At 40.4% G+C, this 72,089-nt stretch overlaps 2 protein-coding genes across 3 annotated transcripts in view; both read right to left on the minus strand.

Annotated features, from left to right (window-relative positions):
- SNRNP48 (small nuclear ribonucleoprotein U11/U12 subunit 48) overlaps positions 1–219 on the minus strand; it is an 18,574-nt gene extending 18,355 nt beyond the window's left edge. Inside the window, exon 1 of the mRNA XM_037844155.1 lies at positions 30–219. Coding sequence (XP_037700083.1) covers positions 30–188 — 159 coding nt within the window. The 5' untranslated portion in view covers positions 189–219. The remainder of the gene's footprint in view (positions 1–29) is intronic.
- Positions 220–3,782: 3,563 nt separating this feature from the next.
- Positions 3,783–46,773, minus strand: LOC119539931 (desmoplakin). Of its 2 annotated transcripts, none has more exons than XM_037843841.1 (24): positions 46,260–46,773; positions 35,138–35,240; positions 32,889–33,037; positions 31,379–31,553; positions 27,202–27,330; positions 26,232–26,282; positions 25,188–25,349; positions 24,529–24,633; positions 23,561–23,656; positions 22,529–22,654; positions 21,303–21,455; positions 19,950–20,104; positions 19,064–19,190; positions 18,031–18,232; positions 17,567–17,793; positions 16,723–16,889; positions 16,151–16,289; positions 15,464–15,657; positions 14,259–14,421; positions 13,660–13,743; positions 13,119–13,226; positions 11,947–12,045; positions 8,730–11,024; positions 3,783–7,743 (listed from the first exon to the last, which is right to left on the minus strand). In XM_037843841.1, the coding sequence occupies exons 1-24, from the start codon at positions 46,463–46,465 to the stop codon at positions 4,498–4,500; spliced, it is 8,661 nt and encodes a 2,886-aa protein (XP_037699769.1). In that variant the 5' UTR covers positions 46,466–46,773; the 3' UTR covers positions 3,783–4,497. The 2 variants fall into 2 exon arrangements, with proteins under 2 accessions (XP_037699769.1, XP_037699771.1); XM_037843843.1 differs by having other exon boundaries at positions 10,527–11,024; positions 46,260–46,765.
- Between the last annotated feature and the right edge of the window lie 25,316 nt (positions 46,774–72,089).

Consider the following 72,089-nt stretch of genomic DNA (forward strand, 5'->3'; position numbering starts at 1 on the left):
ACCGCGCCTCAGGGCCCAGCGCCCCTCACCTCCGGCGCCTCCTCCTCGTCCCCAGGGTCCAACCGGTCCAGGCTCCAGCCCAGCGACGCCGTCACCTCCTCCAGTGTCCGGCAGCAACTCTCCACGAAGTCGCTCAGCTCCTGCTGGAGCCGCCGCCGCTCCTCAACCGGAGGAGGCTCGTCCTCCATGGCGGCGCCGGGCGAGAGAGCAGGAAGCCGCGGAACCACCGGCGGGCGCGCGCGGGACCCTGGGAGCCGCGTGACCTGAACAGCCTATAGGGAAGGGCTCTCCGAAAAGGGGCGGGAGTTGTCACTAGGAGACGCGTTTTCCGGCGTCTTTTCTAGTCTTCGCTGACTTCTGCGTGTTTCTTGAGTGCGTTTGCCCCTGGCCTTGAACCTGGTAGTACCTCCCCCAGACATTTAAAAAAAAAGAAAAATTGTTTATGTCTACAGAAAATCTTAAATAATAATACAATGGGCAATCGTCTGTCCTTCCTCCAGTTCATTATAAACGTGTTGCCACCTTTGCTTTACCTGGCTTTCTCTCCACACACACGCACCCACACCCACAGACTTATTCTTGCTGAACTACCTGAAGATAAGTTGCGGATACTCCGTGCCACCCCCAAATACGTCCTCATGCATCTCCTAAGAACAGGGACATTTTCCTACATTACGAGAACACATAATCAAATCTAAGAAAATTAATAATTCCATAATATCATCTAATATATAGCTTATATTCAAATTTCCCCAACTGTCCCCAAAATGGCTCTTATAGCTGCTTTATTGTTTTTTCAAGTCATGATCTATGTTTGGTTATTGTCTCCTTTAATTTTCAACAATCTCCCTCACCCTCCTTTTTAAGTCGTATTTTGTGAGGGTCCTAGGTCAGTTCTTGTAGAATACTCCTTATTCTGGATTTACATTATTTCCTTTATGATTAGATTCAGCTTAAGAATTTTTGCAAGAGGTGGACTGTGACTCCTGGGGAGGAATCTAGACCCGGCATTGTGGGATGGAGAACATCTTGACCAAAAGGAGGATGTGAAAGGAAATGAAATAAGCTTCAGAGGCAGCAAGATTACAAAAGGAGCTGAAAGGTCAGTCTGGTGGGCACTATTATGCACAATATAGACAACTCTTTTTAGGTTCTAATGAATTGGAATAGCTAGCAGTATATACCTGAAACTATCAAACTACAACCCAGAACCCATGAATCTTGAAGACAATTGTATTAAAAGGTAGTTTATGAGGAGTGACAATGTGATTGGGAAAGCCATATGGACCACACTCCCCTTTGTCCAGTATATGGATGGATGAGTAGAAAATTGGGGGGGGGGGGGAGACACCCAGTGTTCTATTTTACTTTAATTGTTCTTTTTCACTCTAATTTTTATTCTTCTTATTTGTGTGGTAATAAAAATGTCCAAAAATTAATTTTGGTGAACGCACTACTATGTAATGGTACTGTGAACAATTGAGTGTACACTTTGTTTGACTGCATGGTATGTGAATGTATCTCAATAAAAATGAATTTTTGAAAAAGATGAATGCAATGACGCAGCAAATGTTGCAAAAATTTTTAACTGGTGGATCTGGGTTTCTGCGGGGGACAATTTTGTATTATTTTTTAACTGTCCTGTAAGTTTGAAATTATTTCAAAATAAAAAATTTAAGAAAAAAAAAGAATTTTTGTAAGACTACGTAGATGTGTAAGCTGTTATTTCATCTCATAGGAGACACGTATCTTGGTTTCTTCTGCTAATGGTCATGCTAAACTTGATCACTTGATAAAGGTGGTGGCAGCATCTCCATTGAAACAGCACATTTTCCTCTTGGCAACTGTAAATAATCTGTGGGATGACAGTTTGAGGCCCTATGAATATCCTGTCCCCAAAAACCTTTCACACAATCGTTCCCTGAATCTATTATTACATTAAGAATTATAAATGTACTATCACACCTTCTACATTTTAGTTGGCAATCTCCCCACCCCCTCCATTTTTGTTATTCATTTCAGTATGAATCAAAGGTCCTTTATTATTGATCTAGGGTTTTTTAATTCACTATATTATTCTCCATTACTATCATAATTCTTCTTAATGCTTAATTTGTCCCACATTTAGCCAGTGGAAGCCAATTTAAGCCACCCCATGTGGCTTTTATACATTCCTGTTAGTCCTTGAGTACTTCCTTGCCTTCATAACCCAAGCTTACTTTGTACTTTTCTTGCCAGAAACCTGAAATCAAGCAGTTTCCCTGAATGGCTTTAACTCGGCTCCCTGGGGAAATTGGCAGGGCCCCAGGTTATTCCATTTTATATAATTTTTTCAAGCCTGATGCCAAATCTTGACTTTCCTTTGCACTTGTTTCCATCAGATGAAGAAATTGTAGAGGACATTTTGTGAACAGATATTGCAAAGGCAAATAGCATAGTTCTCCATAGATAGCATCAGAAAATACACAGGTGGGGAAGTAGCTACAAGCATACGTGGAGTTGAGGGATGAGTTCTGTAGTTTATTTATACTTTGTCCACATTACCCTTACATTTTATTTACATTTATATAGTTCGCCAAGGAACCTGGATATGTGACTCTTTTTGCACATGAAATGACGACTCCCATTGAAAAGCTATATATATATTTTTCCTTTTCTGGGGATGTAGTATGTGTATAAATTGAATCAAAACTTGGTCCAAGTTACACTAGCCTTGTCTGAAGAAAACAACCCCATCTCACCTCAGCATTTAATGACAACTTTAGCAGCAGCTTGGAGGGGCCCTGTAGGAGAGATTTATCAATTGACTGTACTCTCTTAGTTACTGCCTCAACTGGAGGAACTACTCTTCATTGGTGCTTATTATCTGTTTAACCACCACATTTTCAGGGAGGCCTCCTGATCCGTTCTAGGCTACACCTCCCAGCTCTAGCATAAGGAACTTCCATTATTTTCCCCAATGCAGCATTTCCCACATTCTATTTTGTCTTCCTTTTAGATTACAATGGCTATTTTTGTCATGAGATGGTTTTTGTTTTCTACACAATTACAATTTCATTTACTTCCTATTTTCTATCTGCACAAAATTTGATTGTATTAATATAAAATGCTGATACATTTAAGTTGACCCACTGATTGCTTTAGATATACTTTCTGTCCCCTCCCAGACTGCAGACCTCTGACTGCAAGGCATTCGCCTAGCCCAAAATAAGACATAATAGGTCTTCAGAAAGTCATGTTAATTCAATGACAAATAGTCTGAATGTCAATAGTTTCTCTTTCATCCAAAGAAGAGCCATGTATTTCATCATCCCTCAACAGAGAGCCAGAATTCTTCAGGACTTACTGTCCTTGAACAATCCCTTCCTCTTAGGGAACAAAATTAACACTATCTGTTTTGAGAATACCCAAAAGGAATCCCTTTTCATGTTTTTTAAATGCTATGATGGCGACTTTTGCTAATGGTACCTGGTACTCACTGCTCAGAATAAACTAGAACTAGACATTGATTCTGGGTTGGTTCTTTTACCCAAACTTTTATCCCAAGGAATCTATTGTGCAGGCACTCAAGAAATGTTGTTCAAAGAGCTAAACTTCAAAAGACTAACTTCTAACAAAAATTCAGAGCTAAAATAGCTTTTTGCTGGTCTTTCTTAATAGGTATTAAATAACTAAATAATTTTGACATATCTTAAGATAAACAAAAAGCTGCTGCTGCTTAACGTCCTTGTGTGTATAAACATATTAATAAAATCAAAACACAAAACTTCAAAAGTCTAAAAGTTTATTGCCAGAATAGAAAACTTCAGACACCTTTTTTAAAGTACATAGAAAACGACAAGCAAAACAGAAAACTTTGACCAAAGAAAAGCCAAGAGTGTTATCATTTACATACAGTCAAATTAATACCAAACCAAACAAGTACATGTAAGAGTATATGGTTCAAAAGGAAAAAAAAAAAAAAAAAAAAAAGAGTACATGGGTTATACAATCCACATTCAAAAACCAAAAACAAGAAGAGACTCATTCCAAAATGCTCAGTTTGAGTGGTTTTTTTAAGGGAGAGGGGCTTACTTGCCTCCTACTACAGAAAACAGAAATACTTAGATGAGAAACAGAATGACTAAAATATTGATTATCAACCTAATTTTTATCTCCAAGAATATAATAGAGATTGTATTATATGCAAGTTTAAGAAAAGCTGATCAAAAATCTAATGACAGAAAAGACAAATTCTAAATTCAATTTGATCTATCCTTACAACTGATTACCTCTTCATACACACTCCATCCAAGTCGGGTGACATTAGTTTAAAATGAGCTAAGAAGATAAAAAGCCAGAACAGCCTTTACTATTTGATTTCAAATATGGCTATATTTTCCTAAGCAGAGAAAGTTATATTATCACTACTGCAAGCAATGGGTTGTCTTTTTTATTGCATAAGGTAGGAATTTATATAAATGTAATCAAGGGATAGCGACCACTGCCAACCGAGGACTAATGCCCAATGGAGCTACTGCTAAAGGTGTAGGAGTAAGAGTAAGAATTCCCTGTTGCATCAAAGCTTCCTCTCCGAGAGCCAGAGCGGGAACCGGAGCGGGAGCCGGAGCGGGAGCCAGAGCGGGAGCCGGAGCGGGAGCCCGAGCGAGATCCGGGCGCAGAAGATATGTTGTAAGGGCTAGGTAAGCCCTTGGAAGAAACGGAGGCAGCTTCCAGAAGGCGTAACCCAGTGATATCTTCTACCATGGAGCGACTCATGGCATCCTTATAGGATATTTTTAGCTTGGTTTTGGGGCAGGTCAGGAGTTTGGTGTAGCTGCTGGTGTCTTGCAGCCTCTGAGCTGCTCGGCCGTCGATGAACCCCTTTCTGATGGCCTCCTCGGTGCTTATCCGCCCATGCGCTTCAGGGTCGACCAGGCCTCCGGTGAGGTACTGGAACTCTAGGAAGCGCTGCCCGGCTTCGTAGGGGAGCCATTTTTCTTTCACTGCCTCTGCAGCAGACATCTTCTTCTTGCCCTTCACACCCTCGAAGCCAATGAAGGCTTTCTGGGCGGGCTTCAGCCGGGTGGCCATATCTTGGTCAATCACACCCTGGGAGACGGCATCCTGGAGTGAGAGCTTCTGCCCGGTGGTGGGGTGGATGATGCCTCCAGTGCACGCCTGAGCTTCCAGAAGCCTCTGGCCGGTGATGCTGTCGACGATGCCCCTCTCTATACCTTCCGTGATGGAAATTTTCTCCAGGTTTTCGGTGTCGAAGATGGCTGCGATGGGGCTCGATTCCTCCAGGGAGTCGGACAGAGAGCTGCTCCTGATGGTTAAATTCCGGACGCTGGATATGGTTGAGATCTTACTCACGGTTTCATGTCGAGAGCTGCTGAAAACATCGTCGCTGATGGTGGCACCCAGGCCACCGCTGTTGCCTAAGCCATTTTTCAGGGAGATCATGTCGGCGAACTGAGTGAGGCTGAGGCTGCCGGACCGGTACTGGTCAAAGAACTTCCTGTCCACGAGGCCCTTGTCGATGGCATCTTGGATGTCATACTGACTGCCTGTCTTCCTGTCTACCAGCACCACCCTGGTGGAGCCGTCCGATCCAGTGATGGTTATTTCTTCCCACTCACATTCCTGCTCGCACAATTCTCTGAAAGTTTCGTAATCTATAAGGCCCTTCTTGTAGGCCTCCTGAACAGACATCTCCTTGTTAGTTTCCGGGTCAACTATGACCACTCTGCGTTTCCTGAGGGTGTTCTTCTGTGACGTCTGCACCTGCTTCTTCTTTTCTTTCAGGGGCAGGAGACAGAGCCCTGTTTCCTCATCCTTAATGCATCTTTCTTTCAGTTGCAGATAGGTGAGATTTTCTTCAGTGTTGGGGTCAAAAAATCCTTTGGTGTCATCACTTGGATCGGAGAGAATCTCGCTGAGCTCCTCGTTGAAGTACCCCCTCTTGTAGGCTATGTCAACGGGTAAGCGGTGGCTCTCCTTGGGGTCAATAATCCCACCAGTTGCAATCTGTGCTTCCAATAAGCGAATGCCATGGCCCTTTTCAATGAGCTCTTTGTTCATGGCTTGGAACAGGGAGATGATGCTCCCAGTTTCGGGATCATTATACCCGGTGACAGCGCGTTCTGCAGACAAGAGCTTCTCCTTGAACTCAATGCCCACCAGACCTCTTTTGTAGGCTTCTTCCACCGGTAACCTTAAGTTGCTGACAGGATCCACTATAAAGCCAGTAGCTGCTTGGGCTTCCAGTAGCTCCAGTGCAGTACCAGGCCGGACCAAGCCGATTTTCATGGCCTCGTAAATGCCGAGCTTCTGTTTCGTGGTCTCATTGTAAATGCCTGCTATGCAGCTGGAACCCTGCAGGAAGTCCTTAATTCTCTCACCAACTTCATCATAAGAAATCTGACCTGACTCAAGTTCATTGACAGTGGAGGGTCTCAATATACCAGAATTTACCAGCTCGGTGACAGTCACGGGTTGTCTGATTCCTTGGAAGGACATGCTTCTCTTCTGTACCGTCAGCAAAAGCAGCCCGGTGTGGGACTCGATTCTGCACCGTTCCCTCAGCTGCATGTAGCTGACCTTCTTTTTGGTGATTGGATCCACAAAGTTTTTCTGACTGTCTCGGGGATCATTCAAGGACCGGTACAAATCTTTGTCAATCAACCCACGGGCTAAGGCGACATCTTTGGGCAAAAAGACACTGTTCACCGGGTCCACGACACCCCCTGAAGCAATCTGGGCTTCCAGCAGGCGCATTCCAGTTTCCCTATCAATCAAATTTTTCTTGATAGCTTCAGAGACAGATACGGTCTTGCCTGAAAATGGATCGTCGAAACCGGTGACCGCTTTTTCCGCCGTATATATGTGCTGGCGGTCATCAAAGTCGATGAGGTCCCGAGCTATGGCACTGTCAACCGTTAGCTTCTCATTCCTGTGGGGGTCAATTATTCCGCCCGTAGCTGCCTGGGCCTCCAGAAGCATGACTGTGGATTCTGGGGTGATTAATTTCTTCCTCTTGGCCTCCACCAGAGAGTACTTCTCCTTAGGGGAAGTGGAAGCTCCCGCAATCGCTCCCGCACCACGGAGGAAAGGCTGGATTTCAGCAGCGACTTCTTCCACTGACTTCCTCCCCTTCAGCAGTTTGTCCAGGGTCGTTTTGTCAATCAGCTGGCATTCGTAGAGCTGCATCGCCGTCACCTTCTTCCTGAGGCCTTCAAACACCAGCTTCGAGTGGTCCACGGTCCACTCGTACTCGGTCTGGGTCTCTCGGTGGGACCCGTAGGGGCGCTGCTTGAGCCTGTCGATTTCTCTCTGCAGCCGGGAGCGTTCTGTTTCCAGCTGGGACTGCGTGTCCCGGGAGGAATCCTCCAGCTTCCGCCGGCACCTCTCTTCGATCCTCTTGATCTCCGCTTGGAGCCTTTCGATCTCACACCTGAGGGTGTTCTTCTCTCGCTCGCTCTTCTCTCGTTCTGACTCAATTTTCCTAATAGCCTCTTCCTTGCGGGAAAACTGCGTTTTCCACTGGTTCAGGTCATTCTGGATCTGCTGCTTCTCACTCTCGAGGCGCTGCTTCACCCTGCTTTCTGCCTCCAGAGTGGCTTTTGCACGGTTCAGCTCCTCCTCCAGCCTCTGCAGCCTCAGCTTGTCTTGTTCCAGGACTTTTATTTTCACCAGAAGGCTCTCTCTTTCTTGTACCACCTGAGTGCACTGATTCTTTGATTCCTGGATCCTATTAGATGCCTAGAATTTAAAAAGAAAGACATGGGGAGAAAAAAAGTCATGTTTTGGTCACATCATATTACTATCATTAATTTAACCTCTTTTCCTACATCTTGTTTCTCCCACTAAAGTTGTTTACTTATTTTCCCCTTTCTATATGTTCCCTAGATACACTGTTAGCTTGATAGCTTGCAAATTCAATGAAAAAAATTCTGTTGCTGTATGTTGCCACTTTGATAAATGGCTTCACACGTAAACTTTTTTTTTTTTTACCATAGAAAAATCAAGAAGTTGCAACCCTATCTTACTCTTGACAGTAATAAATAATGGTTTAAAAAAATATGAGGAGCTTTGTTCCAGGTTATCACACCTGCTATACCTACATCTTACCAACATCTTTAATGAAGCAACACAAATTTATAGATATATACACAACCCCGCAACCAGCCCCACACAAATATTGTCAATAGAAGTCAAATGCAGTAGAAATTAAAAGAGTCATTTTAAAATTAGGGGTTAGAAGAAGAAAAGCCAAACAAAAAAGAAACACATTAGGGCTACAATTAATGGAAAATAGAATCATGCATGCAGGAAAGTCATCTAATAATGCATGCAAGAAAGAAACAGTGATTTGAAAACTGCTTTGTTAAGGGTATTGGCTTCTACTGAGGCAGGTTTTAATTATGAATATATGTTGCAGCTCACTAAAGAGGAGCTGCCTTGTAGAAAATAAACTGGAGTGTTCAGACACCACCTCAGATGTCAGACACACGCTCAAGTTTCCCAAAATAGGGTCAAGCACAGGTTACCCACAGACCGGCATTTGATGGGAGTTCAAGAACAGAAGTAGCTGCCAGGGTTACGACACCCAGTAGTGCAGCGATAAAAAGAGAAACCACGCTTTCTGTAAAGCATTCATCGAAGTAGCAAGAGCAACTTCAGGGCAGACAAGAGTGCCGTGAATTATTCGAGAGACAGTGAAGCTGCGATCAAATATTTGTGAATACCTCTAAAGCCTGCTTTTGGAATTTCTCAATTTCCTGTCTCAAATTTTCCCTCTCTTTCTGTAAATCATTAATCAGGCCCTGCAGTTCCAAGGTCCGGTTGTTGCTGATTTGCAGTTGGTTCCTTAGTTCACAGATGGTGGCATTTTTATCGCTGTCGGCTTCTCTCCGATTCCTCCTCAGCTCATCATATTCCAGCTTGAGGTTCCGGAGCTCCTCTTCCAGCATTAAGTGCTCCTTCGTCAAATTCTCTGTGAGAGACTGCAGCCTCTCTATTTCTATCTTGCTTTCGTTTAAGCTCCTGCTTTTATCTTCTATGGCCTTCTGGAAATGTTCATTCCTCACGTGAGCCTGTTTGACGGTTTCCTGTTCCTGGAGCAACTGCCGCCTCAGGGCTTCGATCTCCAAGGACAGTCTCCTGAGCTCCTCCTGCGTCCTCTGCTTCTCCCTCACGTGGCCGTCCAGCACGTCCTTCTGCTGGCGGAGGTCGTCCTCGCTCCTTTTCTTAACGATGGACGCCTGCTCCAGCTGCTGGGTCAGGCTGGTGATTTTTATTGCTTGCTCTTTCAAAGACTTCCTCATACCTTCTAGCTCATCCTCCAGCTTCTTCCTTTTGGAGGAATCTTCTGAAGCCGTCCTCTTCAGCCGGGTCAGCTCCTCTTCCACTTTCTGCTTCTGCAACTGCAAGTCTTTCAGAGAACTCTGGAATCTCACTATATCCTGGTCCTTCACGGTCCTCTCCTGCGAAACCCTTTCATAGTCGATTCTCAGGCGTGTCAGCTCCTGCTCATGAACCCTCAGTTTGCTTATCGTCTCTGTCGCGCTGCTGTTTGCTTTCTGCAGATCGTACTGGGCCCTTTGTAATTTAGCATTTTCATCTTCCAGGCACTTCCGTTCCTTCGTTTCTGTCTCTATCAGTTGTTTTAATCTGTCTAGCTCCTTGTTTTTATCCTGGATGGTTTTGGCAGCATCGTCAAGAGACTGCTTGTATCTCACGCTCTCTTCCATCTGCATCTGGGTGACCTGTCTCAGCTCTATCTCCAGCTGCTGTTTCCTCTGAGACACCTCTGAGCCAGTGGCCTTCTGCTGCTGGACGTTTTCTTCAGCCCTCCGAAGACTCTCTGTGGACTGGGCCAGTGTGCTCTTCAGCCTCTTTATTTCTTCCGATAAGCTCTGGTTTTCTCTGGTGAGGTTGTCTATCTGGGCTTGGTAGCCGCTGGTGTCCTCCTCTTTCTGCATGGTGAGCTGCTGGATGGTCATCTTGGTGATGTTAATCTCAGTCTCGAACTGGTTTTTCAGGCTAATGATTTCCTCGTCGTAACTGTTCCTTACCTTAGCCAGTTCATTTTCATATTCCCAGCGGCGCTTGGCTTCCTCCTGAAACTCAGCTTTGAGTCTTTCGATCTCCTTGTTTTTGTCCTGAATGGTCTTTGCAGCCTCCTCTAGGGACTGCTTGTGCCTTGTGTTGTCCTCTGAGCGCTGCTGGATGACCTGCTTGAGCTCGATCTCCAGATGCTGCTTCTGCTGCATTATCTCAGAGCCACAGGCTTTTTGCTGAAGGGCATTTTCTTCGGCCCGCCTTCGCTGCTCCGTGGTCTGCAATATGCTGTCATTTAGCCTGACAATCTCGTCTTTCAGATCTCGATTTTCCCTCGAGAGTCTATCAAGCTGGTTTCTAAGATTTTTAGAATCATCCTCTTTTTGCATGGAGATCTCCTTGATGGTGGTCTTCGTAATGTTAATCTCAGTCTCATATTTGTTCCTTAAATTACTCATCTCCTCATTATAGTGGTTTCTTACCTTTGCCAGCTCATTTTCATATTCTCTCTTCCGGGTGCCCTCCTCTTGAAGCAGAACCCTCAACCTTTCTATCTCGTACTCCTTCTCCTTGATGGCTTTCTCAGACTCCAATTTTTGCCAACCAAGGTTCTCCTTTTCACATTGCCTTGCTTTCTGTAGTTGGTCATAGTCGTTCTTCTGTTGGTCAAATCTGTCTTCCACAGCCTTTCTTCTTCTCTTTTCATCTTCAATCTCATAAGTAAGCCTGGTGATCTTCTCGTTGAGTTCTTTGATTTGACCATAGCACTTGTCTAGGTTTTGCTTAGCAGACTTTCCATCCAGCTCAGCTTGCCTCTTCAGCTCCTCCAGGCTCACAAGCTTTGCTTTGAACTGGGAACACTCGGCCTGGTATTTCTGCAGGTTCTGATCCAAGAATTTGTTCTTGTTGCAGTTTTCAGAGTTGGCATCTCTGGCCAGCCTGAGCTCCTCTTCCAACACCTCAATCTTGGTATTTTTCAGCTGTGGAATTGAAATCAGAAATTATGTTTAAAGAAAACCACCTCACATCATGAGAAATAAGCAGTACTTTTCCCCTCCCAGACCAAGGCGCACCCCCAACTTCTCTTACGCACATGCACACATGCCCAGGTGTGCACATACAAGCACATGCAGACACACACACGTACAGACACAGCACTCACAAGTACCACACACACACATGCCCACACACACATGCACACACACGTACCTATAAATATACATGTACTGCACACACATACAAATATAAACATACACATGCAAATACACACACACAAACACAACAAAACACATAAATGTAAAGAATGATATGAGGCAAAAAGTACTACACAAAAATTCAAGAATTCTAGATTCTTGTCATAATTCTTCCATCAACTGCTTGCAAGCTCTTAGCAAATAATATATCATCACTGCGTTTCAGTGTCCTCATCTGTAAAATGAGGTCCTTTCTTTCAAGATCAAAAGCTTAGGAGTTTATAAATTATGTTCCCTTTATTTCAGGGTATAAAATAAGTTTCCATGTAAACTCAACACAAGCATTAAAAACAAGGAGTAGATTAAACAACCACCCAACAATAAAAGTTCAAATCCAGCTAGTCCAGTATGTTCTTTTCCTGAATTTAGCACAAAGAATTAAAACAAATTCCTTGACCAAACATTAAACAAAATCATCGGGTTTGGGCAAGATTAAAGTAGAGGCAATTTTGCAACAATCCCGTAAGTCTATTAAAAGCAGTATAGTGGAATACGGGACCAACCCCAAACTTGTCAGCAGACGGGGTTATACTAAATTTTTAGAGGAAATGTTATTTTATCAGTGGGCATATCCAAATGAGGCAGCAATAATAAGGTTCTATTTTATTTTCTGTTTTTGATACCCCAAGGATTAAAGTAAGTAAATTACCTTCAGATCTTCCAAACTCTTCAACATCTCGTTTAAGAATCTGTAATAGTCTCCAGATCTTGTGAGTAGTTCTATGTACCGAGCATGAATATCTGCAGCCTTGGAGACAAGAAGGGGGAAAAAGAGATAAATCGTTCAGAAAAAAAGTCCTATGCAAGTTGACTAATTTGGTTCTCTAAAGGAAGGAAATACTGACATTATAATTTAAAGAGTGAATTCCCTTCTGTTATGTGTGCTAATTGCAAAGTGTGGAAATACAGCAAAACAAAGGGCTGAAAACAGCATAGTACACCCTCAGAACTCCATATCATTTCCCCTAATCCAACGGAGAGAGGATGTTCTCTGACATCTTTGGGAAGAGAGCTGTGTTTTAGAAACTATGTATTTTTCAGTTTTTAGAAGAGTGATGGTTAGGTACATATGTCAACTTGGCCAGGTGATGGTGCCCAGGTGTCTGGTCAAGCAAGCACTGGCCTAACCATTGCTGCCAGGATGTCTGTGGCTGGTTAATAAACCAGAAGCCTGGTTTCTTAAATCATCAGTCAATTGACTGCACCTGATTACATCAACAAAGGCATGTCTTCCACAATGAGAGAATGCAGTCAGCTGGATTTAATCCAATCAGTTGAAGACTTTTAAGGGAGAAAGAGAGAGGACCTTCACTTCTTCTTTAGCTAACCAGCATCTCCTAGGGAATTCATTGAACACCTTCAGCGGAGTTGCCAGTTCACTGCCTGCCCTACAGAATTTGGATCCCTGTATCCTGCACTACAGAATTTGGATTCGTGCATCCCTACAGTTGCGTGAGATACCTTTGTATAATCTTATATTTATAGATATCTCTTGTGTTGGTTGTTTCCCTAGAGAACCCTAACTAATACAAGAAGTTTCCCACACTCAACCCAGAAACATAAGCCCTATTTCTGCAGACTCTCATATGTAAACGACAAATTCCAATTTCCAATAGTCACTTTCTAAAAGGCATCATATATCCTTGGCTTATACTAGGGGAACGTAACTTGCCATCATCCCTTTTTGAGTGGAAACCCTATAACAAGGAATGAATTCAGGCACTATAGGGAAAACAGGAAAGGAGATAGGAAAAAGAGAAAAGGGAGAAGGAAGGGCAGGCTCTAAGAGGTGTGTAATGATGTATAGAAACACATAGATACCTCTTGCAGAATCACCCCGGAAGGGGACTGAACCATAGTTCTCTTGATAGGTATGTTCAGTAGAGTCTCCAGTCCTGAAGTGTATGATGCAAGCTGAAGTTCATAATCCTGAAAAATTAGAAAGTTGAAGAAAAACATTCTTCACGGACTTAAAAGGAAGCACCAACTGTTATGATCCCACAGTTTAAAATCATCCAGCTGTATTATAATGACCATCCCCAAAGTCTAAAATGGGCTTTTAGAGTTCAAGCAGCTAATGTTACATTTTTAACACCAAGCAGTGCATCTTTATGTGCCAATTGGAGAGTTTTGCTCATATGATCAGTCTACAGAATAAAGAATAAATACAGACTACAGGCCGTTCCAATGGATATTGCCAATGTGCAATATATTCAAGCTAATGAGTAACAAATGTATGGTTTATTCAGGAGAAAGCATATAAAAGCCATAATGATTATGTTCAAGAAGTTTAAAGTCAGCAAATAATGCAGTTAATAATATTTGTGCCGAAACACCAACATGCTTGGTGAAACCAACATACCTTAATTGAATTTGCACAAAGTTCGGCAATTTTTTGTACTTCTTCTGATTTGTCTCGTTTGCCAGATATTTCACTGTGCAAGTTCTATACAAAAAATAAAATATTTAAAAATGTAAATACAAGTGGATGAAAATGAAAAAAAAAATGTTATTTTACTCAACCACTGTTAGCTGTGTTTTTCTTTAGTTTATTACTACATGTACTAACTTCATATTCTCACCGTTAAATCTTAGAAGAGTATTTTTCCATTCAGAAAAAAAATAAAGCAGACCTTCAACTTCCTATTACCTATCTTAGAGATTACTTTCTAGTCAACTTTCTAGTCAACTGTTTTCTGATTCTATCAAATCAACTTACAAAGATACTTTACTGTAACCTCAGAAGGAAGATTGCATTTATTCTATGTCCTAATTGCCTTTCTTTGTAAATATCTCAATGGTTTTTCCTCTGAGCATTCTTCTTTAAACATTCACAGAATGAACTAATACTATTAAAGATTTATTATTTCAAACCTAGGCACTGCTGTGAAAACCAGAGGAAAACACAGCTTACAACTAATTAACCTCCACACAGCTTTGGAATGACAAATCAGCTGATACCTTCTGTTCATTCAAAAATCTCATGACCGTGTTGGAATCTGCAAATTTCATGGATTCTAAGGAGTCCTGGCGACGCTTGGCATCATAGAGCCACTTGCAGAAAGCCTGATAGTTGTCACGATAATTCCTCAGTTGCTTGATTTGTTTCTCTAGGTCCCATAATCTGAGGAAAATAAAATATTATAAAATTAGTAAAGCACTGCTATTGTTCCTGAAAATATTTAACATATTATTCCTAGTTTTATCCCCAAGAGAAACAAAACCATATTTCCACACAAAAGCTTGTACACGAATGTTCACAGCAGCATTATTCAAAATAGCTAAAAGGGAATCAACTCAAATGTCCATCAGCTGATGAAAGGATAAACAAAATGCAGTATATTCATACAATGAAATATCATTTGACAATTAAAAGGATAAAAGTTCTGCTACAACATGGATGAATCTTGACATCATGTTAAATGAAAGAAACCAGGCACAAAGGACCACATATTATATAGCTCTATTTGTATGAAATGTCCAAAATAGGCAAATCCAATGAGGCAGAAAGAAGATTACTGGTTGCCTAGGGTTGAGGGCGTTGAGAAATAATGGGGAGTGACAGCTAATGAGCACAGGGTTTCTTTTGGGGGTGATGAAAATGTTCTCAACTTAGATTGTGGCAATGGTGGCATAACTCTGTGAATATACTAACCACCATGAACTGTATGCTTTACATAGATGAATTTTATGGTATCTGAATAAAGATGTCATAAAGACAAAACAAAAAAAGGCATTGCTAGTAAAATGGACTACAGGCTAGGTAAGTCAGAAGATGTTTTTAAACCCTCATTTGCAGTAAGGCATTTCTTTTGTGTAAGATTTCATTTTCAGAAACTTTTTAAGAACATTCACTCAAAGCATCTACTTCTTCCAACAGTCATAACAAGGGTCCATAGGGCACAAAAGAGCAGAGCAAAGGGCTTCCATTATTTGTCTAAGGGCCTGGATGGCACCTGGCTCATCATGTTGGTCCAACCTTGGCTATTGTGATGTACTCTCTTTCCATTTCAAATAAAGGTGGGTGCAGGCTGTCCCTGAAAGAAGCCTCTACAATGCCTGGCCAACCCAAAATCAAACTGCTGTCTTTTACAATGATTATTTCAAGTGGCATTATCTTGAGAACAAACAAATGGAAAGAAAAATATGGAGGGAGGTTGGCACACCTGTAGTCTATCTGTTTATCTATTCTTTGCCAACGATCCGTCAGCTGCGTGACTTTTTCACTAAACTTCCCAAGATCCAAGTCGTAGAGTGGATACTGCTGGGAAGTCTGGGAGTGGATCTGCTGTGCTTTCTGAAGCTCTGTCTTCATGGTGGCCAGCAATGACTTCTTCAAATTCAAGTCACTTTTTATTTTCTGTGAGAGAAATAAAATGAGCACAAATTAATCTCCCCTCTCACTTTATGTTACACTGCAAGTGAACAACTGAAGGAAAAGAAGGTCATAAAACTCTTCAGAATATTCCTATTTGTACTTGTAGCCATCAATCCAAGAGAATGTTGACTGATTATACTTCCCAATATTTGTTTCACTTATCTAGTTCCTTGAGCTATCCTGTTAAAATGAATATGGTGTGTAAATTAGTCTGGGAAATGATATATATCTATTTCATTCCTAAATAAGCATAATGATTATTAACGTATTAAAGGTACTGAGAAGTTCTGTAGTAAAGCAACCGGTTTAAGTATGTTGAACATAAATCCCCCAAGCTAATTGCTCCACAGATTAGCTCTGAGAAACTGCATACTCAAGATAACTGCTCAAATCAATCACATCTGGCCAATGAACTCTAAGGAGTTCTATATTATTTCCTATAAACTGGGGCATTATTACTAATCTTTCAAGTTACCTTCAGTCCACAACGATAAGCTTCTACTTTATCCAGATCCAGGCAAACTGTTTCTTCTTCAGTGAGTCTGGCTTCATAAACCTTTAACATGTCTTCTGTTTGGAGAAGAGCTTGGAGTAAGGATCTCACTGTGCATAAGCTTTGCAAAGAGAGAGGAAAAAAAGGCAAATGAAATTACTGGTAACATACTTAGATGGTGAACATTTGGCTTTTGCCACTATCAATGAAAGAGAACAATATCAATGCAGATTTTTTTTTTTTTAAATCTATGTTGTCTATTTTTTACAAGCCACAGAAGAAGTATTTTTTTCCTCCATCATGACTGAGACCATCATTTCATATTCACTGAAGAATTCTAAGTCTTTAGAGTAAACCTTACTTCTAAGTACCTTAGATTTCTAAATAGTGGAATTAACACTGTAGACTAAAGAGCACTCGCTCACAACACAGAAAAACGTAAGTAAATTTCGAATAACCAGAAAAACTGCCAGGTAATGGCTCTAGTCAGCCAAGCATGTAGAACAAACCAAGTCTGAGCAAAGCAAAATGTCTGAGAGTAGCACTGGGCTTACCTATTTAAGTAGCCATCGGTAACGCCATTGATATTTTCCAGTTTCTGGAACAGTCCAAATACCTCATTCTGTAAATAGCAGTATTTTTCAGAACCCCTGAAGTTGGCCAGCATATCTTTAAGCTGGTTGAGAACTTCGGCAATGGCTTGGGAGTCATTCTGCACACTCTGTTCAAAAAGAAAGAGAGCTCTTTTGATTTGTGCTGTGGGATTCGCGTCATCATTTTTGCCCCTTAATGTGTCCACTAAAGGTAAAGGATTCAAGAAAGAGACAGAGTGGACCTTTCATTTCCTTCTTCAGGGAGGCCTCATTAGTCCTGAATAAACAGAGCCCTCTCCTTTGGAATATGTCTCTGGGGCATTCTGATGCAGTGCCCAGGTTTGGTTGAGCAGAAAAGATGGCCCATTTAGGAGCTAAAACACTTAACCCTTGTCACAGCTCTGTCTGTAACACTGAGATCCCACCCCAGCAAATCTCTGTGTCAGTTTCTTGTCTATAAATAAAAATAATACCACCTTTTAGCCTGTAGCATCAGTTTTATGCAGACGCCAAATGAATGCTTGAGAAAACTCTTTGAAATGAACAAAGTACTGTGTTACGCAAAAAGAAAGGGTTATAACCTGACTCGCCAACCCACAAACTAACAGTGAAGGTGGTTTAGTCCCCAGCTGGAAAACCTTCTACAAATTTGGAAGCATGTGAAAGAAAAAAGGAAGCATTGGCAGAAACCTGCTCTCTTGAAAATTAGTGTTTCTTGCCTATAAATATTCGAACCAGGAAGCCTTTAGTTAGTTCACAAAGAGAAATGTATCTGGAGTCAGGCAAAATAACCATTGATGCCTACCTTCAGCTCGTTTATTTTCACTGTGATCTGATGGGTAGTCCCCTGGTCAGTTAGAAGGATGTTTTTAAGTGTCATTCTGCCCTCACAGAGCTCCATCTGCCTTCGAATCTTCTGGAGCTCCATCAGTATCCAAGCCTCTTGCTTGTCATTTTCTCTGTTGGTTTCAATTACTTTATTATGGTTAACATCTTGACAGGAACCAAGATGAGTGACCTCCGTCGTGGTTACTGTAAAAATACATTAGGACCACAAACATTAGGAAATGTGCAGCTAAAAAGGTGCTAGGGTTCAAAAGACATCTACACTGTATTAAAACATACCTACTTCATTTGATTTTATTCTGAAAGTTTAGCACATTAAATGATTTTTGTTATATATCTTTCAAAGACATAGTTCTATGCAAACTGCTTTCTTTGAAAGCTGCATATGTGGCTGATACAAAAAGAAAGACCTCACAAACCCACCTGTTTGGTGCTGGGGGTAACCCGGAAGCTGAATGACCAGGGTTTGATAATGCTTCTGGGCATCTGTGAACTGGGACTGCATTTTCCGCTTGTCGTCATCTCCAAACATCTCTGAGCCTTGGCTGTTTCTGATGAACTCTTGGTAATGTAACTCGAGATCAGATATCGTCTTCATGTAATCTTCCTGGCGCATCGTCTTCAGCTGAAAGTAAACCAGGCAAAAGTTAGTTATGACTACCCCCCACCCACATGCACACAGCGCTATGAACACAGGTCTGCTGGAAAATGCCCCATTCGAGACAGGGCTTGAAGCAACATTTGTGAGGATTCCAGGAAGATCTAAAACTCTTTGCAGGTTTAAAGATTCTTCCTAGCATACTACCATAGCAGTAAGTTGCCAATTTAATTTTTTTTTCCCATTAGAATTTTTTCTTCAAATGAAATATTCCTCAGAAGCCCCAAACGCAAAGCAGAGCATAGCAAAGCTGCTCTGACCAAAAAAAACGGGGGATAAAAAGGGAGTCCAAAAACCTATCCATTCTGTGCACACACACACACATACACACACTTCCATCCCTGTCACCTCTAAAGTACACCCTCACCTAGGATTCTTCAGAGCACAATTCGGAAACCACTGATTTCGAGTAACTAATGCTTTGGATGTTCTTCCAAGAATTCTATCCCAATGTTTGCTTTTTCAATCTCCAGTTAATAATTAATGTTCTAACTTCCCATTATATCTAAAGAGAACTGGATCCCAAATACTATAGGACCATGTCCTTTTCCACAGGTACTTCTGGCTGGTCAGGGAACATTGATTAGTATTTCTACTTGTCTCAAAACCAGCCATGAGTGAATTCCTCCCATTCTATATGGGACGGACCACACCCTCCATGGAAGGCTGAACTGGCTCACTTGATGAAATGATGAAGCACTAGCTGCGCAGACAGAAGGTCTGCCTAGCAGAAAGGGCTACTGGTGGGAGAAGCCAAGCGCCTCCCTCCAGATGGTTTGAAGGGTCCCAAGGACATACCTTGGCGATGGTCATGGCCCTGATCTTCTCGATGTCAATCATGCAGTAATGCCAGGACACCAGGCTCTTCATGTTGATGTAGAGCTGGTTCCAGAGCGCCAAGATGGCCTCGTAGTACTGCTCAATCCTGGAGGCACAAAGGAGAAACATACTGAAGTCAGACAAACGCGTCTGCGACTGTACACACCCAAAAACTCAACGAAAACTAAACCGATAACTAAATAACCAGAGTATGTGTAATTTTCAACACTTTCAACATTTCAATGGATTTCGATTCATTTATTCCCCAAAAGTACATTCTCAATTATCTACGTTGGGGAAGATGATCCAAATCTTCTCAGTTGCAATATACAGTGTGTTTTGTTTTTGTTACCATGGTTTTATTAGCAGCTATTTAGTTGACAGAGGTCTACCCAAGTGTAGGATCGCAAGAAGCAGCCCATCATGATAGACCAGTGTCTGCCAGAGCTTGGTAATGAGTATATAGGGTTTCATTTCGCTCTCCCTACTTCTGTGTATGGTTGAACATATCCACAATAGAAGGTTTGAAAGAACCTGTCAGGGATAGATTATAAAATAAACATTCTGCCTATTGTTGAGCCAATAGGAAATACTTTTTAACATCTATTGTCACATGCAAAATGATTTTCTGAGAAGCACAGAAGAATTTCCAAACAAAACTGTCAAAGTGCATATATACTCCTGCACGGCTGGATCTTGTTTTGATCCTCCGATAATAACTATAGCAGCTTCAACATGAAATTTTAAGACGAAGTAAGGGGGCCTGCATGAGATTTCTTTTCTGGGGAGGAACGGGTTGTCTACATTGTGCCCTGATTTTCCTCCACTTGTATTTGCATCACAGCTATTGGGAAGTACAACTCACTTGTAAGAGAGGTCCACGGCCAGGGGATTCGGAGGGGGTATGATCAGGCCGACGGAAGGAACCAGCATGTCAACGCCACCGGGGCCTGTCACATACCATTTGCTACGTTCGGTGTTGTCCTTCAGAATGCATTCATCCCCTTTGTGCACGACTTTCTGTAAGGCAAGTGGCTGTCATGTTTTGGTTCTAAGTGCACATTTTTATCTTTTTTCTCAAAGATTAAAAACAGAGATGTAAACGTGCAAAACCGTTGACTTATGCTCTTTAATCATATGTTTCTCAAATGAGGTCGAACAATGCTGAAGCATCTTCCTTTAAATAACACACATGCGCACCTAAAAGGTGTGCAGGAAGTGAGCTGCATTTTAAGTGGATTAGGTGAAGTTACTTTTCTGAGACAGTCTCTAGACAATCATAGGTAAAATGAGAAGTACTTCTGAAAAGCAAAACCTTATGCCATGGTTTTTCTGTTTGGGGAATTCAAGTTTTGTATATTGGATTTTATTATGTGGGGTCACTTCTCCTACTTATTTCCTTTTAAAATTAAAAAAAAAAAATTTTTAAAAACCTCAAAGATTCTATTATCAGATTTCCAGAAAAATAACTTTCTAAATTAACTCCAGCATCTATCCAGCTTCTTACAATGGCTATTTAAACCATGGACAACTATCTGAACTAGTAAAATGGAATGAATTTGATTTTTATGTATTTCAATCTCCTTTTCAACTTCTTACTTCTCCACACAAGTTCCTAAAACATTTCTACATGATAGAATAAACTCCATTGTTTTATAAAGTTTAACCAACTAATCACATTTTATATTTTTTAAATCCTCCATAATTTTTATAAGAAAATCAAACTGTGGGAATTATATAAACAGTTATTATAAACAATCTTTCCATGTAAATTCTTGTATTTACCACAGAGCCTGCAGAACTGTTACACTTAAGTACTGCATAAAATTCCCCATGGTGTTCACTTTATATGCAAAAGAATGCTTTTATTTCTCATTTCTTTTTTCTTTAAATAAAAAAATATAAAATTTTTTTAAAAAAATTTAAAGGTGATAGTGAAGAGCTATAAATAAGTTTTACATTTTAGAGGAAGGAAGTATTCAGCCCTAAAAAAGAATTAAAATAGGGTAATAAAAGAAACCATTGTCCTAATCATCAACAACCATCATTTGATGAAACTGCTGTTTGCTCACCAGCCTGTTGCTTTATACATAAAAGAAAAAAACATTTACCATGGTGCTCATTGAGCTCTAGATTACATGTTGCTCTCTTGATGACAGTAAGTGAGACGTAAAGAAAGAGAAAACTTCTGTATGATTCTGAATAACTGTGTACCCACCTGGTCTTGTTTGTAGTCACAAAGGGCCCTGAGAATAATGGGTTTACTGCTTCTGTAGTCAGGGTTTCGGGGTTTCAGCTGGACAATCCTCTTGGACTTGTTTACCAAGTTCTGCACCTGACGCTTGTACTCGAGGATTTTCTCTCGCTCTTTCTGCAATTTTAAGTTTAAAGTCATATTTCCAAAACAGAGAGCTCTTGTGAATTTTAGACAAGATCTTCAAATGACATTAATATAGTTACTGGGACATTACAAACTAAACATCACCAGAGTTACATTAGCTGTAAAAAATCCACAAATTCATCTACAGGGAAACTGGGTACCTTCAAAATAAGCTACCTAGCTGTGCCGGTTTGAATGTACTGTGTCCCCCAAATGCCATTATCTTTGTGGTCTTGTGGGACAGACGTTTTGGTGCTGGTTAGATTTGCTTAGAATGTGCCCCACCCAGCTGTGGGTGGTGACTTTGGTGGGATACTCCCATGGAGGCGTGACCCCACCCATTCAGGGTGGGCCTTGATCAGTGGAGCCATATAAAACATGCTGACTCAAAGAGACTGAAGGGAGTGCAGCTGTGAGTGACGTTTTGAAGAGGAGCAAGCTTGCTAGAGAGGAGCGTCCTGGGAGAAAGCCATTTTGAAACCAGAACTTTGGAGCAGACGCCAGCCACATGCCTTCCCAGCTAAAAGAGGTTTTCCGGACGCCATCGGCCATCCTCCAGTGAAGGTACCCGATTACTGATGTGTTACCTTGGACACTTCATGGCCTTAAGACTGTAACTGTGTAGCCAAATAAACCCCCTTTTTATAAAAGCCAATCCATCTCTGGTGTTTTGCATTCTGCAGCATTAGCAAACTAGAACACTAGCCATGAATTAAATGGGCATGAAAGAATATCTCTGTGTGAAAGGACTCTGTTGATAAAATCAGAAGTCTGCTTTTCCAAAGGAATTTTCAGGTTAATACATCAGCGTTCTCTTTGTGTTGTGTTAAGAACTTTCAGCAAATTACCCGGACACTATCAAGTCAAGGTAATTTTCAACAGTAGTTGAGCATGCCAAGAAATTCCATTTGAGAAAAGCCACTGAAAAATGAAGAAATGCTTGCTTGAACCATGGGCTGCATCGTTCTGCACAATAATACAAATCTGCACCCTGCACTGTGTTAGGTGGGTGCATCCTAGCTCCTCCCGGGCGAGGCAGCCAAGCTTGGGGCCTGAGAGAATACCTCCAGCTCCTTGATCTGCTCCAGGAGGCGCTGCAGAGGCATGTTTTTGTCACAGTGGTACTTCTTGCGGATGGAGTCTTGAAGGCCCTTCAGGTAGGCTTCGGTGGATTGGGCCTCTTCGAAAAACTATTGAAGGAGGAGAGGGAATAAAATAAATAAATAAATATGTAAGTCCAAAGCCACCTGTACCCTTCCGTGTGTGTGCTGTATGTCACAGTGGGGAAACGGCCGAGGTTGTGGAACTGTGACCCACAACATTCTTTGAGGTTTGCTCTCTAGCTACTTGTTGGATCGTGCTTTGAGAGTTGTCACTGTTCTGTGTATATATTGGATTTCACAATGAAAAATGTATTAAGAAATAATTTTTTTTTTTAATTTTTAAAAAAAGCAACTCGAAAACCAGTATGACCTATATTTCTATTTCAAGGAACATAATCCCCTAAAAGTCTACTTGATAGGTGGCTTAAGGATAATATTAGAATAGAAAATGTACTAACTCATATGACAGGAAGAGACTCTTCAAGTAATTAGGGGAATAGATTGCAAATCTATAAGCTTCTAAACTGAAAACCAATAAATATTTAATTATGCAATATTTTAAAGATTGTTTTTAGTGCTTTTAAAACATATTCAAAATATAAGGTATTAAATCTTTGTTCTCAGGAAATGTCCATGGAAGCATAAAGTATTCAAAAAACATGATATATACAACTATTTAGAAAACACATAGACTGGATGGATGGATGGATGGACGGACGGATGGATAAACTGATGGGTGGACAGAAGGATGGATGGACAAACGGATGGATGGATCAATAGATAGAATGATACACCAAATGTGGCAAAATGTTAAAAGCTGGTGGATCTGAGTATTTGGGTAAGGGGTATATTGGCATGCTCTGTATAGCTTCTGTATTATTCTTGCATCTGTCCTGTAAGTTTGAAATTACTTCAAAATAGTTTATAAATGTATATATATATATATATCATCAAGCCCTAAAAGATGATTAAATTATTACTAAGCATAAAAACCTGAAAGTAGGCAGCATTTTCTTTCAGATGAACATCAATGCATTTGGTGATCTGAAGAATCCAACTCCACTGGGTCTGAAGAGTGTCCATATACGCCTGTAAAAGAAAGCCTTGTTGGCTGTCTTGCCGCCTACCAGCAGCACAGGGGCATCTGTCTCCTTGACAGATGGAGGAGCCTCAGTGAAAGCTCTGAAACCTGTTTTCTCTGGTTCCAAATCAAGCACACATTTTTCTAAAAATTGCATACAGAGCTTCCCACCTGGGGAACCTTGGTACAGTAGAAATTAAAATTAAAAATCATTTTTTGCAAATACATACTATATTAGGGAAATTAGTCAAAATATTTATTCACCCAAATGGCCCAGCTAGGGAACTATCAGGAGAGCAGTGGCAGCAGTGGAACAGGGTCCCCTGCTGCAGCCAAGAAGTCAGGGGGGGCCAAGGCATCCAAGAAGAAGGTGTGCAGGGCTTAAGGCAGTGACTCTGACCAACTGCTATGGAAATGTTTCAATTTTTGTAAAAAACCAGTATGGTCATACCAATGCTACCAGCTAATGACAGCCTTGAGCAGAGGCCACAGATGGCAGTCCACGGCAGGGGTCAGGAAACTACAGCCCAAGGACCAGATCTGGCCCACTGCCTGTGCTAGTAAATAGTTTTATTGGAACACAACCATGCTCATTCATTCGTGGATTGTCTGTGGCTGCTTCCACGCTTCAACTGCAGAGTTAAGTAACTGTGCCCGAGGTAGACAGGAAGGCCCACGTATCTAAAGTATTTATTATATGGCTCTTTGTGGGAAAAGTTTGCCAACCCCTGGTCTAGGATGTTGATCCCAAATATAAAATAAATTTGGCAAGGCTTTTTGATGGATAAGAGTCATTCATTTGAAAAGCCTTACTTTATGAAAAGTATCCTTTTCATTTTTTTTTTTCCTACTAAAAAAATATAAATCTCACTAAGCCTACCTCAATTTTGTCTGAAGCAGGATGCTGATTGAGGACAAGCTGGTCACTTTCTTGTTTAAGCTTATTGAGCTCTTTTTCCTTAAGTTCCAATTGACTCATACGTATCTGTGAATGAAAAATGAAAAACAAATTGTTAATTCCTTAGTATTTAAAGGAAGTTAAACATGAAACTGCATTTTTATAATGCACAATGCAGAAGAATTATATAACATTTTCCTGAAGAATCACAAGATTTTTTTAATGCTGGAAAGGATGCTTGAGATTGTCCAGTGCGTAGCTGAAATGGCTCGTGCAAGATCACTCAGGTGGAGGAACATAGCTATTAACTACCACTGAGATTTCCTAATTCCTGGTTTTTATCATCCATGCAGCAGCTGTTCACACACTCTGGTTCCCTGGAGTGAACTGGGTTACCGAAGAAGGTGGTTCTACCGTATCTCAACAAACCACCATCTCCTGGGATACTAAAAAATGCATTGCCCCTCTTATGTCACTAAAAAAAGCTTTCAGGAAGGAATGATTTCTCGTGACCATTTCGACTGAGGCTAAGTTGCAAACAGCTGATTAAATTACTACAAGGCTATTCACCCCCACACCCTAACCCAGGGAGGCCACTGTCTCTCTGCCTAGGAGTCTGCAGCTCCGTGGGGCGAGCTTACGGAGAAGGCCTCCTGCTTCTGAGCAATGTTCGTGTTCTTGTCGCTCCAGTCATACAGCAGCTCCTCCTCCTCGCAGTCGTTGATCCACATGATCTCCCTGGACGTAGCCTGGATGATGCTCTGCAGCTGCCGCAGGTGATCCATCCTCTCAAAGGAAGCTTTCTGCAGAGAGAGGTCAAAGTGGCATTTGAGGAACAACATGCACATAAAGGGAGCTTCCGGCAGATTGCATTGAAAAAATCATGATGATAGAAGTTGACCTTGCACATCATAGGTATGTGAAAAGGACAAATCCAGACAGCGCAATGGACAGGACGGCAAATTTGGATTCAGTGAAACCACCTAATCCAGAATGGTCTTGATTCAGAATCTGATATTTCGTTCAATAATTAGTTTTAGACTATAAAGAGGAAAATCGATCTTAAAAAGATAAATCAAGATTAACCTGTCCTATCCCACTCCCCAAAATTCATGAGGCAATTTCTCATAACCCAGACCCAATAGGAAAACTACTGCCACTGGCCATACCACCTAAAAAGAAATCACTGCCAACAAGGAAATATTGAAAAAAGTGAAGATATGGAGACACATATAGGCTGAAGAATGGAAATAACTATTCTTCTTATAGGCCAATTCATTGATATGGAGTCTATCATACTATGATGATGACAGTTTGATAATCCTCTATCCAAGGAAAACAAGTCTTATTTTGTCTTATACTTGATAAAAGTGTTAAAAAGCTTACTGACAAGTGGAAAGACTTCATTGCTTTAACTGCAAGTATTTAACAAATACAGTTTACGTGACGCTTACTTGCGAATAGAACAGTGCTAGGAACTGTCATCAGAAAAATCCTTTTAAATTCAGTTCTAAAGGAAACACAACAGCAAAAAAGAAATCAGCACCCAAGAGGACCTAAGGCCCTTACCATGCCATTAGGTGTGATACTAGCAGATACCTTACATCCAGTCATGCTTGATATTTCTGGAATTGAAAGGAATTGAGCACAAAGACTACATGCACTTCAGAAATAAGTCAGCTTACCAGCAGGTTTTCATACTCCTCCTCCAACTGGTAAATTGCAGATTTTTCACGCTGGAGGAAGACAAAAAACCGGTAATCATTTAATTCCGTTTGTAAATTTATATGGAAAACAGAGGTCCTTCTGCAACTCCCTTTCACCATATTTTGGCCTCAGATCAGCTCTGTACAATGAATAATTGATGCATGAAATCTTTTACCCACAGAGGTGTTTCCCAGGGAATCTGTGCCACCTCCACCAAGGAAAGGCCTAGTAACTACCATTTAAAAGTTCACTTATTTCAAACTAAAAAAGTTTGAAAAAACTATTTAAGATTCCTGAAATCTTAAAGAAATGAGGAAATGAGGAAAAGTTGGCCAGGATCTTTTGGAGAGCAGGGGCTACACAAAAAAATAATGCCAAAAAAGTCAGATGAAGAACTAAGGATGAGTAACTTAAGTCAAAAAGTTAGTGATTTTTCAGTGCAAAATAAGCGATTTTTCGGAAGCAAAACTAAGCACTCAAGACCAGATGAATACGTTACGTTGCAATCCTCATCACACCAGCTTCAAATCTGAGTTTTTCCAGCAAAGAAAAGGCATCAGGCGAGACACGATCCACTTCAGTCCAAATACATTTTAATTACCAGATTGGAAAAGGAGTCTTCAAGGACAGAAAACTATAGGATTGTTACATTTTCCCTACTGGGGAAAAGATTCTGCTTTCTGCAGAACTGGAGCTAACACCTCCAAAAATATTTATTTCCAAACCACAAATAAATGAGGGTTTGCGTGGCCTTGGGGTTTTGTATAACGCCTCCCCTCAAGTGTTAACAAAGCCTATGGTCAGTAGGTCCGTCTGATTCTACTGCTCCATGAAATGGGGTTTCAAAAAATGTTCAGACTAACGTTTCAGACAAAATTGCTTGGGACAGAGTCATGACCCAATCCTTCACTATACGCTTCATCAAGATGCAAAAATGAAGTCAAGTACCAGGTCAGCTTTGATCTTGTCCAGCTGCCAGCGGTAGTCCCCGATGGTGTTGTGAAGACCCCGGTGGCTGTTGATGTGCTGCTCCACGGAGGCCAGATCAACGCCCCAGCTCACCACGTCCATCTCCGCCTGCGGGGGAAGAGAGAGCCCTTGCTATCCCCCTGTGCATCCAGCTCACCTCAGCCACCCCAACAAGCAGTCAAAGCACCCAGGAACATGTATTGCTCTGATTCACATTAAACTAAAGATGCAAGTCATAAAGTACTTTTTGAAGTCAAAATATTTTTAAAAGGTTCAGGATTCCCAAAGGCTAGTAGGGGTTGCCAAATAATTTCCTCAACGTGTCTGACCACTGGCCATGATGGAGCCCAGAAACCCAGATAATCCTCTGAAGAAAAAAAGAAATGCACTTGTGCACATACAAGTGTTCATGTATATAGATGCTGGTAAATGTATGCAAGTACTGTATATATGATACATCACAAAACTACTTGGATGGAAGTTTTTTTGTTCAAGGCATTTTTAAACACACATCAAAAATAGTTCATTAAAATCTTATCTAGAATAAGCAAATTCATAGAGACAGAAAGTAGATTAGGGGTTACCATGGTTTGGAGATAAGGAATGGGGAGTTAATGCTTAATTGGTACAGAGTTTCTATTCGGGGTAACGAAAACATTTTGCTAATGGATAGTGGTGATGGTAGCACAACATTGTAAATGTAATTAATGCCACTGAACTATACACTTAAAAATGGTTACAATGGCAAATTTTATATATGTTAACAATAAAAGTAAATTAAAAAAAAAAAATCCGTTAAGCTCAATCATGTACTGTTTCCCACACTAAATAGCTAACCTCAAAGCATTTTTCATTGTTTATTTCTTTAGGTTGTTTTGATCAATGTAATCGCTTGGTTCTTTAAATTTGTTTGGTTCTTTCCAGGAGATTATTTAGTATTTGTTATCCACTACCTCAGTGCTGTGAGACACAATGTAAATATCTCCCATTTCTAAATGAAATTACTATACATACCCAGTGTCTTAATTTCATTTAATGTTGCAATATTAAGATTGTGGATTTATGTCAGTTTTTTTAATTAAATCTGACTAAATTTATTATTGAGTCTCCACAACTTCAAATTTAAAAAGGCTGCATAAAAAGAATCAAACACATTATTCCACAAATTTTGTATTGTGACAAGGCTATTATTTCACATTCCTTCTGCAAGAGTGTATGTAAATTTTCAGATTATCTGTTCATCTCATAGACATGCCAAGGGCAAACACTGCAGTTGGGTATTGCCACAGAAATATAATACACATTGTTCTAAGCCACATCCAAGTCCTAGTAGAGTTGGCAAGCCTCCAGAAAGGGGAGTCATTTCAGAGGCAGACAACTGCAAGTTACCGAAGACTTTGACCCTTCTCTCCAGGAGATAATCTCAGCCCATCTCGGCTTTAAAACATAAACAGCCAGAGGAGTCCACTATGAAGTTAATGAGCCGATCAAGCTCCAGCTCACACCCCTCATTACCAGCCAGGGGTACACTATCAGACCCTTCCATCAGCAGAAACAAGAATCAAGGAAACAAAACAAAAAAACCCTGGGAGAGGAGAACAGGAATGCCTGTTCATTGAGCTGCTGGGGCAAGCTCTCTTATCAGCTGGGCAATGCAACTCAGCCCCCTGGGAGTGAAATGAAGAATGCAGAATACGCTGGGGGAAGAAGGAATAAGAGGAAAAGGGCCGGAAAAATCCTAGAGCAAACCAGCAGTAAGTTATCAAATGGGCTGTGAGGTCATTTGAAACCCTGTGGTTTTCCAATCAAAAGGCACCTGCTTATCAGTTGTTTTTGTTAAAAATGCTGTCATGCTGCCACATAAAACTGAGTGCATGGGACAATACCACTTCGTGAAATTTTAGAATGTTGAGCCCGTGCTGCAAAGGACTCTTAACAAAGCTACTATGCAAAACAAATACAGAAAATGGCAAATCAGGAGCTGTCATTTTATGTACTTTTTCATTATTAAGAAAGAATTAGAGTTTACAATGTTCCATAACTAACTTGGTTCAAAGGTTGTTTTACCTAAACTTGTTGATCCCTAAGAAACAGTTCAAGTGCTGTCAGCTCACCAGCTCCCCCTTTGACCATTCTAGTGCCTGGAAAGCCACCCTTTCCCCCACTAAGCATTATTTTATTATAGCTTGCAACATGGCAGTTAATCACGCCTTGCTGTGGATAGCAACTTGGCATTTGTTTTCTTCAATAACACTGTAAGCTCTTCAGGAGCTTGGAGCATAAATTTGGAGCCCTCAGTTTGTGGCACAGTGCCCATTAGTACAAAATACTCAAGAAATATGTGTTCAAAGATTTGAAGGGAATTCCAAAACATGCAAATAGGTTTGCATTTACATTTCTCAGATGATCACTGACTTTTCTCTTTTATATGCCCATCTTTCATAATAGTATCACAGGCACACCTTGTTTTATTGCACTTCACTTTACTGTGCTTCATAGATACTGTTTTTCACAACCCAGTGTGGAGCAAGTCTGTCGGCACCCTTTTTTCCAACAGCAGGTGCTTACTTTGCGTCTCTGTGTCACATTTTAATTAAGGTCTGTGCATTGTTTTTTTAGACATAATGCCATTGCACACTTAACAAACTCCAGTATAGTGTAAACATAACTTTTATGTGCACTGGGAAACCAAAAAGTTCGCATGACTCGCTTTATTGTGATATTTGCTTTATTGCAGTGGTCTAGAATCGAGCCCACAATATCTCCAAGGTATGCATGTGTATAGTCTTTATGATAAATGGGAGAAAATGTTAACTGAGTCTATGAGTGAATCAACGTCAGTCGCATATGCTCTCACCACTTAAGAAAGAATGGACACAAAAAAATTTCAAGTGGTTGGGAGACTTTAGAACACCTGCTAAATGGATCCAACAACTATTAATAAAACTAAGCTTTCCTACAACCACAACAAAATCACCTAACAAATGATCTCTCTGCTGCTTATCATTCTAACATATCCACCCTCTCCAGAGAAGGGTGGTTCATTAGCAGCAGGTTTTCATTACAAAATTCCCAGCTACATGATTATGGCATATTTCTACTGCCACCTGCTCATTATAATGCATAATTACCACATAAAGCAACTAAACAATAATTAGGATTGAAAATGCTTTGTAGAAACTCCAGTTCGAGGGAAAGGATCAGTACATACTTCTGGGGCCATTATTTTATCTCACTCCCACGTGACTGACGTAAGGGTTGCTCAACCAGACAACTGACACATCACAATGATAAGGTGACCAGTCAATAAGCCCAAACCAGAATATCTGGTTTTGTTGTGTTTTCAGCTCCTCCAATTTGCTAGCATTCTAAATAAACCTCTGCAATACTGTCTTTTTTTAAGGTACCTATCCATATCACAGATGAGGTCAGTTATAACTCATATAGAACAATAAAGTTGTTTAGCACGTAAACTCCCACACCAGCATTTCCTGTAGTGGACAGTAAGAGCTAGATATTCGAAATCTACTAATTATGCTATACCTGTTCAACATTACCCATGTGACAAAGTATGTGTATAATGCAATGAGGCCACACATTAAAACAAGCCCAATTAATTCTCAGATCTAATATACACAAGTGGGGGCTGATAAGACCTAATTCTTCGGCAAATATAAAGAGGCACATGAGGAAAAAGTTGCAATAAACGTTAGCTTCCTTACTTCTGACCAAAACAATGAGCTGGAAAAACGGAGTCCCTGCCTCTAATGCTAAGCTGTAACATCTGAGCATTAGAGGGTGTGGGCTTGAGAGAAAGGGCAAATGCAGATTTTTGACACATCATTTTGTGTAGCACAAAGTGTAGAAATTCAAGTTGTACACTGTCCAGCTTTGCCACCCAAAGTGCCATATTTGGAGCATGACATCTAAAGTCTAGGAAGAAACCACTGTCTGAAGTTTTGTGTATTTTAAAACAGAAGCTCACTTTCAAATTTTACAAGAGGAAAATTCTGGAAACAGCAAGTTGTTGCTCCCAGCTGACTGCCCCTGTGTGACCAGGTTGCGTGACGCAGACCCGGCCACCTTCTATACATCTGGTCTACACAGACTTGGGGTGTTTTGAGACCCAGCCCCTGTTCTTCTAGAGCCTGCTTACCCTTTGCTGCCTCATCCACCCCAAACATTCGCTGGTGAGGCGCTTGGTGAACTCGTCCCAGCCTGAGCCACTCTGGCAGGTGTATCCTCCACCGCCCTTGGAGCTGGCCCTTCGGACTCGCGGGGAGCTGATGGCTTTATAGAGGGCGCGCATTTGCTCTTGGAGCTGAAGCAATCTGGAAGGAAAGGAGAACAATCACACCATCGCAGGAAAACATCCCATGCAAATACTAACTGGACAAATTCCTCTCCTCTTGAGTGGCCTCTGTGACACCATACAGACCACAAATGTTTTATTTGAAGATGTTTTTCTCTAGCACATGGCTTGAATCTTGATTGTGCGCAAAAAGATAAATCTTACAATGATGCTCAAAGCCTGAAACGTCATGGAAAGTTTACTTGTCTTTGCCCAACCTGGCGGCACCCTTCTCTCTCTTATGAACTCATCCTAAGAATACTTTCTAGTACCATGGGTCCTGGGTACCATGAGACAAAGTCAAACTACACATTCCTGGTTAAAACTCTGTGTTTCCAACCATAAGAGTCTCAATTTTATATCCATTCAACTAAGCTTGACTTGATATAAGACTCTCTCAAAAGTCAAATGCTCTCACAAGAATTGAAAGTGGGGAATAGAAAAGATATTTGCATACTGATGTTCATAGCGGCATTATTCACAATTGCCAAAAGATGGAAGCAACCCCAATGAATGGATAAATAAAATATGGTATATACATACAACGGAGTAATATGCAGCTATGAAAAAGAACGAAGTTCTGGTACATGCAACAACATGGATGAACCTTGAAGACATCATGTTGAGCAAAATAAGCCAGACACAAAAGGATAAACACTGTATGGTCTCACTGATGTGAAATAATTAGAATAAGCAAATTCACAGAACAAGAAACTAGAATACAGGTCACCAGGCACCAGGGTGGGAGTAGGGAATGGGGAGTTATTGCTTAATTGGTACAGAATTTCCATTTGGAATATCCATTTGGGGTGGACGGAAAAGTTTTGGTAATGGATGATGGTAATGGTAGCACAACATTGTAAATGTTATTAACATCGGCATGTGACTAAAGGGGAAATTTTAGGTTATATATATGTTATTAAAATAAAATTGTTTTTAAAAAGTCAAAGGCTGTGCCATGGGCCTGTGCTACCCTCTGAAGGCACCGTTACCATCTCTCATGAGAAACTTATCTTGGAACAAAGTCAATTCTGCAGAATAAGCACTCGAGTGTTGTACATTCACACCCTCGTGGGCAGGCCAACTGTTAAATTATTTTCTTGGGAGCTCTGTGATTTTATGAAATACGAAAGTAGAGATTTTGATCAATTTGTAGTGGAGACACATAAGGCTGCGATACCTAGTAAACAAGCCTTCCCTTGGGAATATTTGGGCTCCCTTCAAAGGAAGGCTTGAGTCAAGGAACTAGAGCATGACTGAGTATAACACGTTCTCCATGAGGTCAAAACACACATTCTCCATTGGCAACGCCCACCTTTTCTGATAAGCATCACAGGGCTGGCCCATTTGCCGCATCTCTCTGATCAAACTATCTGTGATCTCCATCTGATCATTGGCCTGGGCAAAACACTCATCCAGTTCTCTACTCCGAGCAAACTGTATTCCATCTCCATATTTCAGTTCCTAAAAGAAAGAATTCACACGAAGCAAAACACATTAATACTGGAAAGAAAAGTTTCATGTGCTTTCACGGAAACAAACACTTCTGCTGCAAATGTAACAAATGTTACAAGTTTCCCTGATCTAACTGCAAAAAAGTGCCACCTGAAAATGGCATTAATTTGAGGTAAGGTGGTAAAAATAGAGAGATTCATAAATCAAAAATTGTGGACTGTATTTTAAATTTTCACAAGGCTTTTAAAAGCACACAACTTACAGACTACTTAACTATCTGGTTTTGATGATGCACTATTGTTATGGAAGATGTCACCATTGGAAGAAGCTGTTTGATAGGTACGTAGGACCTTACAGCATTATTTTTGCAATATCTTGTGAGTCTATAATTATTTATAAGTAAAAAAATTGTCTTTTTCCCAAAAAAAAGCTTCCTCTGTTAATATGCAAAAGGCAGCTGCTTCATTGCCACAGATGAGCTTTATCTAGAATTTCACATGTACTGCTATCATTCTTCTTCACCAAATGAACTTCATTTCTCTAAACAGAAATGCTAGCAAATATGACACTATTTCCCTATGCTTTTATTGCACTTCAATGCACATAAGTAAAAATAAACCGATAACATGGTGCCATGTAAATTTTTAGAACCACATGTAAAATGTATCCATAGCAGCTGCAAACCATATCCGGGGCTGGGATGTGTATATGCTCAATATTAAGCCACAGATGCCCCTGATTTTGCTTTATGTAAAGGAATTACAACACGATGATGAAAAATTAGAGGAAAATGTTTCAAATCAGAGACTTAAAAACCAGAACTAGAACCAAGCTGATTTGCAGAGCCCCAAACATCTTTTTAAATGAACTAAAGTAAGGTTTGTTTTGTTTTGTTTTAATTGGACCAAATGAACTGGAACTAGAACCCACACAGTATCTAAAATTAGGAAATTGGAATGTTAAGATACTGTCTAAACAGAACCCGTAAATTCACTTGGTTAAAAATCTGTGGTAGTTTGAAGCAGTAAGTACCCCAAAAATACATGTTCTTAAATTTAATCCATTCCTGTGGGTGTGGATTTATTGTAAGTAGGACTTTCTGATGAGGCTACTTCAATTAAGGTGTGACCCACCTCATTCAGGATGGGTCTTAATCCCCTTGCTGAAGTCCTTTATAATTGGAATGAATGAGAAAGAAAAAGAGAAATCATGGAAGAAAGAAGCTGAAATCAATAAAACTGGGAGTGAAGGGAGAGACCAACAGATGCTCCCATGTGCCTTGCCATATGGCAGAGGAGTCAAGGATCGCCAGCAGCTGGTTTTGGGGAGGGAAGTATCACCTTGAAGATACCCTGATTTGGACATTGTCACGGACTCAAACTGTAAGCTGATGAATTCCCATTGTTTAAAGCCAACCATTTCATAGTATCTGCTTTGAGATGCCTAGAAACCTAAAACAAAATCCCTGCTCCAACTATAGACTATTTAACAGGGGTGATTTCTAAGCCTGACTTGATGGGATCCTAAGATATCTCAGCTACCTCAAGAAATCTCATGAGATCCTACCCAAATATCACCTCAATTTTCAAATGCATAGTTTCCCACCTTTTAATGTTTCTCAAATGGAACTGCTCCCACAATATGGTAATTTTCCCTGGGTGGGGGGTGGGTGGAAAAAATCTTATTAAATTGATGGTACACATCACAATCCACCACAATACACTGACATAAACATGTCCAATTGCATTTCTAGGGAGAGAAAGTATTGCAAAATAAAATACAGCTTGCATTTCTAGGGAGAGAAAGTATTACAAAATCACATACAGAGCAATAGGTTGCTGCAATTCCAAAAGTGTAGCAATTTATAAACACTTGTTGGAGACAAAAAAAAAAAAAAAAATCAACCCTAGTGATAGTGAAAACTGGTTCCCATTGTTAAGACAACAATGCAAAGAGGTTAGGAGGATACACATCCCAGTCCAATCTGTTCTGAAAAAGGTAATGGCTAAAAACCAACTCTGTGTAAGAGGTCAGTGACGAAGGATGGACAACGAGAGCCTACGGACCTAAGCTACAAGTAATGAACTGACAAGAGCAAAGGAAACTCACGGGCTGCACAATCAGCTCTGCACGCATCAAACAGTCTGAGCAGTTCTGCAGAAGCTCCTGGATGGTATTCTGGTTCTGGTGTCTGGACATTGTCCCAGTTGGACTGACAAAGCAAACACAAAGAAATCAAACACAAAATACATTTTTTGCGACTTTGAAATAATTTCAAACTTCCAGAAAAAAATGGGCAAAAACATTCCCTGGCTACCCTTCACCCAAATTCACCAATAGTTAACGTTTTGCCATGTTTTCTTTTTCTCCCTTCCTCATAAATGTGTGTGTGTACATTCATTTATGAATTATTTTTCTGAATCAGACAGTAGTCATACCTCTTTATCCCCAAAATATTCCAGTGTGTTTCCTAAAAACAAAGACATTCCCTTATATAACCGCAGTACAAGGATCAAAATACTATTTTCTATTCTACAAGACTGTATTCAACTCTCACTGATTAGCCCAATAATTTCCTTCACAGCATGTCTGTTGTTGTTACCAGATCTGGGAGGCAATCTAGAAATCCTTTTCAATCATAAAAATACATGCCTAAACTGGTACAAATGTAGGAAATACTGGCACAAATTGTTAATAATAGAGTGGTATGTGAGGGGAAAATACCTATTACAAGCTATGGATTATAGTTAACAGTAATACTCTAAAATTCTTCATCCACAGTAACTGGTATGTTGCACCAATATGAGGGGTCAATAATAAGGGGAGATAAAGGATATGGGGTGCTTTGGGTTTTCCTTTTTAGTGTCTACATGACAATTTTCTTTTTGGTGCAGTGAAGATGGTCTTTAGAGTGAGTGTGATGATGATAGCACAACTAAGTGATGATACTGTGAGATACTGATTGTATAATTTGGCTGGAATATATGATAAATGACTATATCTCAATAAAATCTGGAAAAAAAATACATGTCTATCAACGACATGGAGCTATTTCAGCTTCTCTTTCACCACCCCCCATCCTCCTATAGCAGCCCAGAACGCTGAGTCCATATCACCACGAATCCCTCCAGGAGACCTTAGGCTGCCGTAAAAATAGCATGACAATTTCACTGGTGGGTCTGGCTGAAGGAAAAACAGGTGATGCGGCAGAAAGCCTTTTCCACAAAAATATTTTTCACAATCAAAGTAAGAGACAATAATGGTAAAAAAAATAATGGTGTGAGGGATGTGGTGGGAATTTTAAATATCTTTCATGCAAAAGCCCCTTTTCTTTTCAAAATGACCCTAGAATAAATTTTTCTCTACCATGATGTACATTTCAAATTAACACCTTTCTGGGAAAAAGTATGGCACCAACCTCAAAATGATGGTGGTATGAAAGAAGAAAGTTGCAGATTTTCCATGTTTTAAAGAAAGTGATGTCTCCAGGAGTTTAATTAATCCAGAGTGAATCCAGAAAAGAGCAAGGTATTTTAAAATGGAGTTTTAATTTTTAATTTGCCAACATTAAATTTTAATTTATTAGATAATATTTGTTATTAAATTATTAACTAAATAATAACTTGCCACAGCCGAGGCTACTACAGTTAGCTTAAAGGAGATTTAAAGCATATTAAATTATTTTTTAATGTTTACGAAAAGGCTTCATTAATGTGCTCCAAGAGGTCTTTTCAAGAAGGAGCTCCTCACAGAGCTCTGTTTGCCTCCTGACTGACACACTGTACTTTCCGTGTGTGTGTGTGTGTGTGTGTGTATGTGTGTGTGTGTGTGTGTGTGTGTGTCAGAGAGAGAGAGTTTTAAAGAAAGAACTTCAATTAAAAAAAAAAAGGTCTGAAAAACAGTGGCCGTGTTATGCATGGATGTAGTAAGAACACAAGAATGTGGGAAACTTCTCCGACCCTTCCATAGTCGCACCAAGGGGAAAGACTGCCTTCCTTTTTCTACCTCCTATTTGGGGTCCCTCCCTGTAATCAAGGCTCCCCAACAAGCCAGCACTAGCTGAACGTGGGTGAGAAGCCAACTTCTCCCTGGGAACCACTCCCAAATGACAGCACTGGCTTCTCCAGGCAAGCCAGGGCAACATGCTGCCGAATGGCTCGCCTGTCAAAACCTTCCCACATGACACAGTGAGTGAGTCTTTCTTCCACTCAGAATTATACAGAAAATCTGGCACAAGCCTCGTATGCCTTAGATATAAACAAGACTATATCCATTGTCCTAACTTGCGCAAAATTCCGATTGACTTAGAATCAGAACACTGTCCAAAATATGCCTATTATAAAAGGGAGGAAAGAGGCAAAGGAAAACATTAAGAAATACAGAAACCTCCTTTGGAAACTGAGAATGGATAAGGAATCAGGAAGGTCTTGTGTAATTATATTTGTCAAAATGTTTTCTTTATTGATGGAGGATGAGAGTAAGTGTCTTCTGAAATATTTAGACAGTCTGTTCACAATTTGGTTCACAGGGTAATTCCTACAGAGAAGTATAATGAAAGGGCTATTTCTTACCTAATGGAAAGCCCATTTCTTAAATGATCTAATAATGGTGTGCTAATATAAGAATGATCACAAATTGACCTTTAAAACAGAGGCAGAGGAGGAAAACTGGAATGAGTGATATGTGGGAACTCTGTACCATCTTTCCAACTTTTCTGTAAATCTAAAACTCTTCCAAAATAAAAATTTATCAAAAAATAAATCTCAGGAATTTCCTGGACCTACCTCATTTTTCTCATCTGTTGAGCTAAATGATAGCTAAGACTTTTTCACTCACTCATTCTGTAACTGTTTTATGAAACCACCAAATCATTCTTCCTATTGAAAATGATACAAATGATACAAATGTCTATGTTCTGGTAAATGGAAAATTAGTTTCCTCTTCAACTCATAAGGTGCACTCGGGGAAATGCAAAATTCCATCATATAAGAAGAAACATAAGGATTTTAAAAATCTCCGGCTTCAAAGAAATTTTCAGTACTGTTATGTGTGGGTGTTAGTGATAGGGACGACTTTAAACTGTATAAAGAACTGAACCAACAATTTTTAATTTTTAAAACCCATTTCAGTGGGATGTAGATGGAAGAACTATCAATTGTCTTTAAAAAAAAAGAAAACAAAACTTACTGGGGCAGGTTAAATCAAAAGAACACTGACTTCTGAACTAAAATTAATAGCTGTTCTTGAAAAAATAATATTCATCTTTAAAATTTTAACTTTTTTGAAATTGCGTTTTATCTTCACACTCACAAAGACAAATGATTCAGACTACAAAGAACCTGCCTGCACAAACATTTTTAAAGTTCATTCTAAACTTGTTTAAACAAGTTCCAAGAGTTGGCATCAAGAGTGCTTCATACGCGGGTAAAAGGAAAATGTGTTCTGGATTTGAATTCCAGTATGGAACCCGAGGACACACACCTGAGTGTGAACACTATTACAGCACTTTCTATGCTTTCTTTTTTACCTTCCAACAACATTCTTTTCTTAAAAATATAAGCCTCCAAAATTAGCTCTCTTAAGGCACCAATTTAACCCTTTTGTTGCCAAAAACATTAAAGAAAAACAAACAAGACTCTGATTTTGAAGAGGGGCATGCAGCATTACAAAGGGAAAATATTTTTAAAATAGTATTTCTCTTTGTTTTATAAAAGCAAATTTTTTAGTAATCTATACCATTCATTAGACACATAGCCCATCAAACTAACTCTATATTTTTCTTTTTGTGTATATATACTCTCTCCATTTGGGCTCCAAGCCTCTTAGATTCTTTCTTTCCTTCCTTCCTTTTTTCAGTCTGCTTTCCCTCTCTCTTCTTTCTCTGCTCAATCAACCAAGTCTTTAAGGTTTCCCAGACACTGCGTCTTTGACCTCTTTGTATTCCAGTTCATAGAGTAATGGCCTACGAAAAGCCCAATAAATATTTGTTGGAAAATATGAACAGTATGCAATAAATTAATATTGCTCTTAAGGCCTATTTAGTTAGCTCTTTAGACTTTCCAAAGCATTTTCCACATATATTATCTTGTTTGAGTTTCTTATGGGATCTTAAGTAAAAAGAAAAAAAAATGTGAATTTGACAAAAAAAAAGAAAAAAAAAGTTTCATTTCTTCATTTGGGATGACCCTACTTCCCCATCTCCAAGACTCACAAACACACTCCATCAGGTGAAAAGGCAGTCTCTCTCTCCCTTGGGAGTTTCAGACCAAGTGCTGCCTCCACTATTGAGCTTTCCTCATCCCATCTCTGCCCCCAAAGGCCCATTCACCCTTCCTCTCCTTATCTCCCACTGCCTTGCACACACCTTGTTTACACACCTGTCTGACCCACTCCTGGACAGATAAGTCCCAGATGTTACTCATCTCCGACTCCTACACACACCTGACAACACAGGCCTCTGCACACAGAAGGTGCTTAATGCATGTTTGTCTGGTTTAGTAAAGTCCAAGAAAACATGGACAAATGAAAAAGACTCTGATCTGGGGATATTACCACTCTTCTCATCACCATTATTTCAAAAGCTCAACCAGGGAGCCCAGCTACCAGCCCTCCCTCCCTCCCCAACACACACACCCTCCCCCACCCAAACAGTGAGCAAAGAAAGGTTACAGGAAGCCTTCAGATTTTAGAAAGGCGGCCTCATCTGATTCCTCATTTTTGTCCTCACCCAGGAGCTTTGAAGCCAAACGCTAATAAACATTCACTTCCTCTGTGTGCCTTTCTCTTCACTTTCACAGGGAGTGTTGGGCGGATTGGATGGAGCGAGGTCAAGCCGATCACGTATCATTAACTTTAAAAAGACTTTGAAGTCGGCCGGATGGACGTGGAGTCTACCCCCAGTGCCTGGCGTTTTTTACATTTGTGACTTGTGGGAACCCCATCTCCTGGGTTTGGGGGAGGCTGAGCGAGACCATTAGGGATGTCTGCAAAGCATAAGACCCTCACTGCATGAGAGCTCTGGTTCTGTTTTTATTTTTACCTCAATTCACAATTTTGAGGACACCCTGCTGCAAATCAGGGGTGGGGCAAGAAGCAAAAAAAAAGGAAAGAGGAGAAAGAAAAAGTGGACGGAGTATTAAGTGTGAGCATTTTCTGGGGTTCATAAGGTGATCTATATGAGACCCTAAAACAGCTGTTCGAAACAATTTCCAGAGAAGGATACATTTTAACAGAGCATGAAAGAAACTTATTGAAGGGAGAAGAAAATTCAGAGAAATATGCCTTCCTTTCCATACCATATGAATATCCGGCCTTTACAAATTCAATGGCAAAACAGGGATTTCTATTTTGAGAATTATTTCCCCCGGGGCAAAAACTTACATTCGTTTTCCTGAAGCCTAAAAACTGGTTTAAGGGCAGTCTGGTTATCTATCCATCAAAAAGCCAAGTCTTTTTTTTTTTTAATCAGGTGCCAGAAACTGGTGAAGCATGGGATTTGTACGCCAAGAATTCTTAATTCCGAGCAAAATCTTAGATTTGCTTGCTGCCACTTCTCACTAAAGTGCCGTGATTTTTTTTTTTTTTTTTCAAAACATAGATTTCACTCATGAGGACTTTGAGGGACCTCCCAGCCCAAGGTGAGGTGTAAATTATTTGACTGCACTAGAATTTTGTGGGAAATCGCTTCAAAGGAGAGTGGCCCTTTGTGTCTGGGTGCTGGGGTCTGCAGACTTAACATTAGAACCATACCTGACCGTTTTTGAGTGGCAGGAGCACTGGGACCAACCGATCCAGGGCAAGAGGGCAAAGGATCAAAGCCAAGGAAGGGGCAGAACTCCAGTCCTGCCGACACTCTAGCGCCAGGGCCTCCAGATTGAGACGTTCCTGTTGGAACCTCCCCATCTGGAAAGACTGGTTGGCTGGGAGTGGAGATAGGCTTTCAAAGCCACACCCAAGCCCAACTTTGCTCCACCCTGAGAAGTCAGCACTGAGGCACTGTGGGCATCAGCAGTTTTTTCCTTCCCAAGACATTTCAAACACCTAAACGCAATGACATGGTGCCCATATTTAGAGAAAAAAATTACCTACTTGTGGAAAGCTGTTTGTCCCGTTAAACAGATACGCGCAACAATCAGCCTGCTTTATAGCAGCATCATACTAGTGTTTCTCCTAACAGATGGAAACTCTACACAAACATTAATGTTTTAACGAAGAAATATAATGGTTATGAAATGCATATTTCATAGGAATGTACAGTGAGGAAGCAACAGATTAAAAAGAAGTAAAGACTCAGAAGAGTTTACAAGTAGGAAAGACAAATTATAACAATTAAGGCTTGACCTTTTCTTGAGCAATTGTGATATATAATCTAGTTCAACTACTTACTAGCAGGGTGACCTTGGTTAAGTCATTTAACCACTTAACCTCCGTTTCCCATCTGTAAAATGGGAAACTTGTTGGAGGCTTGAGATAACACACATAATATACCTGACACATCATGGGTGTGTAATAAATGTAACTATTATTAAATACTGATCTTATATTTTTATAAAATATAGAACTTAATTTAATGACCATGTAAATGCTCTCTGCCATGTATTAAGCAAAACTGCCTCTTACTTTGCAATCGTTTCCCAAAAAAATATTTATAATATCCATCCTGTGAGTCACCCAAGCTCAAAGTCTATTTTCTCAGACTCTCCCTGGCCTCTGACATCCAATTCTTAGCTGAAGCTGTCCTTCCACCTCAGCAATATCTACTTCCCACCCCACCACCTCCACCCTTCTTTATGACTTTTACTACCTCCCTTCTAACTGGTGCGACTGCTTCCTTAAGCCAATTCCCTCTACGGCTCTCCCCACTTCTTGTCACCTTGCACACTGCTGCAGAGCAACAGTCCTGACCCTCATTTATGCTCTTATTTCTCTGTTCAAAAACCCTCAATAAAATGTTCTAAAATTGATCATGGAGATGTACGCACAACTATAGGATGATACTGTGAGCCAGTGATTGCATGCTTTGGATGGTTTGTGCGGTGTGTGAATATATCTCAATAAAATTGAAAAAAAATAAAAATTTGAAAATTAAAAAAAAAAAAACCTCAATGGCTGCCCTCTATCCATCCAAACCGGTCACCGCAGCATTCAAAGTCACCACCCATGCTCTGAAGTCTCCCTTCCTCCTTTTGTCTTTCTGCTTCCCCACTTACAGAGAATGCTCAAAAAAAAAAAAAAAAAGACTTGAATTTGCTCCTGGTTTTCCGTCTCTCAGGCTTTTTGCATGTCCTTTGCTCTCTGGGAATGTTCTCTGTCCACCCATCTTTACCAACTGAAATGCTTGACCAAATCAAGGTCACTTCTTTATAAAGTCTTATTAGGGATGTTATCTTGGCTATTTATGAAGCCTCTTAGGCCATTTATAACCCTTTTTGTATCACAATACATTCTAGTACCCTTAAGCATTATGATACTTGTGTACTTATCTTCCTGCAAAGGGCATACACTCCTTTTGAGAAGTCTTCACATTTTCACCTTTAAATCTCTCCCAAGTGCACACAGTAGATGCTCAGCAAATATTTGCTGGATGAATGAATAAATGGAATTTAAGACACTCCCATCTTGTAATTACAGTACTGTCCTACCTAAAAGACAAACTGTAATGCCCCAAGATTGAGGGAGGTCAGAGCACGGGACCAGAGGAGAGGGGCCTTGCGTTCTCAGCCAGCTCAGCCATGAGTGGGCTCTGGGATCTTGGGCAAGTCTTAATCTTCTTGCCTCTCAAGTGTGATTTCTATAAACTAGGTAGCCCTTAGTACTCCCTCCCCAGCTCGCTGAAAAATAGGCTTCTTTTAAAAAGCAGTTTAAAACAAACTTTTAAATGTGTATCAAGCAGTGATCACGTGTACTCTGGTTTTGAAATTTTGAGACCTGGAGAAAAGTAAGGATTAACATAATAATCACATATTTCTGAAACTTGAATGACTCTATTCTGCTATTAATCCTCCTTCAAAATGCACACTGATCAGCGAAAGATCTAACTGTGGGACTTTTGTCACTTCGCTACCATACTTACTTTAGTAACAAAATTCATTGTAAATGTGAGATTTCTTTTAACTACTGGAACAAGGCGAGTAATTCTGCCTTAAATGAAAACAATATTAATAGAATGTCCTATACAAAACAAAACAAGCCTAAAGTCCAAATTTTCAAAAATGTCCCTATTATGTTATCAATCACTCAACAAACTTTAGAAAACATTAAGTAGTACAGAAGAAGTTACATAAAGAAGTTGCAGAAACCAGTCAGTCTAAAGTAGACACAAAAGACCAGTAAGGAGATGACAAATGCAATATAATACAGTCCTAAAAACTGACAAGCACTGTTAATGTAAAGGACAAACCAAGAGGAGATATTTTAAAGTCATTCTAAAAGGGGAAAAATTCAGATTTGGGTTCTCTACCGCACTCAAATTAGTTTAACTACAAAAAGGGCCCAATTCAGTCAAACACTCATATTTCAAAAATCACCAATCTAATTCATCCAATAAAGTAGCAGACATTTTTTAACTAAACGAGCTTAAGTTCAACCAGCAATTTTCCTATTTGTTCATGTGCTTAGAGAAAACCTTAGGAAAACTTTTGATGGCTGAAAATGGTCAGAAAAATACTTATTAAATTCTTAATCATCATTCACTTAGCACAGTGTGGCTGGTTTATAGTTCTTAGTCAGAGATGGCAACCTACTTCTAAAAAGGTACATGCCATCGGCAAACAAATCCTTCCTCTTGCAAAACCTTAAAACCACCAGAAAACAGGCAGGCACATGCCTTTATCTCCCTTCCAACAGCAGCCATTATTTTAAAATGCAAACATCAACATTTGTGGACTATTCTGTACTTTATTAATTCTCAATTCAAACCAGGAGAACAGAACCACTGCTATCTCACAATCGGGGGCCAGTTCAGGTGTGGGGGAAACTCCATTACTGGATCCGGAAGGAATGAACACAAACAAGCTGATGCAAGCCCCTAAACTTGCTGCCGTGGCAAATCCAACACCACTGGAGAAAAATACACCCTTCCTCAAAATTAGGTAACTTTTCACTTGGGTCTGTTTACCCTTCTGGGAGAGATGTAAAACTTGACAGGTTTATAAACAGCCTTTAAACTGGAAAAACAGAACATAAATTATGCTCTACTATGGGAGGAAAAAAAAAGAGAACCTCCCCCAAATTAAATGTTTCAGTGAAGAATCCTTATAACCTCATTACCTAGTTCATTAACCAATTAATGAATTATTTAAAATATTACCTATAAAATGTATAAGAAGCCAAGGGAATGAAACACTCGACTAATAGTACTGATCACTGCCAATTTTTAAAATAGGGGCTCTAAGATAACAGGAGCATATTAAAAATTAAAAAAATAAAAAAAAACTTGGTTCATAAAATGCAGAAAAGGAGACGGGCTGAAGAATCCCTGCAAATTCTGACTTGGATTTAAACGTGTGGATACAAAGAATGTGATTTCCGAATACTCGAAGGAAAAACGTAAAGCTTAGGATTTCAATAAATGGTTGGCAAAAGATTTTCAACAATCTGAAAAGCCAAAATGAAAACTGGCAAAAAAATTTCTCCCCATTCCATCTGTTGCTTGGCACACTTTTCCTGGAAATCCCCAGGTGCATTTTGTTCAGAAAACGGAGAGCTCTAAGACCGAAACAATTTTTCGCTAACTCAAAGAGAGAAAATAAATTATCAAGGTGCTCCGGAAATCGGAAGAAAAAAACTTAAACACTAAACGAGTTGCAACTCGAGTAGTCCCTGCCTTCAAAGCTGCTTGAAAAACAAAAGCCTTTGGAGCACATTCGGGTAGCTCCTCCCCAGCCTAAAGCCACCAGGCAGAGTAAATAGCGTTCTGGGGCCCAGGGCCTCCTTCCCGAAAGTCCTACGTGGGAAGAGCTGGCCCGGGCGGGGAGGGGTGCAGGCGGGAGAACTCTCACCTGGGTATCCAGAGCCCAGCTCGGGGAACCGGGTGAAGGCAAATTCATTATCTTCCCCCAACCCAACCATAGGACCTTTCGGTCTGTTTCCGCGAGAAGTTGGACCCAGCCCTCTTCCTCCAGAAAGTGGCCTCCCCGGGGCACCTTCGCCCTGGCGGGCCCCTGCGTCGCGGGTCGCCGGAGGTGGCAGGGGACGCCGTCTCCTCCACAGCCCCCTGCCCACACTCTCTCGCTCCAAGGAAAGACCCTGCGACGGCCCTCCACCACCAAGCACCACCAAGACACTGGGGTCGTTCATTGGGTGCTTTAAAAAAAAAAACAAAAAAAAAAAAACACAGGCACAAAGGACGCCGCAGCCCGGACGCAGGTGCAACCAGGACCTCGCGCTGCCCCTTCCCGGGAGCTTCGTCTGAAGGGCAAGGACCCCGCGCCGCGGGGCGCACAGCCTTCTGTTTGGCGTCCTCCGTGGCTCAGGTCCCTTTGATGGCCGCGATGGCGGCCTTAGGGTGAGCGGGAATTTGGGGTGGTCCAATAGAGACTACAGGGCGCCGAGTCTGTCCGTCGCCCCTGGACAGGCCGCAGACCCCGTTTCTTTGGGTTGCAGTTTAGAGGGTTTGGGTTTGGTTGTCACGGCCACGCCTTGCCTGACTTCCCACCTGCCGCCCGGGAAACTCGGGCCCGAGACAATGGCGACGCCAGGCCGGCCGGCCGTGCAGAGGCGCAGCCCCGGGGCGCGGGAAGGGGGAAAGGTGGGGCCGAGGCCAGGCTCGCGGGACAGGAGCCGCTTCTCCCCGCCCCGCACATACCCTCCCTTGTCCGCGCAGCGCACGCGGCCTCAGCACACCTGGGTCCACCTCTTCGGCCTTGGGGTGAGGGGTGGGGGTGGAATCTCGGTTTTCTGGACCTGGGTTTCCTCGTCTGTACAATGAGAATGATCCCTCCCTTCTCCAGGTCTCCAAGACTCTGCTAGGAGCGTTCAGAGATCCCGCCGCAGGGGGCTCAGGAGCTCCGCGTGCCCCGCGCTCCCCTGGCCCCCACCACTGCGCTCTCCTAGCCTCCGGGCCCTGCGCTCCCCCGACCCCGGCCCAGAGCTGCCCCAGCTCCGGCTGAGAGCTCAGCCGCCCCCGGCCCTGCGCTTTCCCGGTGCCTGATTCGCGCTCCCCCAGCCCCCGACCCCCGCTTTCCAGGCGCCCCCGGACCAACGCCGTCCGGCTCCGGGCAGCAGCACCCACCAGTAGCCGTCCGAGTTGTGTTCGGTGACGGCGCAGCGCCGCGTGTAGTACATCCTGCCGTTGGAGACCCCGCCGCCGCCGCCGCCGCCACCGCCACCGCTGCCGCCGCCGCAGGTGAACTCGTAGCGCAGGTCCGGGCCGGACTCGGCGCGGGTCATGCGGCCCAGAGTGTTGAGGCGCGGGTGGGAGCCGCCGTTGCAGCTCATGTCGGCGGGCACTCTCAAAGAGGGCTCAGGGCCGAGGCATAAGAGGGAGCGGACCGGCTCGGAGCGCGCTGGAGGCGGCTTCCGAGAGAAAAGCGCCGAGCACCGGCAACTCGAGGAACTCGGGGGCGGTGCCGCGGTGCCGCCAGGACGCTCCTCTCGGCGGGGTGGCCCGGGCCGCGCGGGCGGGGCGGGGGGAGGCGGGCGCCGGGGAGCGCGGGCAGCGGCCGGGCGGGAGGAGCGGGACCGGGAGGACGAGCTGTGACTCGGAGGGCGGCGAGCGCGCAGAGGAGCCGGCTCGGGGCTGGGTGTTGGTGTTGGTCGGCGGGGCGCTTGTCTCCTCCCCGCTGGCACGGGGCGCCGAAGCCACACCTGGCGGGTGGCTCCCCAGGGCGGGCGCGGCCGTCCCCCCTGCCGCTGTCACCGACGCGCTGGGGGCCGCCCCTCCCCACCTGCGGCTCCGCCCTGCGCCACCCAGGCCTGAGTAACAGCAGAGAGGGGCGGGGGCCCCGCGACTCCACCGCCCGGGGCGCGGCGAGGCCGCGAGGACGTGCGCTCGGGGGGCTGCTGCGCTGGCGGGTGAAAGCTTGGCTCCTCGCCTTTTAAGATTTCCCCGGTCCCCAGGACGGAAATAAGCTGGAAAAGAAAGAGCATTGGACCGGACAATTACTTTATTAGATTTACTTTTGCTTATCTCTGGAACCGATGCCAACCAAGCTTCGAAGAGAAGCGCATAACTGACAAGAGAAACGCTTAGATGTTGGAGTTTGGGTTGGGTTGGGTTTGGGGGAGTTTTCTCTTATTTCAGTAATCCAGGAAATTGCCTCAAAAGTCCGATTGCTGATGTGCTCAAACGATTTTTACAGAGAACCATCACTTTCTGGAGACGTCTTCACCACACATAATTAATTTCTTTGGCATGAAGATAAAGAGGGAAAATGCTGCAGCTCTTTTCCATGGGCTAACGAGATATAAATTGCAATTCCTTTTAGTTCGCCTTTTGACGGTCATTTTTTTTAAAAAATTTTTTTATTAGAGAAGTTGTGAGTTTACAGAACAATCATGTAAAAAATACAGGATTCCCGTACACCACTACCCCACCACCAACACTTGCATCGATGTGGAAAATTTGTTAAGTTGACGATAATACTCTTTTTTTTTTTTTTTTTTTGGTAATTTCTACTATCTTTTTAACAGTAGTTACATTTGTTACAATTGATAAAAGATTATTTAGCTAGTACTATAACAATTGTCTGTCGTTTACATAGGGGTATTTTTTTCCCCATACTCCCGACCTATTTTTTTTTTTTCATTCACATCTTTATTACTCATCTATCCACACAGTGGATAAAAGGAGTGTCCTTGACAGTCAAGGAGAAACTGCAACGACTTCATCCCCCAGCCCCTGTCTCCAAACTTTGTGAAAGAACCTTGGGGACACTTGTCTCCCTCTGGACCCTGAGTACCTTCTACCAGATCCCTAGGAACTCAGGGCTTTTCCCACAACTCAAGCAGAGGCCCTCCTGGAACCTGAGTCTGTCTAAGGGACAGAAAACCCTGGAGAGAGGTCATCCACGTTGTACAGATGAGTAACTCTGAGCCAGAACATTCCAGCGACTTGCTCCAGGGACACTCCCAGTTAGTGGCTGAGTGTTAAGTAGTCTGGAGTCTGCATGACCCCAGTTTAGATAGAGACCCAGTCACATGGGCCATAAGCAAAAGCTGTTTTTATACACTGGAAAACTGTTACATTACTCTTTAACACCATGTAAACATCTTTGTAATAAATATTTCTCATCTTCCTAAATAATGCCAGTTACCTTCTTGTACAAAGGATTTCTGAAAATGTTTCTGAACTAAAAAGAATAAAAATCAAATGATATTTGCAAGTTGCGAAGGGAGTGGGGTTAGTTTTCTAAAATTTGCCATATTATAAAACCCCTAATTACACCTCACCTTTTAGGCCTAAGTTTTGACAAAACGTCCTGATCTTTTTCTTCATATTTCTCCACAGAGTTGACCAGCTTAAATCCAAAGAGTCAAACATATGATGAGATAAAAGTTTACCTCTGTTAGCACTCCAATAATTTCCATTATTTCTCAATTTCCTATCGTTTTTAATAAAGACAAAATGTGATGAAAAGCATTCAAATAATTGCATTAACATGGATGTATTTCTTCTGAAGCTGAATCAATGGGCTGGAAGTCAGTTCCAGCACACAACTAGTTCACTGGTTGGAGGAGAGAGAGGACTAATGTGTGGAATACTGAAGGCTATTTTGGGGTGTCAATGCACAATATACAAACTTTAAATTAGGATTTTTCCCTCCACACACTTCATTGGTTCAACACATATTTATAACCTACTATGAAAGAGTCAATGTCTGACTATGGGAAATACAAAGATGAATAAGGAATAGTCACTCTCCTTTAAAATGTTATAGTAAAACTTCAATTTTTTTTTTTAATCAGGATTCCTTTTTTTCCCCAATAAAATGTAATAAGAAGGGCAAAAAGTTGCACAATAGGATTCTCTTTATAAACAGCACACATCCACCTCCCAGTGACAACAAAACTCCATGCCATCAAGAGGCCCTCAGAGGGCTCACTTTGGGTAGCTGGGAGGTCGCTATGTCCGGACCCAAAATCCACCCAGACTCTTAGAGCTGTTCCCTCTGTTTACAAAACAGGGGAGGGGAAAAAAGCACAACCCACCCATCACCTGGCTGCCATTGCTTCAAATCCTCTCATTGCTTCCTGCATTCCTTCAGATACTCCCAGGAGCTCATTCAGATGGCTCCCAGCTAGCCGAGCATGCCAGGTCTGGGAAGACAATAGCTTTCATTTATCTTTCTCTAAGGGCAATAAAGGAAGATAGGAGGATGAGATGAATAGATTGACATGCTAGAGAAATGGACTCATGAAAGGGCCCACAGTGAAGGGACCAGAAGACCATATCTCTGATCTTGGTGTTACCATTTACTTGGGCAAGAACTCAATTTCTTCATATACAAAATGGAAATCATACTTCCTCTGCCAATCTTCCAAATCCACAGAGAGGATCAAATGAGAATAAAAATATGTGAACATTCTTGAAAACTGGGAAACATTATATAAAGGTAAGGTACCACCCATCAAACCTACAGCTCTTCGCTGGACATGAAATTTTAACCTTTAGTGTTTGTGTCTTTGTCCTACGTGTGAATTAGTAAAACTCCCTCTTGGAGACACAATTTATTCATTTTAAAATAAAAAACAGCTATTGAATATCTACCATTTGTCATTCAATAGGCTCAGGGCCTGTTGAATCCTGCTTCTTCTCTGTGGAATATCAAAATCTACAACAGGAAAACAAATCATTGCAATAGACTAAAGTACGCTGGAATAAAGGTAGGTTTGCAGAGTTGTGGGAGTGCAGCAGGAGGTTTAAAAGCAGCTTGTTTCTTACAACTAGGTTTAAAAGTTCAGTACCCAAAGTCTGGCAACGTCCTCTCTAAGGTCAGCTATTTTTTCCCTGCCACTTGTAGATACCTTCCCTCGGCCTGATAAAGACAGATCACTCACATGCAACTTTTTCTCTGGCTGACCTTAGAAATGACCTTGCAGTTAGGAAAGCAGCATCAGTCATATCCCTGGCATATTTTAAAAATTAAACAGTGTCTTGCTTTCAGTGATATTAAAAAATGTTTTACCTTCTTGAAATCCCATGGAAACTCGCTCGTATCTCTTCTACGGTAAATGATATCCCTCCTTCACAGAGAAGATTTGCAGCCCTGTGTTACAATAGCTGTCTTGTGTGCCAGGGAAGTATTTTAACAAAGCAAAACTACTGCAGCTAGGCTTGGAACTAGAAGGTGAAATAAAGAAAATATCTTTTAAAATGGCAAACTATTAAAATTTTAGTAAAGACAAATATTTATATATATACACACATACATTAAGATGCATATATAGGCTCTTTATTTCTTTTTCTTTCATTTGTATGAATAAATTAGAATCCTACAGAAATAATGAAATCTCAGTCCTCAATATCATAAAAATAAGATCCGTCCTAGTTAAAATTGTTGAATCCATTCAAAGATTTCATTGAAGAAAGAAGTTTGATAAAGCATATGGTGCCCATTTCAGAAATAGAAAAATGGTTGTAAATATATGTATATGTTAGTCCAGAACTAACTTTATTTTCCTTGGTCCAAGTGTTCTCCAAGAACAGGAGAATTTTTTTGTTTGGCAGTTTATTTTGTGTTTGTTTGCCAAGAAAAGGTGGTTCACGTTTTAGAAATTAAATAGCTGAGATGAACATCCCAATACATTTTCTGCACTGTAGTGATGAGATTTTTTGGGTTGTCACTGTTTGGGTTTTTGCATAGGTAACATCTAATAAATTGTGCTAATCTTCATCTTTTAAGAGTATGTTTTTGACTGTTGAATTGGACAACATGGATGTTGAGGATTCAGCCATACTTTCTGGCCTGACCTTTTTCATCAAAAGCCCAAGCTTGCAAACTGGGAGGTTGGAAGTTAACAGCAGGCATGGTAGCCAGCACAACTAACCAGCTAACCAGTTACACAGACAGCCACCCACACCCTTGGCTTAATGACTTCTAACCTACCAAGCTAAACAGCACACTTATTGCAGTGGGCAAGTCACACAATCAGTAAATGAATTCCAAAAGCCAAATAAATTCACCTATGTAGTAAATTCTCAATTTTCTGAGCTAATCATGATTTGAAAGACTGTCAATCTAAGTAACATTCTGGGACTAGAAGACTTAGTCAAATTTCTATAAATATAAAGTCATGATGCAGGTGACTGCTGGGAAAACTCAGTTACCAGCACACATCATGGGCACATATATAATGTGCTAACAGCTAACAGCTATGTGAAGAAATATTATTAATAGCTACTCAGACTTTTCTGAAGGAATTCAGAATTCATGCTTCATAGAGAATTTCAGAATGGAAAGCTACCTTAGAGAACGTGTAGACCAGTTGTTTTCAACAGGTTCAGAACCTCAGAACTTTCTCCAAATACAACTCTACACCCACTACCAAGAGAGGTAACAGATCATGCTGGAGCTGGGCGACTTTAGCCTCTGTGGGAGCCCACCACCCCGCCAGCTGCACCTAGAACAGCCTCCCATGCTGTTGTCTCCCCCAAAGCATTTTGCCAGACAAGGGGATTACCCAGCGTGCGAAGCACCAGATAAACCCAAACCTGCATTTTAATAAAAGGAATCTGCTAATCCCAGAGAGGTTAAGAAACTGGTCTGATTAGCTTAAAACCAAGTAAATTTCCAAATTCTGGCTGTTTCTGGTCTAATGCTTTTCCTATTTTGTCATAATTCCTGTCTAATCAGGCACGAAAGGACACATTTCTGGGCAATATGAAATGTCAAATTGGTTTCAACTTGAAAGCAATGAACTGTCCTATCCATAGTTATTTTCCTACACTAGACACATAGTATATTATATACACTGGATATAGAGTAACTATAAATTAATAAGCCTGCTTTGCAGGAATCAAAATGTTTTCCAAAATATTCAAAATATTTTTTTGTTTTGTTTTAGCATAGCTTTTGTCCTTTAGAAAAAGTGAAAGTAGAGCTTTATATACCAAAATCAAAATGGAAACTAAGTCATAAATGATCTGACAGCCTACCTTTATTTGGGTGGAGTATAATGCAAAAAAAATGTAACCTAGTCTCTGAAGTGTCCATTTTTCAAAACTATAGACATTCATAGATATCTCAAGGTCCCACAACCATTGTCACCAAGAAGTATTTATTGCATATAGACTGTTTCCCTACTGCAGAGGGAAGGGTGTCGGCATAAGGGAGGAAAAAGAATAAGGAAAATATTGAAGTTCCTATCCTCAATTATCTTAACATCTAAAGCTATAGGCAAAATAGGAAACATAAGCCAACTGGTGGGATTAACAAAAACACACAAAGAAAGGATCCAAACAGAGCAAAAACTGGGGGAAACAAAAATCATCTACAGTTTCAGCTGACTCCTCTAATTTAGGGCTGCAATAGTTTCATTTTGTCAGAGACTTGGTGAGATCCCAGACCACAGAGGAAAAAACCCTGTTCAAACTCCTTTCTATACCAAGAAAGCTGGGGTAGTATTTTTCTCCTGATTAAAAAAAAAAAAATTATAGGTCCCTAGATTGTAAGCTCTTACAGCAGTCAAATCTATTCCTGAATTGTAATGGCTATCTCCAAACTCTGAGATGTTGATCTCTTTGTGTATAACCTGAGTGGTCTCTGGAAAAAAAAAAAAAATTATATATGTTTATTGTAAAATACCGGAAAAGGCAGAAGGGAATAGTGAAACACCAAACAAATTTCATCTATCATTAGACCAAACAGACAAGGCAATCACACTAAGCATTTTTGATGGATTTCCTTCCAGTTTTTTTAAAGGAATGTTTTGCCTAAGTGATGTTCAGATTATATATACCAATTTGTATCCAGCTTATTTATTTAGCATTATAAACTGCATTCATTGAAGACTTCTTGTTGGCATCACTTTAAAAGACACACAATATTTTCTTGTGGCATTTGTGTTTTTTTTAAGCCTCTTTTAAAGTGGCAAGGGGCAGATCCTGGGGCTTTCCAGGAGAGCGAGCCACCCCTGTTCTAGAACTTTTCACATCTATGGCAGATAGCACTCACTGTGGATGGGAAAGGATAAGGGATGAAGCAGAGCTCAAGCAGTGAGCGATCATTTCATTTAAAGCAGTTATAACAATCACCAAATTGTGTTTAGGAAAGCAACCATGATGTGCGGAAAGAAGGCGTTTCTGTGTAGGGGCTTCCCAGCAATCCTTCCATAGTTCCCAGAATTGGGCGCAGGCATTAGAAATCAGGGAGAGAATGTCCTTCTGAAGTCTTCAGTAATCCGTGAACCACTTGCACAGGGGAAACCCTAAGAGAACTGAGCTACCTCTGGTTTCTTTAACCAGCTCCTCATGATTTAAGTAAACCGACTACTAACCTCCAAATGAGAAAGCTTCCTGTGAACAAGGGTTGGATTCAAGAAAGTTATAAATCATGCAAATCATGGGGAGAGTCTAAAGGCTATTTATTCAGCCATAAGTGAATGTCCATGCCAGCAAATCTAACTTGATTCGGTTTATGCATTTTTTACTAATTGGCAGAATTTTAACCTGAAACGTTTAAATCTTACTGACACAAGTCAGAAACTTTTAGAATCTTGGGAAAAGTTAGAACATAGTTCCACAGCAGTTTCAACAAACCCGTGAAGCCGTTCTGTCTTGCAAAGGAGGGCGTGGAGAGCTACACATCATTCTTGCTAAACTTGACTAACTGCTCTTTTGAGTTTTAACTGCTTAGCTCTTCAGCTTCAGGTGGAGTCAAACAAAGCATCCGAGTTCTTTCCCACCCAGGCCCTCAAAAGAAATGTCATCTGTCATCTCTAAACAACCTTTTATTTTGCTTTATTGAATATGAAAAGAATAAAAAAATAGTAATGCCATGGTTTAAAATGGAAATGAGTGTGTTCCTAAAACAAAAATCAGTATTCCTGCTTAATGAATCCCTGGAAAAAAAATATGTAATATGCAAAAGGAGCCTTTTTAAAACTTCCTTTTTAACTGCAGAGAGATTTGTTTAACTTTTATTAATATGACATACATCTTGATTCCAGAGTTAAATTAAAAATAAATGTTAACAAAATGGGGGTGTTTATATAGACAGGGAAATGGGAAAATGGCAAAATGTATTGCAATGTAAAAAAGAAAAGCAATCATTAAATCATATATATAATATGGTCAGATTTTACATTAAGGAATATATGTTGGAAAAGACATATAAAGTGATCCCGAGTCATAAACAAAAACTGTTAAACAGAGGCCATTGCTGGAAGATGGGTGTACAGAAGACATTTTTGTCAGATTGTACATTTCCATAATGCTATGTTTTTTAAAATAAAGATAAGCCATTTTGTAAGAGAAAGGTAGCTTTTACACCTACTTTTTAAAATAAGAGTTAGACTCCTAACACCCGAGTCTTAAAAATGTATTTATCAGTATGAGAAAACAAACATCCATTCCAGTTACTTGTATAGCACAAGGTTTCATTCATTTCTGTTTTAAAGAGTAAAATTATAATAAACTTTTCCTTTCTTTTACAGCTCCCTCATCCCCCAGAGTTCAGAGGTAATAACTGTCCTTTTTTTTTTTTTTTTTTTTTTTGGCTTGTTTCTGTTCTTATCACTAATTTAGCGATTTATCCCCAAACTCTCCTCTAGCTGTGCAAATCTCCATTCAATACAATCATTTCCATCAACAGTCTTGAGTATTCTAATTCTTAATATTCTTCAACTTCATCTACTGAAGTACATCTACTTGCAGAAATCTTTCCTAGAAACTTCTGATGTGCTCCAGTCTGAACCAATTGCTCTCCAGATTTGCTTCTCTGCTGTTGATGTTGGCTTTCTTTTTACCATCATCCTGAGGAATCCCTCCGCCTGTCTTGTGTTATGTCCTCTGTTTTCTGGATCCCATGCCTTCCACTTTCTTGGTTTATTCCCTCATTTTGGTGGTGCACATCTTCCAACAACTTCATTGAGAAAGAGTGGACGGCAGTAAATTTTTTGAGAGCCTGCATATCTGAATGTGTTTCATTCTACAGATAGACTTCACTGATAATTGGGCTGGATATAGAATTCTAGATTGGAAATAATTTCCTCTCTAATTTTTGGAAGGATTGCTCTATTATCTTCCATTTCAAAGTTACTGTTGAGAAGCTTAAAGCCACTCTGGTTCTTTACCCATTTTAGGAAACCTGCCTCACTGTTTTCATATTTTAGGACCTGCTCTTTATCCCCAGTTTTCTGATATTTCGTGATGATGGGCTTTGGTGTGGCTAGCTTCTCATTCATTCTGGTATTGGGAAAGTCCTTGCAATTTGAAACTCATTTCTTTCAGTTCTAGGAATTTTTGTTGATTTTTTTTTTTTAATGCTATTCTGCTCTACATTTCTGTTCTCTTTTCCTGAAACTCTTATTATTCATATGTTGAAACTCCTGGACTGGTTTTCTAATTTTATTATATATTGTCTCCCATATTCCATTTCTTTGTCTTTTTTATAAACTTTCTTGGAGATATTCTCAACCCTATCTTCCAATATTTCTGTAGGGGTTTTCATTTCTGCATTCATATTTTTAATTTCCAAGAGCTCTTATTTTGTTTTTAAGATGTATCTCTTTTTTAATAGCATCCTGTTCTTGTTTCACAGATATAATAGCTTCATTTATCTTTCTTATGGTATTTTTTTAAGTTTCCTTTTCCTTATATAGTCCCTATTCCCTTCATGATATTTTTTTGTTCTTCTGATTGGCCTATATCTCTCAGACACAAAGGTATCTTCAGTTTCTGGTCATCCTTGGTTGCCTAAGTATATGTAATAATGGGGTATGGAAAAGCTGGTTGGAAGCTCCGTGTCTGTGGATAGGGTTTATGGACTGTGGATCACTGAAGAGTGATCTGACTGGGTGCTCCCAAAGAGCTATATCTTTAGATCTTTTTCTTTGGTTGATCAGTTTCTCCAGAGAAGGCTCTTCTAATAATACCCTGCCAGCAGAGTGGATGTGTAACTTCCAGTGCTCTGTGAACCAAGTGGGAAAGGGCCAGGGAGTCCCAAGGCTTAGTATGTAAATGTTCATGAAATACCCCAGTTTTCAGGACAGTACCTCTACCTGCAAATATGCCCATGCAAAGACCATCACTTATTTTCCTTATAGAGAATATACTTCTAGTTTTCTACAAAAGTAGGGGAGAGCCTATTTAATAAGTCAAGCCCTCAATCTTGAGGCTTGCTCTAGTTAAACTTGGGGCTGTAAATGGGAGGCTGAGCCTTCCTATATTTATGCCTAAGAGGCACCTCCAGGGAACCTCTTTGTTGCTCAGATGTGGCCTTTCTCTCTATAAGCCCAAATAAATTCATCTTGGCAAATAAATCTCCCTGGTGACATGGAACATGACTCCCAGGAATGAGCCTGGCCCTGGCAGCAAGGGATTGAAAATGCCTTCTAGACCAAAAGGGAGAAAAGGAAGGTAATAAATAAGCTTATTGTGGCTGAGAGATTTCAAATAGAGTCGAGAGGCTGTCCTGGAGGTTACTCTTATGCAAGCTCCAGCTAGACATCCCAAATGGCCACAGTATGCCAAGCCCTAACCAACAGTAGCCCCCAAATTCCTAGGTCCCTATCTGAGATTCCATAAAAGTTTCACTAAGCTTATTGCTCAGACACTTAAATCCACCAGAGTGTTCCTATGCCAGACAAGTCCTAAAACCCAGACAACAGTACCTTTAAGAAAAACAACCAGATGCAGCCCCCTTCCCCTTTTGAATATGAACAATTTAGGGTGGTCACTGCCTAGATATCCCTTAAGACCAAGAAAGTGATTAAATGAGAGAAGGGGTAGCAACAGACAAGATAGGATTTAACAAAGGAGTATGAAAAAAAGAAAAAGAACAAAAAGGATTACGAATACTGAATCTTTATATAAATTTTTTTTTTTAGATGCTAGGGTATTAGAATAGCTAGAAGGAAATAACTGAAATGGTGGAACTGTAGCCCATAACAGTCTTTGAAATTTGCTCTATAGCTACTCGTTAAATTGTACTTTGAAAGTTATCACCATTCTGTATATATCTTGTATTTCACAATAAGGAAATAACTGAAACTGTGGAACTGTAACCCAGAACATTCTTTGAAATTACCTATATAACTACTTGTTAAATTGTACTTCGATAGTTATCACCTTTTTGTATATATGTTATATTTCACAATAAGGAAATAACTGAAGTTTTGGAACCCTTAATATTCTTTGAAATTTGCTCTCTACTTTTTAAATCATACTTTGAAAGTTATCACTGCTATGTATATGTATGTTAAATTTCACAATAAAAATATGTTTAAAAAAAAGTAGGGGAGAGGCAGTTGCCAAATATATGGGGGGAGATAAACTCTTCTTTTTTTAAACTCAATTTCACCCCCACTTCTAGAGATTCCTGATGTCCCTAATTCCTAAACTTTTGAGGGGTTTATAGTGAGAAGCTGGTTGCGTACGGCTTTCCCTATAGGTCTGGTAGATTAGTTGTCATTCACTCATCTACTTTTTACCATGCAAAATCTTTTTGCTGTTGTTTCTTCTTTAATTATGTTTACCCTTGTGACTATGCATTCTTAAAAATACCCTTACTGCCATTTTGGTAAGGGTTTAGGAAGGGGTGTGTGTGAATACAATTTGCCAATTTGTTGTCTCCAACAAACATCATTATCCCCATTAATCATAAATTCAACTACAAAATGATTAAATGATTTGTCAAAGGCTGCCTAGTATGTAAGTTTTAGAGTCCCCATCAAAATTCAAGTCTTCTTGGTTTCGGTGGTTTGTCCATTGCAAAAATAATCAAGTTAGGAAAAAATGTGATATTCTCTTACACAGTAAAGAATAAACAAATTTGTGGCTGCTAAATTCAATAACAATTACAATTCCATAGGGAGAGAACAAAAAGAATACTATCAGCATTCCTTTTCACTAAGGAATCAATGTTCACTATTATGTTATTCATTCTTTGAGTATTGGATATTAACTCTTAGCTGAAAATGCAATGATAGATCTGGTAAGATACAGTGATGCAAAACAAGTCAATCTCTCAGTGTTATTAAAGTTTGTTGACAAATCAGTTTCATATTCATATAATGTTTATGCAAACCTCTTGATAAGACAGCATTTGTTGATTATATGTTATCAAGTGGATTCATTCACTCAATATACTTTTCTAAGTAATAAAGGTCTTTTGAGATTATGTAAACTTTCTTAATCTAAATTAAGCTTTCTAAGCTGTCCCACTACATTTGATCTCTACTTCACGTTTTTACTCACCAGTAGTTTTAGTTATATTTATTGACCAAATAACTTACTGCCCAACAAGGCCAACTATCACTGGAAGGTTTTCAAGTTCCCAGAAGATTCAGACATGGCTCAAGATGAAATTAGGCAGCCTTTTAAATAAATACCAAAGAGATTTTAGATTTTAACGTTAAAAATTGTCCACCTACCCATCCCCACCACTATCTTTTCAATTTACTGGCAGAAGATATTACTTACCCTAAACCGGTAGTCATATGACTATCTAAACAGTGCTAGATACATGTTTAGATATAACAGACAATCATTATAACCATGAAGTTTGTCAGCCACAAAATGTTTGACAGAGGGGAATTATTGAATTTCCTTCTCTACAGTATGTAATATACAGAAGCCATTCCATCCAAGCAGTGGAATGAATGGATAAAGGAAATGGGGCATATATATACACATGGACTGTTATTGAAGCCATAAAAAGGAATAAAGCTCTGATACATGCTACAATATGGATGAATCTTGAAGACATCATGTTGAATGAAATAAGCCCTACAGAAAAGGACAAATGTATAATTTCACTTACATGAAATATCTAGAATAAGCAAATACATAAGAGATAGAAAATAGATTACAGGTTACCAGGGGCTGGGGAATGAGAAGTTATTGCTCAACGGAAAGAGTTTCTGTTTGGATTAAGTTTTGGTAATGGATGATGGTGATGGTAGCACAACATTGTGAATGTAATTAACACCACTAAATTGTACACATGAAAATGGTTAAAATGGGAAATTTTGTGTTATATATGTTACTTCGATCATTTTTTAAAGGGGAAATGAAAAGACATATTTAAGGGTGTATGCTAGACTAAAAAATATTGTAATGATATTTAATAACAGACCAGATGTAGCTATACATAGAGAGAGAAAGAGGAAAATGACATTAAATGAAGTAGGTCTGACATGCCAAGACAAACTACAGACGGTCAAAGTGAAGAAAATGAAGTGTGGATAGTCTTGCAAATGAAGTGGCTCTTATAAGTGCCTTGCCTTTCTGGAAAATTCAGGGCATGTTAAAATCATGCAAAAAACAATTTGCTTATATGCAAAATAGCATTGGGCTCTAGGCTCTGATAATATTAGACAGACGTTTAACCTACATTCACGTGAATGTCCGCTGAGACATTAGAAAGTCATTTTAGGATGTTTGCGTACCTTGCCCCTTAAGTAAATGCCAGTGGTGCACGCCCACCCCAGTCATTGTGATATCTAACGAATACGCTGAGAAACTTTCAGTATGCCCCTATAAAGTGGCATTTTCCCCATTGAGAACCACTGAATACAAATACTTATCCAGTCCTTCAAGTTCCAAAAGTTAGCTGTGCTGGATGGAAAATGAGTAAGGGGAGAAGCCTAGACAAGCAAGCCAGGCTAACTCTAGTCATACCCATTTCCTAATTGAAATTGTCAGAACACCATTGGCTCTACTGGAATACACCTTCAAACATCATTTTAATAATAAACCACAGCTATCACTGAGGGGTTACTGTGTGCCAGATGCCATAACTGCTAATTGTTCCACGTTTCATCTCGGCGAATCCCCACAACAAACCCAGGTATTACTATGACAAAGCTAAAGCACAGGGAAGGGAGTTGGCTTGCCAAGATTATACAGAGGGAAAGCAAAGAGCCGGGATTCAAACCCAGGTCTGTCTCACTCTATTAAAAGTAAATAAAATAAAAAAGCAGGCTCTTCACCGTTTTGCTATGTTGCTTTGGCCAGAAAAGATACAATAGAAGGTAGTTTGATGGTTCTCACCTATGTTAATTAGTCCACTGGAAGCGGATGCACCAATGATTATCTCTGAGTTTTGGAATAATGAGTAGGCTAATTTTCTTCTTTACGTTTTTATATGTTTCCCCAATTTTTGTCTGTACAGTAACTTTATAGTCTGAAAAATAAGGACATTTGAGTTAGATTGACTTCCCCATTGACTGTGTAGTTGTAACATTTAACTCATTTTCAAAGTCTTGATTGCTATTCAGGTCCAAGCTGAAAAATCCTCAGGGATAGAGCTGTGCCTGATGAGCCCATCAGGTCCTGGATGATAAACTAGTAATGTACTTACTTCTTCCTTCTGTCTACTCATGCTGCAGCTCTATCTAAAAAGTAGTCAGTTCTGTTTGTTTCCTACAGGACCTACTACAGCTTTCTACCAACCACCCCCCTTCCCCAGATATGCAGAACTGGATTATTCATAAATTTTGGCTCATGACACATTTTCATCATTAGTCCATGCATGTTCCTCTCACTATATTGTAAAACAGTATACAGAACATCCATGAAACCATCACCATATCAATTCTAACCTATGTCTGTGCACCTGAGGTAGCAACCCTGAGCAATGAATTATCAGTTTGCCATCCATTTCCTTATATGTGTGTGTGTTATATAGTTTTATCACATACATATATATTCCAGAAAAGTATACTGTTTAGCTTTCATGAACTTTATAAAAAAGGTTCAATACTGCATGTAACTTCTTGGACTTGACTTTTTTCACTCAGTTTTATTTTTGTATGTTGCTATAATTCATCTTCCATTTTGCTGTTTACTACTATTCCATTGCATGGATATATCACAATTTATTTCTCCTTCCTGCTGTTGATGGGCTTTGGGGTTTCTTACAAGGTTTTGCTATTATAAACAAGACTGCTCTGAAATTCTTAGATGTGTTTCCTGGTTTTTTCTTCATCTCCATCCAGGAACGCTGCCTACTCTTCAGATTTGCATACAGACTTCCCAATATGGTTCGTTACATCTTTAAGTTTTCAGATCAGATTTATAATAAAGCTCTAGTTCTGGGATAGTGCGTCTTATCCTTGTAAACTATTTTATGTGAATACTACATGTGATTTTCCCAATCTTGGATTTGTGTTATTAAAAACCCTACAGAAATCCCTGCCTTAATAGCATCTTCGTGTTACTGCATTGGGTTTTCTTATCCAGTCTCCAGTGCCACACAGACCCACACAGCAAGGACGTTGTGCAGCCAACAGAACTAGGTTGAGAACTCAGTAAATATCATGAGTATCTGAAGAAAAGGAAAGCAGATATTTTTTCAATTCAATAAAAGTGCTAATAGTAAGAGGGGAAAAAAAGGATCTTTCTCATTTTTATTTTCTTTTATCTTTTCTCTTTGTATAAAATCTGATTTTTTTTTTCCCAGAGACAGTCCCTTTATCTGGGAAAAATAACTTCCTCCACAGAGAGCCCTCGTTCCTGCAATGTGACAAAAGCAGGCCCTAGCTCTGGCTCCACCTCCCACGCTCCGGACTCCAGGGTTTCTCACACGTTGAAGTGAAAGTGGGAGGGGACAGGGAAGGTCCCCAGAGTCCCAGGTGACGTGAGGCTCCGCCCACAGCAGGAAGTGGGCGTGGCCCCGGCTGGCTCTCACCCCACCAGGCTCCACTGTGCCCTCTGCCACTTCCGGTGGAACCATCACACGACCTGTGTCTGCGGAATCCCACCCTGTCTTCTCCAGTTCATCTTTATCCATGAAGTAAGTCTGTCTTGTTGGCAGCTACATCCACGTTTCAGAGCTTAATCCATATCCATTGCCCACCCTACCCTATTAAACATCTTCCCAAGTCTCTAAGAAAAAAAAGAATCTGGCCTCCTAATCACCTTTACTTCCTGACTCAGGTTTTACCACATGCTGGACCCTCCTCCTGAATCCAACTCAGCCAATTCAACCTTGCTCCTCGCCAATGCCTTATTTACCTACAATGATTTCCCAGAACCTCATCTTGTATTTCAAGAGTCAGCATGCATGTTTAAATGACTACATTAAAAATTCATAGGCAATAGAGAAGACGTGGGGACTGCTACTCTCTCCTTAACCTGTCCTTTTTCTCTCTTTATTTCCAGAGTAGACTTACTCACACTTAGAGTAGATTGCCCTAAACCTTCCCCCACTCCACAGGAACACCAGGCTGGCCTTCCGAAAAATACTCTCACCATGTCCTTCTCCTCATAATCTTCATTGACTCCCCTCTGTCGGCAGATAAAATGCACATTCCCCAGCCTGGTGGTCAAAGACCCCCACGGCTGTATTTGAATCTGCCCTGTATGCACATTGTGCTTCCCTGGCTCTCTCTCTCTCATTGCTAAGGCCTCCTACCTTCTCCACACCCTGTTTTAGGTTCACCTCAAGTCTGAGTTTGCCACGAAACCCTCCCAGGTCACTGAAGCCCAAGGTTCACTTTTTTCATCCATCCAACCATCTATCCATCCAACCTTCAATCCATTCAGTAAGCATTTTTGTGAGACCCTTTTATGAGCCAGGCATTGTGCTAGATTTGGGGGAGGCAAAATTAATTATCACATTGCCCATCCTGGAGGGATTCACAACCTAATAGAGTATGCAATAGCCACCCTTTATTTTGCACATACTCTATACCAAGTGTAGTACAAAGCACTTAAAAATACTTTGTCAAATTATCTTCATAATAACACAGGGAGGCAGGTATCATAATCCTGATTTTGTTGATGAAAAAATACTTAAGCTCAGCAAGGTTAAGTTGTCTGCCTATGGTCACTCAGATAGTAAGAAGCAGATTCAGGAATAAGAGTCTATGAAAACCTACCCTGATATCCAGACTCCAGGGTGACTGTGCCAGTTTGAATGTATTGTTTCCCGCAAACGCCATTATCTTTGATGTAGTCTTGTGGGGCAGACGTTTTGGTGCTGATTAGATTTGCTTGGAATGTGCCCCACCCAGCTGTGGGTGATGACTCTGATGAGATATTCCCATGGAGGCATGACCCCACCCATTCAGGGTGGGCCTTGATCAGTGGAGCCATATAAATGAGCTGGCTCAAAGAGAAGGAACTCAGTGCAGCTGTGAGTGATGTTTTGAAGAGGAGCTACAGCCAAGTGGGACACTTTGAAGAAAGCACAGGAGCTGCAGATTAGAGACAGTTTGAAGACGGCCACTGAAAGCACACTCTTGCTCCAGAGAAGCTAAGAGGGGACAGATACCCCAACTGCAACTGAGAGTGACATTTTTGAGGAACTGCAGCCTAGAGAGGAATGTCCTAGGAGAAAGCTGTTTTAAAACCAGAACTTTGGAGCAGATGCCAGCCACGTGCCTTCCCAGCTAACAGAGGTTTTCTGGACACCATTGGCCATCCTCCAGTGAAGGTACCCGATTGCTGATGTGTCACCTTGGACACTTTATGGCCTTAAGACTGTAATTGTGTAACCAAATAAACCCCCTTTATAAAAGCCAATCCATTTCTGGTGTTTTGCATCCTGGCAGCATTAGCAAACTAAAACAGTGACAAACCCCTCCCACCCACCACCCACCTCTCTCTCTGCTCTGAGCTCAAAGCATTTGGTAACTGATCATATATCACTTTATATTTTCTCCTTGCACTTTCTTAAGTTGCCATTTAATTTTTTCCCCTGCTTATATCATATTTGCCCAATTAAATACATACCAGCCATAAAACAGAAGGAGGTAGGAAAGGAAGCCAACAAACTGTGCCTTATACAGAGTAGGACTCCTGGATTTGCTCTAATTATAGCAGTTTTGTAATGTCAACATCTCAGATGTTTATGGGGCTAAGAGGAGGTCATCCATAAGTTATTTGTAAGTCATCAAAATGCTCAAATCACAGTTCCCAAACTTTTTTTAAAAAAGAATTTTTAAAAATTGTATTGTGGTAACATATATTATAAAAAATTTGCCATTTTAACCATTTTTAAGTGTATTCAATGACATTAGTTACATTCACAATGTTCTACCATCACCACCATTCATTACCAAAACTGTTTCATCCCCCCAAACAGAAACTCTATACCCATTAAGTAGTAACTCCCTGTTCCGCCTCCCCTTACCCCTGGGAACCTCTATCTACTTTCTGTCTCTATGAATTTGCTTACTCTAGATACCTCATGTAAGTGGAATCATAGAATATTTGTCCTTTTGTGCCTGGTTTATTTCACTTAGCATAATATTTTCAATATTCATCCATGTCGTAGCATGTATCAGAACTTCATTCCTTTTCACAGCAACATAATATTCCATTGTGTATATACCAAATTTTGTTTGTCCATTTGTCTGTTGATGGACACTTGGGTTGTTTTTACTTTGGGGCTATTAGGAATAAGGCTGTTATGAACATTGGTGTAGAAGTATCAGTTTGAGTCCCTGTTTTCAATTCTTTGGGGTTGTATTCCTACAAGTGGAATTACCAGGTCATGTGGTAATTTTATGTTTAGCTTTTTGAAGAACCTCAAAACCCCAAACTTTTAAATTCTGAGGACTGTTTTATTACTAAAATTTGCAAATCTCTGTCTAAGTGAAGTTACCCCTATGGGAGGCAATCCAATGAGAAATTACATGATGGCAAAAAACTTCCACAAATTTAGCACTGCTTTTAAACAAATTTGTTTTTTTTAAAAAAAAACAAAATTCCTCATCTCCTCCGGCATCCTTATCCCACAAAATAGAAACCATGGATTTATAACCCTAAACTGAGAGTGGACAAGATGATATCATCCTGTAAGGCAACGTTCTTTCTTTTCTGGGTCCAGAATTCTTTTATGGGGAAGAATCTTAATTTAGGGCAGAGCGCTGACATTTATCTGTCTTCCGTATTCAACAAGAACACAAAAGTGGGAGAGGTCTCTGCTCACTGATTACCTAATGTAATTACTTCTATTATGTGATAGCAGAAGCAGATTCAGTGATTCAGTGAGACGAATTTAAACACAGTCCAAGTTCACTTTAAATGCCTCTCATCTCTCCACAGTCCAGATCTCAGACACCTGAGCAAACAGTCAAAGCTGGATATTTTCAATATGTTGACTAATGTGCCCTTTGTTGAACCCTTTTGGCAACTCGTCTTTGTTCTTCATTGAAAGGCAAGATTGTATTAAAGAGTGATTAGAGTGGTTAGACGGTGTTTGCAAATGAGCCTGGAAGAAGTCATTTGAAGCACAAAATTATGACTTATGGTATAATGCAAAAAACACTATTCGGGCATACTGATGTCTATAATTTCCTTTGCAAAGCAATAAAAAAGCAGATGGATTAATAGATAGATTAACAGATAGATAAATAGGTGGATAGATACATGATAAAGCAAATATAATTAAATGTAAGTGGTAGACTTTAAGTGGTGGTTATATGTCTGTACACTGTAAAATTCTTTCAATTTTGCTGTATTCTTGAATTTTTCATAATAAAATGTGGAAAATTTTTCAAAAGGAAAAAAACAACAAACACTATTTGGTACATTCTTCATACACTCCCTACTGCTTCCTTAAAGATGCCTTAAGATCCTTCTGCCACAGAGACTTTAAACTGTAAGGCAGTACACAAATGTAGAATTTGACTCTCACTGTGCAAGGAAAGGGGGTAGCGTAAAAGTCTTAAGGTGTCACCCCAGAAACAGGCCCACATATAAATGACCACAAATGCATTGCTGTGACTTAACTGGCAATGAAATTTGGTTTGATTTTAAAACGTAATAATGATCTGGATTCATTTAAATCTAAACCATCTAGATTTTGTACTGATTTATGATAGAGGAACATGCATGATACTATGATTTTCCTCAACCCAAAATATGTAGAGAGCTCTTATTATGTGTGTGGCAGAATTAAAAACATCAATATTCTGTAAGAAATTAGGTGCCTCTGTGCTCTAATGGTCAGATCTATAAATACTCCATTTGGGCTTCCAAAACTCTTTCTGGTGGGAAGCACAGACCTCCCCCTTAGAAAGTCCAGCCTCTAACCCAATGTCTGGTACATAATAAGGCTCGGGAAAGATTTGTTGAATGAATGAATGAATGAATGAATGAATGAGTTAATGAATGGAATGCCTGTGGCTTCAGCAAACATATGTACAAACACAGATGCCCCACCTTCATTCAGGAAAAACTCAGGCTCTTTCCTTCAGGATAATAATAGAAGTAAAAAAGGGATTCTACAAAGTTGTCTATGCCTTTTGGATGAAGAATAAAAACTTGATTCAAGGTGGTGTGTCCAGGGCTAATTGATTCTTGAGAGTAGGATTTGTTGAGGAAGGTCAGTTTGAGGAGCCCAGGCAAGGATAGCATCGGGTGGAGAAGGCTGTCTATTGTGGATGGAAAGAGAAAAAGAGAAATCAAGACAGGAAAAACAGAAAGCTGGGTGTGTGCGTGGACACACACATTCCATGAGTACATACAATTAAAATATGCAAATTACACATGGCTTGAATTTGCATGAGCTGCCAAAGAAATAATCATAGCACATCTTCCTTCTTTAGCTGTTCAATGATTAAACAAAAAGACTGACTCCATCTGCAAGAAAGATGTTTTAGCCTTTGAGATCTGTGGCTTTACATCAAGCTGGCCCAATTCATGAGGAAATAAGGAAGAGGTGCAAAAATGGCATTCTTTACAATTATAACTGCTTAGTTAAAAATATTAACACGGAAGCTCTCTGTCCTTTGGAACAGATTTAAACTGATTCACTATTAAAATGCTTGTGTGGAAAGTGATCACTTTTCTGTATATATCATATTTTACAATAAGGAAATAACTGAAACTGTGGAACTGTAATCTATAACATTCTTTGAAATGACCTATATAACTACTTGTTAAACTGTACTTTGAAAGTTATCACCTTTCTGTATATGTATTTCCCAGTAAGGAAATAACTGAAATTGTGGAACTGCAACCCATAATATTCTTTGAATTTTGCTCTCTAACTACTTGTTAAATCGGACTTTGTAAGTTATCATTGTTAAGTATATATGTTAAATTTCATAATAAGAAATATATTTAAAAAAATGCTGATGTGGAAAAGTTTAAAACCAGACATTATTAGTCTATGGTATTAGAAGTTAGGATAGCAATTACCTTTGGTGGGGAAAGACTGGTTGGCATCAAAGAGATGCTTCTGGGGTGATGGTAATATTCAATTTCTTTGACCTGGGGACTGAATTTATGGGTATGTACTTAGGGGCAAAAATTCACACATCTGTACTCTTATGATTTTTACACATTTCTGTATGTATGTTATACTTCAATAAAAAGTTTACTTTAAATGCTTATGTAGAAATGCCATGGCTCTCTCGATAATTGAATCTCTGTAAAAGTATTCACAATTTCAAAAGTATGTATCTTTTCTTTAAAGAATGTCACGGGTGGATAGAATACTAAGAAGTAAGAGAAAGAATGCCTAATAATGAGTAAGTGTTTTTCAGCTTCCTTTCATGCTACATCATTAAAAGGAAATATTGAGCCTCACTTACTATACAGTGACAATTGGTTGGCCAGATAAAGGTCCAGAAGCTCTGCAGGTCATGCTGACATCTAGCCTATACTTTCCTAATTATTTTCTTCTGTGGTATTATTAGGGGCCTAATTAACCTGCTGGTAAATGATGAACACACATTAGTGTTCAGTAGTCAAGGTCATGGGTCACCTAATAGAGATGGCTCAGTGGGTAGTTTCTACTGGCTTTAATGGCTTGACTGGTCATCAGGGAAGACCAGGAATATCTAGCAGCACCATAACCACATTCTCCCTCAAAAGAAATGCTCCTCTAGGTAAGTGTGAAATAGAGACACATTCCAAAGTAATTTGGACAGAGAATAAAAATATATATGCAGGAAGGAGAGGTTAAACCTGCTTATAATTGTGCCTAAGAGTCTCCTCCTGAATGCCTCTTTGTTGCTCAGATGTGGCCCTCTCTCTCTGGCTAAGCCAACTTGAAAGGTGAAATCACTGCCCTCCCCCCTACGTGGGATCAGACACCCAGGGGAGTGAATCTCCCTGGCAACGTGGAATATGACTCCCGGGGAGGAATGTAGACCCAGCATCGTGGGACGGAGATCATCTTCTTGACCAAAAGAGGGATGTGAAAGGAAATGAAATAAGCTTCAGTGGCAGAGAGATTCCAATAGGAGCCGAGAGGTCACTCTGGTGGGCACTCTTACGCACACTTTAGACAACCCTTTTTAGGTTCTAAAGAATTGGGGTAGCTGGTGGTGGATACCTGAAACTATCAAACTACAACCCAGAACCCATGAATCTCGAAGACAGTTGTATAAAAATGTAGCTTATGAGGGGTGACAATGGGATTGGGAAAGCCATAAGGACCACACTCCACTTTGTCTAGTTTATGGATGGATGAGTAGAAAAATAGGGGAAGGAAACAAACAGACAAAGGTACCCAGTGTTCTTTTTTACTTCAACTGCTCTTTTTCACTCTAATTATTATTCTTGTTATTTTTGTGTGTGTGCTAATGAAGGTGTCAGGGATTGATTTAGGTGATGAATGTACAACTATGTAATGGTACTGTAAACAATCGAAAGTACAATTTGTTTTGTATGACTGCATGGTATGTGAATATATCTCAATAAAATGAAGATTAAAAAAAAAATTGTGCCTTAGAGTCTCCCCCTGAGTGCCTCTTTGTTGCTCAGATGTGGCCCTCTCTCTCTAGCTAAGCCACCTTGGCAGGTGAAATCACTGCCCATCCCCCTACGTGGGACCTGACTCCCAGGGGTGTAAATCTCCCTGACAATGCAGGATATGACTCTTGGGGATGAATCTGGACCCAGCCTCGTGGGATTGAGAACATCTTCTTGACCAGAAGGGGGATACGAAATGAAATGAAATAAAGCTTCAGTGGCTGAGAGATTTCAAATGGAGTTGAGAGGTCACTCTGGTGCATATTCTTATGCAAGTAAATACCTGAAACAATCAAACTGCAACCCAGTAGCCTTGATTCTTGAAGGTGATTGTATAACAGTGTAGCTTACAAGGGGTGACAGTACGATTGTGAAAGCCTCGTGTATCGCACTCCCTTTATCCAGTGTATGGATGGATGAGTAGAAAAATGGGAACAAAAAACTAAATGAAAAATAGGGTGGGATGGGGGGGGATGATTTGGGTGTTCTTTTTTACTTTTACATTTTATTCTGATTCTGATTCTTTCTGGTGTAAGGAAAATGTTCAAAAATAGATTAGGGTGATGAATGCATAAATATGATGGTACTGTGAACAGTTGATTGTATACCATGGATGACTGTATGGTATGTTAATATATATCAATAAAATTGAATTAAAAAAAAAAAGGAAATTCTCCTCAGACACAGTGGATGAGGAGGGATGAAGAAGACACAGGATGATGGAGTCTCAGATTCTTATCTGGGAAGGCTCCAGATTTCACTCCTGCCCTCTTTATGAGGTATTTCAGCCAGAGTACCCCCCTCCTCCATTGAACTTGGCTCTCAGGACTAAGAGCTATCAGCTCCCAAGGTTTTCACCTTCAGCGTCCCTGCCCCTTTTCCTTGTTGTCTCCAACCTTAAGAGTTGGGAGAAGGGACAAGTAGTTCCTGTTTATGAAAAGAAAATCCCTGAAGTGATTTTTATTATTATCCGTACTCAGAGGTAAAAATCTGACTGCGTGACCTGATGAAGGGGTGGGATTTGCAAATCAAATTTATCAGCGGTCCACAAAAGTGCTCTCCTGTTTCCACAGGGACAGTTCCACCTTTGTCCCTACTAAATATTGGGATTCCGTGCAAAATATCATTAGGAAAAAGGAGTTGTAGTGCTTCTATAAAGTGAAAACAGGGGTTCCAACAGCTCAGGGTGGCAGGAGTGAGTGGCAACCCTGGCCAGCCAGCTCTGCAAAGCTCCCACTGCACCGTGTCCGCAGATGGACACGTTTCCCTATCTCAGCCACAGCTTCTGCCAGGATGTCCAGAAGGATGGTCAGTTCAGCTCAAGGGGCAAGAAAGGAAGAGCCTTAGAAGAGATTGGCAAATGCCATCCTAACCTGCTCCTGCCAACTTGAAATTTGTAAAAAAATAAAAATGGCAGCAGGAGAGGACAAATGATCAGGCAACAAAAGTACAAACAAAAGGGAAGAGGGAAGTAAAAGGGAAACAGGCCAAGGTGAGTAACTAAGAAATTAAAGGATACTCACTGGCAGAAAATGGAGAAACTGAAAAAGGGAGAGAACAGCCTCTGATGAAGCAGGAGAGAAAGAAGCCAAATTTGATTAAGCGTAAAAAGGGCTTGATAGTCTCAGTCTCACTCTTGTACAATCCAGGGGAATAGCTTATCAACTATATTATAAATGCAACTTCTTAAGAGCTCTAGAAACACACTTTTAGGAAGAAGGAAACCCGCCTCATCCCATATTCTAGTAAGTGTGAGTTCATGCATTAATTATTGATTTTTCAGTACAACCAGAAATTAATAGATTATTGAATTAGGGGAGAGTTTGACCATGGGTGGGGTGTGTTTGGCAATTTTTAATATTCTGTAAGAAGAAGCATAACCAAATGGCAATTTGAAGTCATAACCATGCATTTAACTTGTAAATATCTTATATTACTTAATGCCAATGTTGTTTTTTAGTAGGAATATTCACAAAACTGCTCCTTGATCTTGGCTTTTCCTGACAAAACTGGGGCTCTCTGTGACATCTTTGGTGCCAGTAATCCAGTTTTTCCTAATAGCTTTGTTAACACACTGGGAAAGTTTGGAAATTTTCCAGCAGACCGTGCATGTGATACTAAATCATGAGTTAGTGGAAATTCAGCCCTAACAGCTTCTCAATATTTTAAGATATTGGTCTTTGAGACCATCTTTCTAAGGATGACAACTCGAAATTTTTAGCAGGACAGTCACTGGGATAACTGTTTGGAAAAGAAATACAATTTGCTTTTTGGATTTTCAACACTTGCATTAAGATTGATCTACAAACTGATCATTATGTCCATGTAGTGATTATCAATAAAATAAAATAAAATATCAATTAAGAAAGAAAGAAAAAAAACAAAAAAATTTTAATTAAAATAATAATAATTAAAAAAAAAAAAAGAATAAAGACCTGAAAATACTGGTACTGAAAGAGCCTCCCAAACCAGAAAAGTTATACCAGTTGCCTGACACTGCATAGCAAGTAAACAGCAAAGCCAGGACTTGAACGGTGTCTTCAGGTTCTAAACCCAGAGCTGTTTCCATGACCCCACATGGTCTTTTGAAATAACTCATCATCCTGCAGGCTCATGTGACTTGCAAAGCCAAAGAGCCAGAAATGGGTTCAAATTTAGATTTTCTTTTTCTTCTGAACTAGATTGCCAAGAGCAGTGATTCTCAACATGCACTGTGTGTCTGATCATCTGAAGGAGCTTTGAAAAAATACACTTGCCCAGGCTCCTCTTTCAGAGATTCTGATTCATTTTGTCAGGGGGAGGGGGGCAGGCCGGGGTCAGGGTGGGCATGGGGGGAGCTGGGAGGGGGCTTTGCAAAAGCTTCCCAGGTAATTCTAATGTGTGGGATGGGAGACTTAGCCCCTGGGATCCCCAAACCATTCACCTCCAGTCTAAATCATGTCCCAGGAAAGGTTTTGACATTCCTCATTGTGGCCATTCCTAATGTTCCACGGCTATCAGAGTTCAGTAACTGCTTGTTGCTAGGATCGCCAATGAGAATCGATGCCAATGGGAAGATGAGGAAAGGGCGAGCTCAAGAAATAATGTACATTTCATATAAAAATGTCGCCAGGGTGGATTATATAGTGAGTTAAGCAAATATTATGACAAGTGCAGATTATTTTGCAAATGAATGGGCGGAACCTCCTTGGTAATGGAGACTACTAACCCGCTCCTGGGATGTGCTCATCTCCAAGGCTGTGG

The sequence above is a fragment of the Choloepus didactylus genome, chromosome 7, assembly GCF_015220235.1.
Source record: "Choloepus didactylus isolate mChoDid1 chromosome 7, mChoDid1.pri, whole genome shotgun sequence".
Taxonomy (NCBI): Eukaryota; Metazoa; Chordata; class Mammalia; order Pilosa; family Megalonychidae; genus Choloepus; species Choloepus didactylus.

Bases quoted from the DNA above. Each gene is read 5' to 3' on its own strand.
- LOC119539931 (XM_037843841.1), bottom strand. From the start codon at position 46,465: ATGAGCTGCAACGGCGGCTCCCACCCGCGCCTCAACACTCTGGGCCGC. The intron at 13,744-14,258 runs GTATCAGCTGAT...TTTTTTGTATAG, and splicing joins GATTTTTGAATGAACAGAAG to AACTTGCACAGTGAAATATC. The intron at 13,227-13,659 runs GTATGTTGGTTT...CTAATTTTTCAG, and splicing joins TTTGTGCAAATTCAATTAAG to GATTATGAACTTCAGCTTGC.